This window comes from Budorcas taxicolor, chromosome 11 (genome assembly GCF_023091745.1).
Source record: "Budorcas taxicolor isolate Tak-1 chromosome 11, Takin1.1, whole genome shotgun sequence".
In the NCBI taxonomy this organism is placed as follows: Eukaryota; Metazoa; Chordata; class Mammalia; order Artiodactyla; family Bovidae; genus Budorcas; species Budorcas taxicolor.
Window position 1 is genome coordinate 142,127,602 of NC_068920.1, and position 68,704 is coordinate 142,196,305.

The following is a 68,704-nucleotide window of genomic DNA, read 5'->3' on the forward strand; positions in this document are numbered from 1 at the left end:
CTCCTGCCCTCATTCCCCTGTTGCTTTTATCTGCCTCTGGTGACCAGCCTTCACCTCTCTGACCACTAACCAGTCCCCACCATCTGGCAGATTCGACAGCAGCAAAAGAAGGCATCTGGATTTTGGTATCACAAGACCTGGACTTGAAGCCCAACAGCAGGACTAACCATGTCAGCATAGCTCAACAAGCTAAAAGACATACCCATCTGAACCTCTGTTTCCTCACCTGGAATGATAAGCAGATCATGCAGGGCTGTCATGATGATAATTTAATTAAATAGCATCATCCCTAAAAGCCCAATGCCTAGAGCAGCACTTGGCTTGGTGTGAGAAATCAACATCTCATTTACTCCTTTATTCGGAGGGGAGAGGGGACTTTGGGGGGAGGACAGTGAAAAGAAGAAGGAAACACTTTAAACTGAAATTATGCCATGAAACAGAATGTGTTACTCATGGAGATCAACCATTATTTAGATATTCGAACTTCATTGCAACTTAATCCTACTGCATTCCAAATTGTGGATAATCAAAGGCATTGTTACACTTTAAGGGGTGTTGGCAAACTGATAAACTCTAAAGGGCCACAAAATTCAGGGCACTGCCTCCCGTCCTTTAGGTCCCTGTAGGTGGGAAAGAAAACCTTCAGCAAGTCCCCAGGCCATTGGGACTGGATACCACTTTCGGGCTCAGATCCACGTTAATTCTACTGCCCTGATTGGAGGAAAAATGAGTGAGTTTTCAAAGGAAAATGCCTTCCTCTGGGAACAGAGAAAAGCCTTTTGAGACAATGAGCAGGAGTTCACCATCAACCTGTGCACGTCAGAGTCTCCAGAGATGAGCTGTGTGCAGCAAACACCCGTCTTTCAAGTCCTGTTTATGGTTGGTTAAGTAAGCAATGGAGTGATCTGTCACCTCCGCTCTCCAGCCCAAGAGCCGAGAGAGCAGCAAGCCAATCCGATGTGAAATGATTTGGACAGTAAGTAAATAAATCCCACCTTGATAAGCTGGCCCCTGCCGCAGCTCTCCCATGGGCCCTAAACATTTTGATTTAGGACCAATGAGGGCTTCCCAGGGGGAGGCCAAATACTCTTCTCCCCTGGAGGTCCCTGCAAAGAGAACCTCACCTCATCTGTTGGTGATACTTTAGGTGGAAAAGAGTAAGTGGGGAAAGGGGTGAACCAGGTGGCCTTTCTAGGTCTTTTCCACTAAGGAGTCTTAGTGACAATATCCAATTCCCATCAAAGTCAACTAACTCAGCTTGGGAGTTGGGGTCTAGCACAGGACTTGCGCCAAATTTCTGCTTGACTGATACACTGATGGACAGATTGATTCGTGGAGGGAGGGAGTTTCAAGGCTGCTTTGCCCAAGCCATTTTCATAAATCTAATTACATGATCTATCTGCTGTCTGAATGGCAGATTACTGAAGTAGGGCATATAAACACCAAATCGCCACTTCATTGAGTAAGGAGTCTCTCTCCCTGTTTGGGGAATCTCCTGTGCTCTCGGTGGAAACTTTCTTCTTTCCCCAAAGAGAGGTGGAAATGCTTTATTTATGTACAGCCTTTCCTAGGTTTACACCTGTTTCCTAATCACTAACCATTCTAAAACCCTGCCCCAAACCAAGAAGCCATTTCCTTTCAAATGTCCCCAAACCAACAGCTTGCTTTTTTTCTCTTAGTGTTTTGAAGTATTCCCTATGTTATATCTCATTCAAAGCCTTCCATAGTGGTTATGACTGCAGGCAACACCCTAGACAGATTGCCTGGGTTTGAATTCTGGCTCCATGTTTATCAATCCCGTGACCGTGGGTGGGTTCTTTAACAGCTCTGTGCCTCGTTTTCCTCATCTGGACCATGGGAATAAGGATAGCTAACGTTCAGGGTTGTCCTGAAGCTTAAATTAGTTCATCTACGTGAAGCACTTACAATAGTCAGTTTGCTGTCTTTCCTGCAACTCACAGCAGATCAAAGGGTGACGAAGCTGATTCAGCCACTCCCATTTGGCAGACGAAAGAAGCAAGTGATTTTCCAGATCACGTGGTGAGGGGTCAGCCAGGCTCAGGCCAGAGTCCAGATGTCCCCAGCATCCCAGCGAGCACTCTTCCCCGGCACCAAATTCATGCACAGCTAATACCTAAATATTACTCCATGTTGAGTGAGTTAATTGTGGTCCAAGATTATGTGTACCTGGAAATTCCATGAGAGCTTTGCCTGAAAAATGAGAATTTCAGCTGTTGCACAGGTCCACAAAGATGAGACTCATTGAGCAAAGCTTTGGGGAGCACAGTCATGTCATACTCCCTTCTCTTTCTTTTTTGCTTGGATTTTGCATACAGTTCTCTCTTTCGTTTTCTTACTACTAAGAAATTCACTTACTTTTCTTTTTAGCAATATTTATATTTCCTTAGATTATAATGGTATGTAACATTGTGTAGTGTGTGTGTGCTCAGTTGTACCCGACTGTTTGTGACCCCATGGACTGTAGCCCACCAGGCTCCTCTGTCTGTGGAGTTCGCCAGGCAACAATCCTGGAGGGGTTGCCATTTCCTACTCCAGGGGGCTTCCTGACCCAGGGATCGATCCTGCATCCCTTGCATCTCCTGCATTGGAAGATGTGTTGTTTACTGCTGAGCCACTTGGGAGCATTTATATTTCTTTAGATTATAACCGTAATACATTGTATAGTGTTGCAAATGTGGTAGACTGGTAAAAACCAAAAGAAGAAAAAAATTTAACTGTGCTCAAACCCATTACTTAGAGAAAACCAGTCTTTTAGTATATCCCTTTGTTGTCTTTGTTCTATGTACGTGATAAGTATATATAAGGTTTTTTTTTCTTTTACATAATTTGGATCTTGGTGGTATGTGGCAGTGAGGGGGTGGTTTATGTAACATATTGCAAGCCTTTTGTTTATTTACCTTTTCATTGCTTTGGGGTTAGTAGCAAAGTAGCAGAGCACAGGATTAAAAGCAGGGCAGCTTGGGTTTGAGTCCTGTCGCAGGCACCTCTTAGCTGCGTGACCTCAGACAAGTTACTTGATTTTGCTGTGTCTCAGTTTTCTCTGGGTAAGATAGGGATAATAATAATACATGCCTGGGAGTGTTTACCTGCCCATAGAATCAAATGAATTAGTGTTTGTACTCAAAAGAAGCAACAGAGGTATAAAATTCGAGGTTGATGCTTTTGTTTGTCTGGACTACAGCTATACTCCATATAGAATTTTTGGTTGCAAACAGCAGACGTACAGCCCAACTGAAACCAAAAAAGAAGCCTTAAAGGATGTTAAGTAGGATACCAAGTCTTCCAATGGGAAGGACATTTGAATAATGACCATAATCATCGCTCAGTTACCTACTGTATGCCAAACACAGTGGCTGTTTAGGTACGTTATCACCATCATTTCATCAGGTTCCTTGTAGGAAATATGAGGTTCTTCTTCTACACATTAAGAAAGTGAATCTCAGAGGGATTAAATGACTTGCCCAGGTTCACATAACTGAGGCAGTAGTGGAACCAAGATTCAAACCCAGGTATGATCTACTCCACAGTGGGGCCCATTCATTCATTCAGTCAACATTACACCCTATGCTGGACTGGGCATCTGTGTGAGCATACAGGGGTGATCCTCGTTAGCATGGAGCTTACCGTCCAGTAGGGGAGAAAGGTGTTTGTCCAATCATCAAGCAAAGAAATGTGACACTGTACCTGCAATGCAAGCTCTGAAGGAGAGGTCCATGTGCTTTGAGAACCTGTATTTGGGATTTGACCTTGACAAGGAGGCCATGGAAGGTGCCCTTGAGGAAGTAACGCTTGAGGTGAGAATGATTCAGGAAAAGGAAACTGCAAAGTCTCTGCAGAAGAAAAAAGCATGGGGTTGAGAGAGACTGACAGACGCCAAAGGGCATGTCTGAAATGAAGAGAAAGAGGGGAAGGGTGGAGAAACGGGAGACCAGCGAGGGGAAGGAGCAGCCATGTAAGGGTTCCTAGTGAGTCAAGGGCCTTCGACCTTCTCTTAAGGTCAAACAGGAGTGATTAAACAATTGCAAACAGAGCAGTGACACAGTTAGATTTCATTTCAAAGAGGTTGCTCTGGCTGCCATGAGAAGAAGACATTGTGTGTGGAGGGGGAGCAAAAGGAGATACAGGTTCACCAACCAATACCCCAGGTCAGCAACGCCATTATTCAGGACCAAGGATATGGAAAGAAGTGGACAGACTCTGCAGAGCTTTAGGAGTTAAGATTTCAGAGCTTGGTGATGAACTGGCTATGGAAAGAGAGGGAGGAGGAAGGGTCAAGGGTGATGCCACGACTTCTGGCTTGTTTAACTGAGATGATGATGATCTAGTCACTGACCTGGTGAATACTGAGGAAGACCCGATTTGAGAAGGATGATTATCAGCTTAGTTCTGAGGTAAGTCTGAGGTGCCATTAAAATACTCCCCACAAAGATGCTAAACAGGAAGTAAGAGATAAAGTTCTAGTTATAAGAAACGTTGAGCATGCAATTTTTCAAGTGGGCACCATCTTCTGTGGGCGAAGGCTAGTGGGCACTTGGTATTCTTCTGGGCTGGCTCCCATCTGAACCCCCTTTGGGAAAGCCCTCGCTTTAGGAGGAAAAGTCCACCTCCCACTGTAGAAGCTAAAAAAGCTCACTTTGGGGATGACCTGCAGTTTAAATCTAGGACAGTATCTCCCAGAACCTCTGTGGCTCCACAACAGAGTTTGACTTGGCATTGACTGGCCATTGACTTGGCACTTAAGTAACTCCTTCTGCCATACAAAGCAGGTCTTTCCCTACTTTATAGCTAGTTAAACCAAGGTGTAAATATCAAAAGAGAGGTGGTATATGATTGGCTAAGGAGAATGAGCTGGGTGAGGAGTCAGAAAGACTGGCTTGGCCACAGCTGGCCATGTGACCTTGGATAAGCTCTCCCACTCCTGCCTCAAACCCTGCCACCCACCTTCATGAGATCATGCACCTTGGGGATCTCCAAGGCCCTTACCACCCCCAGTAGATGTATACTTGCCCCTAGCAGCTTAAGGACAACCAACCAAAGCAATCACCTGGTTAATTCAGAGAGAGAGATTATCTTCCTGAAATGAGAAGGCAGATTTTTATTTTTCTGGCCCTGAAGAATCGAGATTATTCATCCCCAAAGCTGTAAATAAGCCACCCAGAATAGCAAAGAGTTGAAAGAAAATGAGCTCATCAGCAGATTTAAAACAAGTTCTTTTTTTCCTCTTTGACAATAAGATTTTTTTCTTTTATTCTACGCTTTCTTTCAGTATGAACTTCCTCTCATTTTGCTTACTTAAACGAAGGTAATAAAACAGTCCTAGGGGACATATGGTTACCGATAATTGAGACAAAGCAGAAGCAATTTGGGCCCTGAGAGGTTTTGCCTGCTTAGTGGGCCAGCGCTGTCCAACAGATTTCTGTGATGACGGACATTCTATCCTGCGCGGTAGTTTAGTAGCTCCTAACAACATGTGGGCAGTGCAATTAAACAACAGGATTTTAAATTTTAATTAATATAAATGTAAACTGAAATAGCCAAATGTGGCCACTGGCTCAGGTGCTAGGCACGGCACTATATGTTGACAGCCAAGTGGACCTTACCATGGACGTGTCTTCTGTCTCAATAAGAAGCCCCTGGGGGAAATGTACATTTCCCAAAGCTAATCATTTGGACTTGCTTTGGGATGGGGATTGCAAGACAGGAAGGAATTCACTCCAGTATTGTGTGTGGGTTTATTAATTATCTTGTCCTCACGCATGCTCAGTCATGTCCAACTCTTTGTGATCCCATGGACTGTGTGGCCCACCAGGCTCCTCTGTCCATGGGATTTCCAAGGCAAGAATACTGTAATGGGTTGCCATTTCCTCCTCCAGGGGATCTTTCCCACCCAGGGATTGAACCTGGGTCTCCTGCGTCTCTGTGCCACCTGGGAAGCCCATTGTCTCATGATTGCTTTTGTAAAGGGACTACCTCTCTGAACCCAGAATTAGGAGCTCTGAATTTGAAGGCATTTATTAGGCTTAAATTTATGTGGTGTGAAATCTGTTAGATCATTTGCTCATCAGTGGGTTGTCTAGAAAAAAGGCCCATCTACAAAGGGTTTTCAGGGTGAGGGTCACCGGTGTAATAAGAAACATACCAAGCCTGGCCTCCAGCGAAAGACTGTGGGCTTTCAAGTCAATTTGGAGTTTGCGAAGTGGCCTTTTGAAGACCTTGCCATTGGTAACATTTCCTCTCTTATTAAGAAAAGGAGAGAGAGGCTGAGAGCGCAATTATTTTTCACTCTTGTTCAACTTAACCCAAAGGTAGGAGCCCCTTGCGGTTCACACTTGAAAGCATGGAGTAGTTACATGGGACAGCCAGGCTGGGAGTAAACCTTCAAAGCTCATAGGTAGATGCTGAGGTCTGCCTATGAGAAGGTTTGGTTAAAATGTGGACAAATCAGACAGGAGGACTGGTTTTCAACTAACCCCAGCTGTCAAAGGCATGGCTGATACTGCCGTTTATCAGAAGAAATAATCCAGTTTGGTTTAGAGAGCAGCTAGTTCGTTCGACATACACTGGCCATGGGCTACGTGCAGGCTGTGAGCAAGGCTCTAGGGGTGTAAAGCTGCTGGCCCCAGGGCAGGGGTTTGGGGTCTCCCAGTGCAGAGACCTGGGGATAAATTCGGATGGGAGGAGCGTCATCCCCAGGAGGGAGCACAGATAGCCCAGTGCAGGGGAGGGTGATTTTCACTTTTTTTTTTCACGTCATATTTATGAAAATGTCCACAACATTTCCAGGGAAAGAAAATAGAATAATGAAACTTCATAAGTGCTCGGGGATGAATTGAATCTGGGAGATTCTGCTACATTCGGGAGGAGGGGGCAAGGGAACCTCAGATTGATATATTCTAATACTAATTCCCCTCAGGCCTGGCTCTCTTGACTCCCACCTTCTTCTAGGGCTTCTGCCTGATTTAGGAAATTGCCACCCCAGGAAAGGGGGTGTCCCCCTATCGCTAGCATGAGCCACGGTGTGCAGCGGGGTGTGCTCCCCGGCCAGGCAGGAGACATTTGTCTTCCACCCGATCGTGTGAGGCGCAGGGAGCACAGATAGTGAACATTTTTGGGGGGCTGGAGGATGACATGGGCCAGGGAGAGGGGAGGCTGAATCATCCAGTCATTGGTGACAAGCTGGGGGGTTTGGAGGTCAAAGGCAATCAGGCAGCACCCCCTCGGGGAGAGGGACCCCCACAGGAGGGTGACTCCCACAAGAGAGGGACCCCCATGGGAGAGGAATGCGCTCACATTGGGTTAAAGAGCACGGTGCCCGACTGGAGGCCACAGGCCCAGTCATGGAGCCTCTAGGACTGTGCACGTGAGAACCTTGTCACTTCAGCCAGCGTCTGGCTGACGGCAGGCGGTCAAGACAGGAAAGGTGAAGATCCGCAGGCCGAGGGGCTGTTACAGTTCACACTGGCCCCCTCGCAGCCATCCCCCAGCCCAGCCCCCTCAGCACTGCCTTAATGCTAACCACCTGGCACCTGCCATCGGGGGCCTGACGCTGGCCAGGCCTCCTTGGGCACCTTTCATGTGACACTTCTCCTTCTTCGGCTTTCACAGGACAAAGGGTTACTACTGCCCATGGCGCTGGGAGACAAGAAGCAGGCCCCGGGGGTGAGGAGGGGTCCACTGGGGACCCTGGCTACTCTGGGGCAGGGGCCACAGCTCCCGTCCCCACAGGATCCAGATTGGGGGGGTGGGGAGTGAAGGCCAAGGGGTGGTTATCTGTTCTGACACCCCTCCATGCCCAACCTGCAGCCACAGCGCATCACCAAAAGGCCTGGAGAAGGTGAAAGCCCCCAAGCTTTTCCAAGAGACCCCAACAAGCACTGAAGGTCGTCAGGCCTGGGAGCACTGTCAGATCCCTTCCAAGGACAAGGTTCACTTCCGCAGAACGTGTCTGCAAAACCGCTGGGTCTCCAACCTCAGAACATGGAGAGAATTCAAAGTATCAGGCACCCCAACTGGTGCTGTTAATGTAGGGGAATAAATTGGTCCACCTTTACAGTAATTTTAGGCATAAATTTTTTCCAGCCAAGGCAACCCAGGAAGCGAGGAGAAGAAGGGACTGGGGGTTCCAGGTTCAAGTCCTAAGGCTGACACCTCTAGCCACGGGTGTGAGTGTGCTCAGTCGCTCAGTCGTGTCAGACTCTTTGCGACCCCACAGACTGCAGCCCGCCAGGCTCCTCTGGCCATGGGATTCTCCAGGCAAGGATACTGGAGTGGGTTGGCATTTCCTCCTCCACAGGATCTTCCTGATCCAGAATCGAACTAGCACCTCCTGCATCTCTTGCATTATCAGGCAGATTCTTTTTACCACCGAGCCACCTGGGAAGCCCCTCTGGTCAAGAGTGGGCGGTGATGTACTTAGTCACTCAGTTGTGTCCAACTCTTTGCACCCCTGTGGACTGCAGCCCGCCAGGCTCTTCTGTCCATGGGGACTCTCCAGGCAAGAATAATGGAATGGGTTTGCTAGGCCCTCCTCCAGGGGATCTTCCCGACCCAGAGATCGAACCCAGGTCTCCTGCATTACAGGAAGATCCTTTACCATCCGGGCCACCAGGGAAACCCAGACCTCGGCTTAATTATGGAACCTAATTCCTCAAGGGGCAGAGACCACCCTGCCTGTTACCTGAGGGTTGTGACATTTCAGTGAGACAGCGGCTGGGAAAACCTTGTGCAGAGAGCAGGCGTGGGGAAGGGCGCTGGCTTTTCCTAGGTGCCAACTATCCATCAGGGGGTTCCCAGCTCACCCCCACCACAGGTCAACTCCCTGTGTTACAAAGAGTGGTTACTTAACTGGTATTGTGTGGTCTCACTGCACACAGCCAGGAAGTGGCCTCAAGTTTTTGAATGTGAGGTCGGTCACTCTTCACTGTTTCACAGGCTGTGCATGAGTGTTCATCACTGCAGGCCCAAAGTGGGGGCCACAGAAGATTCTACATAGGGAGGGGAGGCCCGGGAGGTCTTGATGTCTGGGTTCCCAGGCTGTGCGAGGTGCCCCCACCCTGAGGGGCTGCAGGGAGGACCCAAAGGTGGTGTTGGATGTCCGTGGGAATCTCCAGGTTCTCCAGTCACTTGGAACTGCCCCGGTGAGCAGTGATTTATGCGTGGCAGCTCTGAAGCCACCCTGTTTGATCTCTGGCCTGAGCTCTGAGTGGCCATCCCACTTCCGTCCCCTCCTGGAGGGCTCCCATGACCAGCTGGCAGACAAACCCCAGAGATGGGGTTTGACTTCGGGGCCAGTGGGCAGGCAGCAGGGCAGAGGTGGGAAGGGAGGGCCGTCCTTCAGTGCTATTTCCTGGGAGGCAGAGCAGCGGGGCAGAAAACACACCACAAGCTCTGACTCAGATACCAAAGTTCTAAGCCCAGGCCCATTAACAGGAGGCTCTGGGACAATTTTTGTACCTTCTCTGAACCTCTGTGGGCTTTCCTGGTGGCTCAGACAGTAAAGAATCCACCTGCAATGTGGGAGACCCAGTGTGCAATCCCTGGGTCAGGAAGATCCCCTGGAAAAGGGCACGGCAACCCACTCCAGTATCCTTGCCTGGAGATTTCCATGGACAGAGAAGCCTGGTGGGCTACAGTCCATGGGGTCACTATCTCCTTGTAAAGTGGAGGTGGTCTGGCCTGCTTTGAAGAGACATGGGGTCAATACAAATACTCCAAGTCTCTAGTTTAGAGAAGGCCCTCACTCTAAGCTACCCGGCATTGCTGTTATTATTTGTCAGGAAGCCTAGCCCTGAGGCAATAGCCTGATTTCCCTAATCATTGGCCCAGTTTCCCAGTTCAGTCCAGTTCAGTTCACTCACTCAGTCGTGTCCGACTCTTTGCAACCCCATGGACTGCAGTATGCCAGGCCTCCCTGTCCATCACCAGCTTCTAGTTCGCATTAAATGGGAGGGAGGTGCACAGGGCTTCTTTCCAGGGGCAAATCCCTCAGTCCTTCCTCCACATCGAGGGCGCATGCAGCCCAAGCTGCTTCTGGGCAAACTGACCTTGGGTTCTGACGGCCTCGGACCTGAGCCTTCTGACTCGACCCCCGAGCAGGAGGGTGGGGAGGACGTGGATGAGGCTCCCCTGGCTCGGGTGTGGAGACTCCGCACATCGGGAGCGTGAGCGCCATCCCTTCACCCAAGAGCCGGCGAGCAGGCAGGGATGCCGCCTGGGGAGGTGGTCGTTTTCTAAACGGAGAAGGAGCAAAGGCCGAAGACCACCACACCCTCAAATGAGGGCCTCCAGGGTGGGCTGGGAGGCCCATGGGGGCATGTTCAGCCCAGAGGGTGAAGGTTGAAAGAAGGGCCCCCCTCGCTGCCACCTCTTGGGCTTGGCACACGTGTCCAGGACACAGCAGCATGCCTGGGCACACAGTGGTCCCAAGTACCTGGGCACTGTAGCTTCATTCACAGCCCAGTTTGGTGTCGGCACCCAGGTCTATCCTTAACTCCCTGCCGAGTGGAGGTGGTGGGGCCGGACGACCCCCTCCAGCCCTTCCTGGTCAGCTATTCCAGCTTTTCCTGCTCTTTCGGGAGCTGCCACTGTGTCCCTTCTCCATGGTAGGTCCTTGGAGATGAAACAGGGAGAGAGAGAAGCCCAGCCCTCCCATGGAGTACAGACAGGCAGGGTGCCAAGGCTGAAGGGATGCCTGGTAAGTAGTTGGGAGCAGGAGACCCATGGTCTGAGCTGGGAGAGACATAGAGAGAAACGTGTGAGACCTGAATTCACATCCTCCATGGGAAGTCAGGCTCCAGGGGGCAGGCAGGAAGGAAAGAGGAGGTGCCCCAGGCACCTCGGGCAGCCCTGACCTCCCCTCTTCCCGGCTGGAGGCAACCAGGACAGCTCTGCAGCTCAGCGAGGCCACAGTCCACAGGCAACAAGCTGCAGCCTCTCCCAGGAAAGGTGAGCCCGAGATCTGATGGTCAGAGCAGCTGTTCTTGGGAGTTCCCTGGTGGTCCAGTCGTTAGGACTGTGAGCTTTCACTGTCTTGGCCCAGATTCAATCCCTGGTGAGGGAACTGAGCTCCCGCAAGCTGTGCAGCCAAAAAAAAAAAGAACCACTGTCCTTCATGAGGTGAAAAACAATCTACAAAGATGAGAGCCATGAGGATCCTGCTATGCCAGGACCAGCAAGGTGACCTCTGAAAGGTAAGTTACAGATTTGGGCTCGAGAAGCCAATTCCTGTCCAAGAAGAGGATGACCTATGGCTGAAATGGGTGGAGGATGGGGTAGAAAGGCAGCTGAGCTGCTCCTCAGGTTTGACAGCTGCCCACACTTTAGGCCACCTGAGGCTTCATTAATAAAGGCCCAATGTCCAGTTCTGAGGAGGTGAGGACCCTGCTTCGTCCTGCAGCCATCAGACCCTACTTGGAGCATTGCCTTGGTCCTGGGTTCCATCTCTCATCACGTGAGCATATTCAGAGCAAAGTGATCAGGATGAGGAGGACCTTGAAGTCTCACTAAAGGGACAGAACAGAAAGGGTTCTAGCTCTTCGGTCTGGAGAAAAGCCCAGTGGGATGTATTTTTGAAGGACTTCATGGAGTAAAGAGAGACGTATCTGGTTTGGTGGAGGTGTGATGGTATGAAGAGCAGTGGAGGGAATGAAAGGAATCCACATTTCAACAGAGTTAGAATTGGTCCAGCAGTGACACCATGGCCTCACACAGAGTGAGCCTCCCATCCCCAGAAGCATGCAACAGAGATGTGCGAAGGTCACGTGGAAGGCTGGAGAGAAACAGCCTGTGTGATGGAGGGGTGACTCCCTCTTGCGTTTCCTACATCTTTGAGCTGAGAGTCTCTGGTTCTAGGAATTCTCCCAGTGGCAAATCCATGATGCAAGATGCACCTGTTTGCATGCAGAAAAGCATCATCTGCCAGGGTCTCCCTGCTGACCACGTGGACCGTGCAAGTTCGCTGAGCGCAATGAGCTGAGCCTCAGGTCCGCACCAGAGGTGATGTCACTGTGGAAGCACGAGCGCTTGGGCCCACACCTTTCCAGGTCACTGAGCTGTCCCTGCAGCAGGAAGAAGCATTTCCTGGCCCTGGTCTCCCCTCAGGGGTCCCCAGCCGGGCATCCTGTTTCTGGTGGGGCAGGGCATCCTGTGAGGGGTCCCTGGGGCTTCTTGAGCTTCTTGGGGGGGCAGGTGAGCCTGACAGAGCCCTCGGTGGTGGCCACAGACATCAGCTGGGGAATTGGGCTTCCCCAAGGGCACCCCCTGAGGGGAAGGAAATGCTATCCTGAGGGGTCTTCCAGGGAAGACCCCCTCTAACATCCTGTCACTGCCCTTGCTCCTTCTCAGCTACTTTTTTTTTTTTTTTGGCTTCTTATGGGATCTTGGTTCCCAGGTCAGGGACTGAACTCATGCCCTTGGCAGTGAGAGCTCCAAGTCCTATCCATTGGACAGCCAGAGAATTCCCTCAGCAAATTCTTTTTTAAAAACCCTTCCCCAGTGTGTTCAACGCTGCCCCTAAAAGTCTTACCCAGTGCCTGCCATCTGCCAGCCATGCAGTCACCAGGAACGTCACTGCAGGGTAGCCTGGGTCTGTCCCCGAGGGGTGCTCTGAGTGGAGGGGGCTCAGTGCCCGGTGGGGCCAGAGGTGTCTGTCCCCCAGGAGTCTGAGCACAGCAGCACGAAGCCCAGAGGACTGTGCTGAGTGAGCCCTGTACACACTGGAGCCCTTCTCAGGGTGGGGAGGGGGGTTGGAAGGCAGAGGAGAGGGTGGTCCATCAACTCTGAACTTAGGGAATTTAGGGAGATCTGAGTATGTGGGTGTGGCTTTTTGGCTACAGATCTTGAATGGACAGAAATCATAAAAGACAAAAAGCACCCTAGGGAAGTAGCACAGACCATCAAGATGATTTTTTTTCCAGTGTGCAGATAGGGAAACTGAGGCACTGGGCAGGCTTCCCTTTTCTTTCTCTAGGTTCTAAAGCCCATTCAGTCACTTCCCTGTGGCTGTAGGTCATTCCTGTCCCACAGGACATGTGGGCACATGACCTTGAGGCGTCACACACCTCCCCATGACAGTAAGCTCATCCTTGACTTCCAATCACAATAAGTTTGTCCTTGACCAGCAAATAACTCAGCTGACCGCAGGCAGGTCAGACCCAACCACGAAGCCATGGGATTGAACAGGGTCAAAGCCATGGGACTGAACGGGGTCCTGTTTTGGGAGCAGCGACCAACAAAGACCCTTGGCTTTGCCATCAGAAAAACCAGGGCTCCAATCACCACTTGCTTCTCACCAGCCACAGATGGGGCATACGTTATCTAACCTTTTTAAACCTCACCACTTTCATCTGTGAATGTTCACCCCAGTACCTTCTGTACCTACCAGTGCCCATCTGTAGTGGATATTTGGTGTTATCATCCAGTCTTCAGAGCTTCCCTGGTGGCTCAGATGGTAAAGAATCTGCCTGTGATGCAGAAGACCTGGGTTTGATCCCTGGGTTGGGAAGATCCCAGGGCATGAAAACTCACTCCAGAATTCTTGCTTGGAAAATCCCATGGACAGAGGAGCCTGGCGGGCTACAGTCTATGGGATCACAAAGAATTGGACATGACTGAATGACCAAGCCCAGCATAGCACAGCACCCAGCCTTCACATCCCTTCCTTCTAACCAGCTTCCCTCGAGGAACCATCTTCCCTCACTTCTGGTCGAGCTCTGAGCTCTATGGATATAGAGACCATATCACTTGAACCCAGCCAATCATGCACCAAATACGCCAGCCACAGTGACGGGTCGTGGGTGGGTATATGATCTATATTGTGCAAATCGTCACAGTACATCTGGGTCTTACATAAAAGCAGCCCTCTGCTTTGGCTGGACCCAGAGTTTCTGGGCCTGGGATTGTCGGGGTCACCATGTGCAGCCTGAGAATGAAGCCAAGCTAGAAAACAAGAGAGCCAAAGAGCACAGAGAAATCAAGGCTCTTTGCCATCAGATGCAGACCTGGATCAAGTCTGGTCTGCGACCTCTCTGAGTCTGGACTTCTCGATTATGTAGACTGTTACATTCCCTTTTAGGCTTAAGCCAGTTTGAGTCGCATTTGTTACCACTTGCAACCTGATGCATATGTAAGTTACTCACTTTCTCTACATGGTGGAGCAGGAATTGCTCAGAGAATATTCCCAAGGACTTTTGCTGTTGTTGCTGTGGTGCATGCTGGTATAGAGGACTAGTTGGCACACATCCACTTAAATAAGTCAACATTCCTACCCTGAAGTAGTAACTCCTAATCATTCTTCAAAGTTACCACTGTCACCTCTACCTAGAAACCGTCCCTGAACTCTCAACTGGGGCCTGGTGCTCTGGGCCCTCCGTGTTCTGCCATCATACTGGCAGATCCTACTTGTATTCTGTCTACTTAATCTGTCTCCCACACAGGAGCAGGAAAAGATCTGGGTATTAATTATTTATATATAAGCAGGAAGATGAAAAGTAAATGGCTGATGAATGACAAAATCTACGGGAAAAATTCACATGCCTGGACATCAGAGTCACACAATTTCACTACCAAATATATACAGTGCATGCTGCAGAGGGTGTTAGCTGTCTGCTCAACATTAACTTTCCCATTATCCCAAAATGCCCAGAGAAAGGAAGGAAGGAAGGAAGGAAAGAAAGATAAATAAAAAGAAATCTGCGTGATCACACACATCATCTCCCTTGCAGAGATGTGACCTCAAGTTCTGGCTGACGAGATGTAAATAGAAGTCATTAGGTCAGATATCTGGGAAAAGTCTTTAAAATCAAGTAGGGAGCTCCTTTTGCCCCTCCCTTTCTTCCCGCTTTCTGCTGTTCTGAGAGCACATGTGATGGCTGGAGCTCCAGCAGCAAGCTCAGATCATAAGGAATCTTTGAGGATGGAAGCTATGAATGAAGTATGGCAGAGCAGAAGGAACCTGGATCTCTGATGATGGAGGACCAACTGTATCAGCTCCAGATCGCCTGCCTCCACATCTTTTTTATATTTAACATAGATAAGTAAATAAATATTTTGCATTTTGTTGTTCAGTCGCTAGGTTGTATCCGACTCCTTGCAACTCCTTGCACTACAGCACACCAGGCTTCCTTGTCCTTCACCATCTCTGAGTTTGCTCAGACTCACTTGCACTGAGTGAATGATGCCACCCAACTATCTCATCCGCTGACACCCCCTTCTCCTCTTGCCCTCAAATTTTGCATTTAGGCCACCATTATTTTGAATATGCTATTGTACATATTTGAGCCTAATCCTAACATAATATAACAAATTCTTTTATTAATACTCATTGATAATAAGTATTTCTTTTATTCTAACCATAAAATTAAATTTTAAATCTATGTCCAACATTTGGAATAGTGCCTGTGTGCCAGGTAGTCTGAAGACACAGATATACAGAAGAGGAGAAGGAGACATTTTATAACTGATTAAAATGCAAGTAACAGTTCATCACTTTCTCTGGGAAAAAAAAAAAAGGAACTATTTTACTGATTTTACGGTGTCGCAATGAGAGATTGTTAATTTTAAAGTTAAAGCTTATATTTCCTTATGTTAATTCCAGTTACTCTTCTTCCCCAGTGATAGCAGGTGGGAGGGCTTTGGGTGGTCAGAGTAATTCCTCCCCGACTTCCTGCCACGGAGCCTGAGTGGATCAAAAGGCCAAGAGAATGAAGAGACTTTTCTCCTTCCAAACAGCTCCTCAGCCCCTTGAAATGAATGAGCAGCTCCTTTAACAGACTTTCTCCCTTCCTCCGCTCCCCTCGCCCACCCCCGACCCGCCCCCCGGCTCACATTCCCCATGGTTGGTGAGGCAGAAAATTCACAAGAACAAAGCTCTTACCCTAAAAAGATCCTCTTTTCACTCTAGGGTCAGTTCCACACCGGGGGCTTCCAGAGAAGTCATCTTGAAATTAAGAAAAGTAAAAAAGTTGCATAGATGTCAGGGAGATCACACACACCAAGGTGCCCAGCTTCAGCCCTCCCACCCCGCACCACACGCGTGTGCTCCATGGGAACCCATAGATAGCACTCCTCAGGCAGGCTCCCATGACTCAGGGTGTGCAAGGAATCTCCAAACCCGGGAGACCAAGGAATGGATCCTCTCTCTGCCTGGTGTGAGTCCTGGGCAACTTCTAGGGACCTCATCTTACCCTTCTAAAATAATGGGCAAAGAGCCCACACCCTGCCTCTCTCACACAGCAGGCTGTCTGGCCAAGAGGATGTGCCATTTGTGATAGAGTTCTGCCTTCTCCCTGCCCCGCAGGACAGGTGGCCTGTCACTCCAGCCTGACTGTGTGGGAGCCTCCTGGCATATTATCTACCCGGCGCCCCCTTCCCCATCCCCAGCCTTTTGGGGTACACCATTTGGGTTAATTAAAGTCAACATTCTTTACACTTCACCCCTTATGAAATGTCCAAAGGCTAGATTCCACATGGAGCCCGCTCTGACTCAGCTGGGGTGCCAGTGTGGCACCCTCATTCCGCATCAGTCAGTCTGGGGACAAGATTCAGCATCCAGGGCTCCCTGGGATCAGCCGCCCCCCTCGGAGCTGGTCCAGCCCCCACCCGGAGTGGTAACCAGAATGGGCTGAGGGGCGGCTAAGCACACACTCCTACTCTGTGCCCTGGGGCCAGGCCAAGGTGATCGAGTTCCTTCTCCAGTCAGAAACCCCATCACCTCTGGCTCCAAAGTAATAAACTCAGTCTTGGGGCTTGAACTGTTAACACGGTTCATTTCTGGGCCAAATCCCTGAAGCTGAAGGGTTTATTTTTAAGGACAAGCAGTTTGCTGTTTTCAGCGTTTCTCATCAGAAATAGTGCAATTCAGCCCGATCTGCATTGGAAGCATAATTTATCATCTCACACAGATGGTTGACTAAGGGTGGGGAGGAGGCTTACTTTCCATTTTAGTTCAGCAAACGCTTCCTGAGCTCCTGCGTGTGCCAGGCAGGGAGCAAGGCACTGGGGATGCACTGACCATCAGGCAGGCTCCTGGCTTTGAGATGTTCACAGTCTAGGTGGGAGAAAGACCTCTAATCCCAGCTTTGGCATCAGAGATTCTCAGGGTCTATTGGACAATAGCCATTTACTACTGGAGTCTTGTTGGGAAAATTACCTTACCTCCTTCTAGCTTTTGATGTCATTCCATTCTAAGTCATTTTTGATTCTTTTCAAACCCATAAACTGCAGCACGCGAGGCTCCCCTGTCCTTCACTATTTCCTGGAGTTTGCTCAGATTCATGTCTGTTGAGTTGGTGATGCTATCTAACCATCTCATCCTCTGCTGCCCCCTTCTTTTGCTTCAATCTTTCCTTGCATCAGGGTCTTTTCCATGAGTTGACTCTTCCTATAAGGGTTGTCAACTTTGTTGATCTTTTCAAAAAACCAAACTTATGTTCTGTTAATTTCCCCTGTTGGTTTTCTATTTTCTGTTTCACTAATTTCCACTCTAATCTTCATTATTTCCTTCCTTCTGCTTGCTTTGGGTCTAGTTTACTCTTTTATTTTGTTTCTTCTTCTCAGTGAAGTGGATGATCAGAGTATCTATGTGAAATCTCTCTTCCCTTTGAACATAGTCACTCACAGCTATAAATTTCCCTCCAAGCACTGTTTTACCTATATCCCATACAATTTCCTACAGTATGTTTCTATTTTCATTCATCTCAAAGTATTTTCTAATTTCCTCTTTGATTTCTTCTCTGACTCATTGGTTGTTTAGTATTGTGCAGTTTAATTTCCACATATTCATTATTTATTTTGTTGATTTCTAACTTCCTCCCATTGTGACTGAAGAACACATCTTATATAATTTCAGTCTTTTTAAATGTACCGAGGCTTGTTTTATAGCCTAGTATGTGGTCTGTCTTGGAGAATATTCCGTATGCACTTGAGAAGAACATGTGTTGTTGTGGTTGGGTGGAGTGTTCTAGTGATATTTGTTATTTCTCGTCAGTTATTTATAGTGTTGTTAAAGTCTTCTATTTCCTTGTTCATCTTCTGTTTGTTTGTTCTACCCATTGTTAAAGGTGAGGGTATTTAAGTTTCCAATTATTGTCACCGAATTGTTACCTCCCCTCTTGGAACCTTGTTTCCTTAGAGGAAAATAATTATTCTTGCCTTGCAGAGATGTAGAGATGTCCATTCTGCTACCCAATGGATGTTACTGATGTATTTCAGAATGACCTGACAGAATAGAGGACAGTGGTGGTGAGGATTTCCTAGAATAACTGGGAGGTTCTGGGTTAAGCCAGCACAGCTTCAGTATGAAAACCAAAACCCTTCTTAAAGAGAAAGGTGTCTACTTCTGCGGACTTATATTCAGTATATGCAGATCTCTTGTACAAAAAAATAAAAACTAAGTAGCTGACAAATCCTAACTTCTCATCCTTCATTTGCTAGCTGAGGTCTAAAATTCCTTCATAGAAATTTCTTGTGATAACCTATTTATCCATCCATATGTAAATCTTCTCATCATCCATACATCTCTTCCTTCCTTTCTTCCACCTCTACAAATGTTTACTGAGCCATCTTCTCTGGGTCAGATTCTGGTCCAGGGACTGAGGCACTGAAATAGGACCTGCTATAAAGGCTCTGTCCCATCTAGGAACCGACCCTGACGTGGAAGCAGGTAAGTAAAATATATAAATACAAATGTTACACTAAAGGAAGGGACGAAAGGTTTGGAGGGCACCGGAGAGGAAGTGAGCTGCCCGATGGGAGAGCGAGGAGAGGAGATCGAGATGACTCCCCAACAAATGTTAACAGAGCTGAAGAGAAGTTGTCAACAGAGGCTTGAGTTTCATAACCCTCCCTGCCCCTGCCAATCCTCCCAGGTAAGAGGGGGCCCATGGGAGGAAAAGGGAGGAAAACAAGAGGATGTTACACAAAGTGAGTCATCCAGCCTCAAATAACCGAGGACTGCAAAGGCAGAAAGTTCTTGATTTGGAAGGTTGCCAGCTTCAATGCTATTACAAAAATAACCGTGATGAACTCACTTATTTCTCTGCAAGGATGGGTCCACCGTAACACTGAAACCTCAGCCATAGGAAATCGGAGCTTTGGGCCCCATATGTTCAAAATCATGCTCTTATTTTGGTCAAATTTTCTTGAAGAAGTTAAAAGCTGTATTTTCCTATTGAAAGTGGTCTTGCTCTTCCATGCCTGTCGGGGCCATTCCTGCTCAGGGTTCAGAGTTGCTAGATGCCTTTTATTTGGCTCTCAGTCTCCACAGAACTGTTGTTGCTGTCAGGTAAGTGGATAGACTCTCCTCCTTAAAACATGAAAAATAAGCTAATCAATATTTGTCATATGTCCACTACGTATGCTGTATAGGAAGAGGAAAAACCCTCCACCAGAACTATTGGATCTACCTGAAGACACAGAAAGAGGGAAAAGTCGTGAAACAGTTGCTTTTTTTTTTTAAATTAAGAGCTATCTATGCATAAGGGCAAGACCAAGAGTCATGTACTGGAAGGCTTCCTAAAGGCAGAGCACAGAACCAAAAATCATAGATTCTGGAGCCTAACTCAGCCTGCTGGACTTGGACTTAAACTTTCTGAACCTTGGATTTCTTACCTTGAAAAAAAAAAGAGAGAGGAAAAAACTGGCTCTTACATGAGGCTGAAAATAAAATATCTGGTTTATGGTTAATATTCGAAAGTGTGGCATTCTCTTGTCTCCACAAAGGAGGTAACAGTGACTCAGATCCCTGAAGCTGGGTGGAATCTGACAGGTGAGTAGAAGGCGGGAAGGCCTCCCAGGAGGCAACAGCAGCCACGCATCCTGGCAGAAAGAACAATAGGGTACCATGGATAAGCACCTGCATCCTAATTCTAGCTCCACTGCTCACTGGTCAGGTGATCTTGAGTAAACCACTCACCTCTTGATGTCTCAGTTTTCTCATCTGTAAAATGGGAACACTAATAGACCCTATCTTCTGGATTATGAGGGTTCATTGAGTTAAGATGAGTAAGCACTTAGAACAAGACCTGGTACTTAGGGATGGGTCAGTTAATGTTATCTGTTGTTATACATGCAGGGGAGTGAGAAGACCAAGTTCAACGTGAATTGGGGAATAAAAGAACTAATAGGAAGACTAGGCCCAAATTTTAGAGGACCTTAAGTGTCCGATTTTTCTGGATGCTTGATTAAGGCAATAAAGGTCCCCTTCAGATTCTTGAGTGGGGGCTGATATGAATTAATTATAAATTGAAATACAGCCATGGAAATAAATGGACTCCTGTTGCTCTTTTAATTATACCAGAAAAGGCTATTTCTTGAATAATGACTCAAGGCTCCTTCCTCCGTCTCCTAACATGGCATTCTTTGGAGAAAAGTTTAGAAAGCAAAGCACATAGCACATAACTAGGCATTTCTTCACTCAGATCTCTTTTCACCTTCAATCCCATGAAATCGCTGGAGAGTCTGGCACTTGGGGTGTCCGCTTATTGTTTTGGCTTTTCCAATGAGGGGGCGCAGCCACTTTCTGAAGTCACTAGGCTCATTGTCTGGGCTGCCTGGCTAAGCCCACCCATCCTCCCCTCGCTCCCACCCACACCCATCCACAGCCAGGCCAAGTCAATCCGGGGATATCCCACAAATCTCCACCATGCTCTCAAAGAGCGATGCCGGTAATTCCTAGGATCACCGGATAAGTGGCAGGAAGGTGAGTGGCGTGAACATGATACCCCATCCACTGCATTCAGATCTGAGCTTTTAGAGACTGGCAGAGTCAAGGAAATGACTGGGGGAAAGCAGCCTGCCTTCTGGAAATGCTGATGAGAATGGCAATTAGCATAAATGTGATTTTGACACACGTGTGGAAGTTCTTTTGTACAGAGAAATCACAAATGCTGGCTCTAAGAGAAAGGCCGTGCGGTGGTCCTCTAAGTGCTTTGTGGCAGAAAAAACCACTGTAGCACAAACCATATGGGGCCAACTCATGGGGATAAAAACCCTAATTCACGTTATTTTTGGCCTTCATGATCCAGAAAACAAAAAAGACTATGGACTCTGACAAATGTAATGGGAAAAAAATTCCTTTGAATCTGTGATTTGCTTAGCAGGAAAAAAAGAAAAAAAAAGGAAGTCAGGTAATCCTTAAGTGACCCCAAGTGGTAAAAATATCCCAGCAGAAGTGTTTAGGTGTTGGTGGGTATTCTCGGTGTGACACTAGCGCCACCTGGTGCACCTGGCTGGGAACGACAAGCCACAGACCCCCAAGGAGCTGATGTACGTAGCCGTGAGCTTTTGTATCTTTTCTCACGGTGCCAGGTTGTGAGCCAACAGCGGGGAAATGAATTTAAAAATTTATGGACGGAAGCGTATGAGGACAGATTTTGTTATTACAACCAACACAACTAACACCAAAATTTCAAGTGAACGGTATTTAATGATGTGGATATAATCCAATATAGCTTTTCAGAGCCAAACAAAATACCTCAAGTTTCCAGCCTGGGTGGCTACCAGTGAGCCAGTTCTCTCCCCAGAATGTCTTCAAAGTCATGGGAGTGCCTGCTAAACCTGACTGCCCTTAGGCTGACCATCGCCTTGCTGATTGAGCTTCCACTGGGACGACTGCCCCAGAGGTTTCCTTGTCCCCTCCCGTCTTTACGTAACAGTTTCCCACAGGGCAGGGTCCTGACCGGTTCCCTCACCCCCAGCATCTCTCTGTCCAAACACAGAGCCCTTCTTTCCCTGCACAAGTCATATGAACATTGTTGTCGCTCAGTCACATCCGACTCTTTGTGGCCCCAAGGACTGTACCCTGCTAGGCTTCTCTGTCCATGGGATTTCCCAGACAAAAATACTGGAGTGGGTTGCCATGTCCTTCTCCAGGGGAATCTTCCTGACACAGGGATCAAACATGCATCTCCTAAATTGGCAGGCAGGTTTTTTACCACTGAGCCAACATACTTAATTGCTAACACTTGAGCAACATTGGAGGGTTTCAAGGGAACCGCAGTGAAACAAAGGAAAGTTTGTTAGCAGACAGACACACCTTTGCTCCCAGGAGACTCTATTGATGCCATTCCTATTGGCCATATCTCCCCACCTGCGAAATGGCAACCCACTGCAGTATTCTTGCTTGGAGAATTCCATGGACAGAGGAGCCTGGCGGGCTGCAGTCCATGGGGTCACAGAGAGTCGGACACGACTGAGTGACTAACACACATACACACCTCACCTTCAAACTCCATGCTGGCGACTCCTGTTCCGATCAGGATTTTCATGCGAGATTCTCTTCCCTGAAACCCTGACCCACCCCCAAAGCAGAAGACGCTTGCCATCCAATCATTACCCTACAAGAGAGACAACCCCTCACTGTCTCTTCAAATCCTACTTGGCAGGAGCAAGTATTTATCCTTTGGGATTGAAGTTAGGCAACATACAGCCCAGCAGCCAACCGGAGCCTTCTCTGGTGGACAGGATGTGTTAGCAAGCTGGGGAACAAGATTGAAGGTAAAATAATGAGGTGAGCCAAATACTTCCAGAGGCTCATACTGTGGTTCTGGGTCAAGCAAAGGAAATGTTTTAAATACAAACAAAGTGGCAAAAAAAAAAAAGTTAAATGGGTTTTGAAAAACTGAAGCATTTTCTTAAAAGATTTGTCTGGATTTGCAAAGCAACTATTTCAAAAGGAACCAAATTCGTCTGGCTACAAATTTTATTTTTTTTAAATAACCCTATTAGTTTCTCCAAAATGGTACCACTTTTATCAAAATTTTTTCTCGACAATAACCTCTCTGCATAGTGTAATAGAAGGGTTCCAGCCTGAGTCTAAACTGTGTTGAACTTTAAGACACGTGTCTGCTGGAGCATGTGTGGAGGTCACAAAATGATTTGCAGCAGGACCAAGAAACATCTAGTCAGGTCATTTAAAGCAGCAGCTGTCAACCTTGGCAGCACATAAGCATCGCCTGGGGTACCTGGCTCCACTCCAGAACAATAAAATCAGAATTTCTGGAGGTGAAGGACAGATACTCATTTTTTTTGCTTGTTTGTTTTCCTAAGGTGGTCCCAATGCACATCCAGGACTGAAAACCACTTAAGTACAGAAAGGATCTGCATTAAAGGCAGTGGACCTGCCCCGGACGACAAGCAATTCTGATGCTGCAAGCATCTCTCCCTCAGGTGTCCCTTTCAGTTGTCTCACTTGAGTCTTGGAGTAAAAGATTGCAGTGAGGGTACTTCCCTGGTGGTCCAGTGGTTAAGACTTCACCTCTCAACGCAAGGGGTGCAGGTTCAATTCCTGGTTAGGGAAATGGGATCGATCTCACATGCCTCACGGCCAAAACGTTGAAATATAAAACAGAAGCGATGTTGCAACAAATTTTATAAAGACTTAAAAATTGGTCCAAACTTCTAAGAGTATTTCTCCATAACTGTGTTTCTTGATGTGTGGTTGAAGACTCATCTGCATCACAATCTTAGGAATTTGTTATAGATTCTGTCCAACTCTTTGGGACCCCATGAACTGCAGCCCACCAGGCTCCTCCATCCACAGGATTTCCCAGGTAAGAATATTGGAGTGAGTTGCCATTTCCTTCTCCAGAGTATCTTCAAGACCCAAGGAAAACCAGCATCTCCTGCATTGGCAGGTGGATTCTTTACCACTGCGCCACCTGGGAAGCCCATTTCAGGCCCCACTTTAATCCCAAAGATCTCTTCCAGTGACTTATACCTAGGAATTGGTAGCATTGCTGGGATCAGGTCCAGGCCTATCTGACTCCAGGTTCTTTCCAACTCCCCATCAACACTTCTGACCAGTAAAACTGGAATCTCCATGAGAAAAACTAGCGCTTTAGATGGTTTTAATGAAAGAAAATTCTTTAAATCCACAAAATGGAAAACAACAGTAAAAATTCCCCTCCTACTCCTCCCACCAAAGGAATCCTCCATTAATTACTCTGTAGCAGCAAAATATTATCCCTCCCTTTCCTTCCTGTTCCACTACATTTTTTCCCTTCTAACAAATATTCCTTTTCCCCCCAAATAAGGTCACTTGGAAACAAAATTCCTGACAGATGTCAACATCATAGGGAAATAATAAAATAATTATATAAGGAAAACTACCCCAGATCTCACTTTATATTCACCTGCACATTTTCATATTTGTCAAGATACAATAAAGTGCATAAGTTGGAAGAATACGGTGAAAAGTTTAACTGCATAGTTTTGCCCATTTAGAATTGACTGGGAATTTTTTTTTTTTTAATATGGACCATTTTGTCACTGCTACATATTTCTACCTTAAAAAGAAAAGTGAAGCCTTGCGCCTTATTTACAGCAAGTCTGGATCTCTGTCTGTAGTATAATGATGGCAGTGGAGCAGGAGTGGGGGAGGGCGGGGGGATAGAGTCACGTGCAAAGAGGCTGCAGGTCAGACTTAAGAGGACTTCTGCTCACTGGCCCCAATTCACACAGCACATGAAGAGACAGGGTAAAAACAGACTTTCAATGCAACAAGTACTGTTTCAGTGTAAAATAAGTTGCCCAGAATTCTTCCCATATTTTTAGTGTGAATGCCAACCGGAACAACCCTTTCAGAAAGCCACCTGAAGATGACCCTGAAAAATGTTCATAAAATTTCTTTGCTTCAATAATCCAGCTTCTAGGAATCCAAGAGAAGGAAAACAATCCAGAAGACACAGCAAAGATGTTCACGGTTAACACAGGACAACTGTGAACAGTGCGCGCGCATGCTGAGCCGCTTCAGTTGTGTGCGACCTTATGGACCATAGCCCACCAGGCTCCTCCGTCCATGGGGTTCTCCAGGCAAGAATACTGGAGGGGGTTGCCATGCCCTCCTCCAGGGGATCCTTCCAACGCAGGGATCAAACCCAGGTCTTTTACGTCTCCTGCACTGGCAGGCGAGCTCTTTACCACTCATGCCACCGGGAAAGCCCATCAAATGTGGTCCAAGTGCCTCTCATCTGCTGACTTTGGCTGAATGTTTAACATAATCCTGAGTGATAAGAATTACTTTCACCATTTTTATGAACAAAGAAACAGAAGCATAGAGAGCCCATTCACATCTAGGTCTGGCACCTGAGGTTCACAGCCGCCTCAGTTTCCCTCAAAGCTCAGTTACACGGACCACGCACCTCTAATGGATCATGCAGCATTAAAGTCTTTACAACAAGAAAATTACTTACACTGAATGAAGATATAAACTTTTAATACTGTAAGAATTAAACTGTGTATCAAAACATTTACAGGAAAAAAAAGAAATGAACACAAATGTTACCTACTGACTTTCTCTGCAAGTGGGAATTTGCAGAGAAAATAGGGAAATGTGGGGATTACTCTAACCTGAAGTTCCCATTTCTGTTTACAATAGGAAAACGTTTATTAAAAACGAGGTAGAGAAACAATTCTTCACATCTGTAGTATTAATCAGAGGCCTGAACAATGGGCACCTAGAAGTAGAGGACCCGGCATAAACGGAAGGACTGATGGAGATGCGAGTGGGAAATCAGGTCTCCAGGCAACCCCTCCGATAGTCTGGCTATATGCCGCTTCCTCACTCTGTTGCCTGAGTAATTGCAGTTGAACAATAATTTGAAGAGGAAAAACCAAATAGTTCCTTCCACAGTCTCCCAGCTCTATCCTGCATTCCTCTCTGATCTCCCCATTTGGACCTGCGAATCATCTTCTGAAGGGAGACCCAAGATTAAGAGCTGAAACTAAGAAACCCAGGTTCTGGTTCTGGTTCTACACACAGGACCATGTGAACATGTATTCCTAGAAACAGCTTCTGCCCCTACAAGATGAGAATATGAGCAAGACCAGGAAGCTCCCTTCCAGCTCCAGTGTGAGATGGTCTAGGTCTCAAGTGTCTTCTTCGCCATTTGTTAATTAAAAACTCATCTCTAAAGCAGTGATTTCTGGGCACGCACACAGCGAGCAGCTGCCACTGCACAGTTCGAGACTGGCTACGGTGGTTGCAGGAAATCCCATGGCAGGGGTCTAGGTACAAGTGGAAGAATGGAATCCTCATACTCACCGCACATCAAGTGTTAACAATATGCTCAGTAATGGTTTCCCACTGTTTACATAATGAATTTCACTCGAGTTTCTTTGAAGAAAATATTTTGGGGCTAAAATATTTGAAAACCATCATGCAAGAAATGACAGTAGTGTGTGCTCTTACAGAATCTCTAGGGCAAGAATAATCCTCCCAAAGAAACTACTTTGTGAGCTAAGAGTGAAAAGGCACAAAAGAACAATTCAATTGTGTCCATGTGAATGTTCTCTTTTTCTTCTGGTATTTTAAAAGGTAAGACAGTTTAAGGAAATTTCAAAAAATTGCTTTTAAGACCTTGAGGGACATCAGAATAGTTTCATCTTTATAGAATGTATCATCTGGAAAGAAAGGTTCTTAAAAAGAAGATGGGCCTTCAAGGATACCATCATCAGATCAGTCATCAGTCCTTAAAATGCATAACCTCTTCTAACTCATGATAAAAACTTCAGGCTTCCAAACTAACCCAGCTGTCCTTCCACCTTGGGATCCTCCACTTCTCTTTCATGACTCTTTCCAAGCTTCCCCATACACCAAGGCAACCAGAAGCATCTTGAGGCTGTCTCCATTTAGGACCACTTCTTGCAAAAATCCTCAAGACCATCACTAATGGTTCCCCACAGTCCTCTACCAAACACACACACACACACACACACACACACACACGATTTCCTAATGGTTCCCCACAGTCCTCTACCAAACACACACACACACACACACACACACACACACACTTGATTTCCTAATGGTTCCCCACAGTCCTCTACCACACAGACACACACAAACACACACACACACACACACACACACTTGATTTCCTAATGGTTCCCCACAGTCCTCTACCAAACACACACACACACACTTGATTTCCTAATGGTTCCCCACAGTCCTCTACCAAACACACACACACACACACACACACACGCACTTGATTTCCTAATGGTTCCCCACAGTCCTCTACCAAACACACACAGACACACACACACTTGATTTCCTAATGGTTCCCCACAGTCCTCTACCAAACACACACACACGCACTTGATTTCCTAATGGTTCCCCACAGTCCTCTACCAAACACACACACACACACACACACACACGCACTTGATTTCCTAATGGTTCCCCACAGTCCTCTACCAAACACACACAGACACACACACACACTTGATTTCCTAATGGTTCCCCACAGTCTTCTACCACACACACACACACACACACACACACACTTGATTTCCTAAACCCAGAGCTTTCTTGAAAAGAAACATTATAAAATAACTGTAAAATAAGACACAAATGTTCACAAAAATACAGTCATCAAATTTATTCTTTTCATTAGGTTTGGCATTCTATGAAGATTTTCTAAGACTGATGTTTCTTGACATGCAAGAGTTAGCACTCATAGCTTAAGTTACTATAAATACTGCTGCCTGGAAGCAGCACAACTATTTTAGAGTTTTAAGACCACAGACTTTTATTACTCAAATGTTATTCTGTGTATGTTAAAATCAGAAGGTTCTGAACAGCTGGTTAGGAAGGTAGCCAAGATGCAGGAAAGATGTCTGGGCCTCCTTTTCAAGGGCAGCCAACTCTTGAACCGTAGGAGCCAAAATATCCACGTGGCCTTTATAGCTTCCACCTGGATCACACACACGAATCACAAAGAAATGCAAATGACACGCTTGAAATAACTTGTCAGCAATACTTTGACTCAATTCTATCAATTTAAACATTGCTTCCAGCAATAAAGATGTACTTACTACTAGGCAAGTTACCTCCCAAACTGTGAGTTTTAAAAATGTTAAATTAAATCGATTAAAATCAATGGTTAGGCCTTACTAACAGCTGTCCCAATATCCAATACCCCTCCCAACCTCTCCCCCATCATCTTCTCCTTGATTTAGAAACCATCAGTTTAGCCTGAATCTTTAAAAAATTTCAGGAATCAGCTAAGGGCATCATAGGTAATTTATCACTTGTTCAAAATTATTGTTATTCTCTTGTTTCCTAGTAATTCCATACATTTTTAACTACTCCGATGACATTAACACCTCAACAGAAACAGCTAAGCTTCCGTCCTTCACTCACATACAGATCACAAAATAAAAATGCTGCAAGACAAGTATGAACAAAGTGCTATGAGAGGAACACGAGGGAATGATTAATATGCTAAAAATACACAATTAACATAAGGACATGAAACACTCTCTTCTTAAACTAATGCTCAAAAAGGATACATTCACATGTAAAATAGAATTAAAAGTAATTCACAGCTTACCACCAAGAGTTCTTTTCTGGCCGTAAGTAACCTTCCCATCAAATTCATCTACTGGTACTTTTATATCTGGCTCAACCTGAGAAATGGTACAGTTCAGGTGTTCCTCTATCTCGGACAGCAACTGAGAAAAGGAGAGGAAATTCAAGTATTTTCATATAAAAATTTATTTTGACAAACCCAAGCTGCATTTTAATAGCATTAAAACCAGGAAGGCTAAAGGGAAGTAAGATTTCTGAAGAGATGAACTCACAAGTTACAATTTATAAACTATAATAACAACCACCCATATGTCTTGTAACTCACAGACAAGAGCTGATATCTAACCTCCATAGATAAATGCAGTCTATTCTTACCAACTTTAATGACACTTTGTGCGTTACCTGCATCTCATTGTACCATATGGTACAGCCACCATCTTCCTTGAGTCTTGTGTTATAACACCCTTTCCCACGGTTGCTACATACATGATACCAAACCTATATTAAAGAAGGAAAAACAGATTAAACATGTACAGCGACTGACATACTAGATATCTTTGTTCTTAACTAGTCTGCAGCGATGGTATGTCATCCAATCACTACCACCATCAGTAGCTCACTAACTAGGTCTTCTGAAAGAGTTCTTTTTGAGAGGAATTGAAAAGATTTTCTAAAACAGACTTCCATTAGATGTCAATAAAAGGAATTCTCAGATTAAAAAAAAAATAACAAAAAATGTCAAGTATTAGAGAATGCTATCTCAAGATCAGTATCAAAAAGAAGTTCAAAGGTTTTCCATAAGAATGAAATATAGCAAAAAGCAAAATGCACAATATCTAGTTTGGGCAATGAGTTTGCAGGCGTTTCTGATGCCTGCAACTATTCTGTAAATCTGAATCAATTTGTATCAAAATAATAAGCTAACTCTCTCTCCCATAAAAAGTCTACCATGGCAACAAGAAAAAAAAAGTCTACCATGGCATGATGCTAAACAGGGTTTAAATACCTTTCAGTGAAAACAATTACACGAACGCTTTTAGGGAAAATTACATTTTGTATTGTTCCTTTCTGAACTTAATCCTACCAGTTGTCTGTTCAATGAATAAAGAGAAAAAGATGCCATAGAAAGTTCATTTATATTCCATATGCACCTGAATTCAACATAAATGAAAACTCAAACTGCTTTTATTCCCAGTATCTAAAGTGACAGCGCAAACAATAAGTGCAACACAGCACTAAGAAGATCACCTTCTCTTTTTCTGTTGCCACCAGGGAAATGGCCAGACCCATCCTGAAAGATTTTAAAAGCCTCCATTAGACTTTATTCCAGAAGCAAAGAAGCTTAAAAAGGAAAAAACAAAACCACAGCCATACCTTTCAGCTCTTCCTACTCTGCCAATGCGATGGACATAGTTTTGCTTTTCATCAGGCAAGGTGACATTTATGACTGTAAATAAAAAGTTATTACCAATGGACATAAGGTCCTAAAATTTTCAAACATATCTGATGTTTTTTGTTCTAAATATTTGAATCATATTAAAACAGTTTCCTTTGCATTCCTTAAAATTCAAAATGCAAGCATAAAAGATTTCTTTTTACCATAAGGAACACCGTGGATATCAATTCCTCTGGCAGCTACATCTGTGCAAATCAAGAATCTGACATCTCCTTTCTAAGAAGAGCAGACAGGAGAGAGAGGGATTTATTAGGACATACACTAAAAAAATAAACATAAATGCCATCTTTCTACTAAATGAGACCTCTAATCACAAATGTATTAGTATCAGATTAGAGGAGAACAAGTTTTTCATTTTTAAGTTTACAGTTTGCCAAAATATGACATTCAAGGTGAATAAATCAATGACTGGATTCATTTCTGCTTTTTTTCACATAAAGGTTATTAAACCACTGCTAAAAATTTGGCTTTATCTTTAGATATCCTAACTGGTAATTCGCAAGATAAGACAGAATAAAACATAAAAACATAAGTATTACCTTTACCCTTATACTAAAATAATTCAGAATCCTAGGTATTTTACCTTGAGGTTACACTTTTGAGGACAACAGATAAAAATCCCAAAGAGAGTGGGCCCCTACTCTCACCAAGAATATACAAACTGGCCTTCAGTTGTCATTTGTGCCACAAGGCACAGCAATTAAGAGACTGGAGTGGGTGAAGAGCACACTGACTTCCGGACCAGGACAAGGCCAGGATAGAGAGGCGGCAGAGATGCTGAAGTAAGGCCAGGTGATCTGTTGTAACATCCACACCAACCACACTCAGCACAGAATCAGGATCGAAAACTCCTGGGCCCAGTAACTTGCCACTTTTTTCATATTAGGGGTCTGAGAGAAATGATATTTATGCTATATGCTGGGATAAACACACTGTGATAAATGATAAGAGAGCCTGTGGATGGAGGTTACTGACTTTGAATTCCAAATGGCTCAAGTCCCACTATCGATACCAAGAGGTATACAGCCTGTCATGGGCTGCAATCAAGTAACTGGGACACTCATCCGCAAATCATTAAAAATATATTTAATTCTACAAAACCATATTCTGATACTCGGAGAAGGCAATGGCACCCCACTCCAGTACTCTTGCCTGGAAAATCCCATGGACGGAGGAGCCTGGTAGGCTGCAGTCCATGGGGTTGCTGAGAGTTGGACGCGACTCAGTGACTTCACTTTTACTTTCATTTTCATGCACTGGAGAAGGAAATGGCAACCCACTCCAGTGTTCTTGCTTGGAGAATCCCAGGGACAGCAGAGCCTAGTGGGCTGCCGTCTATGGGGTCACACAGAGTTGGACACGACTGAAGCAACTTAGCAGCAGCATTCTGATACTGGTCTTAAGTTAATCTACAAATTAAGTTCCCTATGGATATTAGTACAATTAAAAAACAAAAAAGATCACAGACATGATTCATCTAGTGATGCTTCTAAAAATACCTATTTTCTTAAGTTGAAAATTCTTACCATAGAACTGCTGTGCCAATAGAGAACACGTAATTTACCATCTGACTGTTAAAGATAATGAGGCCCTGCCATGATGAGGATATACCAACAGGGCAGAAATATTTTGAAATTTCTAGGACAAGAATTGCTTTAAGAATATTAACTGGAATTGATTTAAAACTAGGTACAACTCCCCTCTTAAGTATTAAGGAAATGCAGTCAACTAAATATTGGTACCTTGAATCTTTCCAAGTTTTGCTTCCTCTCATGAGGCTTTCTGTCACCATGAAGACAAACACAAGAGAACTGATGTCCCTTTTTATCGGGTCCTAGTAAAAAGCACATTAAAGAGTCAATCTTGGGAAACATTATGCCTAGGAGTATATCCAAAAACCAGTAACATTTAGACTACAATGGTGCATATAATTCCCTGGAAATCAAAACTCCAACTTGTCATAAAACATGGTTGACACAATTTCTGTCCTAGGTAAAATGCCATTAAAATGAACTCCATGAGCATTAAAACTGATTTGCTTTGCTTTGAAGGACATTTTAAGTAACCTCTCCCAATCTGCAACAGTGGTTCCTATGTACACCAGGACCTCATCTAACCCATGTAAAGAACCAAAAAGTAAACGAAAGAGATCCTTCTTTTGCAAAACAGTCATTATGAAGTTCATGTCCTTACTAAATGGCCACGCCCACACGCCTAACTTCCTCAAGGTATTCTAAGCAATTTAGTTATCTGCTTTCCTGGCCAAAGCAGATTAGAAGTACCAAACCAGGAGGGAGCAGTGGAATTTTAGAGCCAGGTACAGTGGCAGCAAGTCCTTAAAAAGAAACTCTTCAAGTAGACACAGTCACAAAAACCAGTGCGTCCAGACCAGAGTAGAAAAGGTCACTAAGTCTTTCAATTTTGCAATATGTTTGAAAATATAGTAAGTGTTGGGAAAAGATATAAAGTAAAAATTACCATTAACACTGACTATATTTGCTTCACCACATACCTATCCCTCTATCCTTCTATCAACTCACTTTTACTTTTTGATGCACTTCAATGTAAACTGCAGTTATCAGTACACAGTTCAGCGATGCGTATCATTAACCAGAGCACAGTATTCGTTTAGGTTTCTTTGTTTTCTCTTGGAGGTTAAAGTTACATACAAGGAAATGTACAAATCTTAAGTTGGGAACTCGCTGAGTTCGTGACACATGTGTAACTTACACGGCCCAAAGCCCTATCAAGGTACAGAACGTGAATATCATCCACAAAGAACCTTCTTGCCCTTTCCCACCTATCCACACTCCCACCTTGCTGGGAACAACCACTGTTTTGGACTTTTTCCCATCAGACATTAGTTTTGACTCTTCTAGAGAGTCATACAAATGGAATCACACAGCACAAACTCGTGTTTAAGAATTCTTTCATTCGGCATAATGCTTCCGAGATGCCACCCATAGTTGTCTCTATTGGCAGCCTATGCCGCTTCAGCACTGAGTATCAGCTATTTCACTGAATAAATATTTTGCATTTTGTTTAGCCATTCTATTAATGGCCACCTGGTATACAGTCTGAGGCCATCATGAATAAAGCTGCTGTGGCCATCTTGCACACATCTTTCATCAATACATGTTTTCACTTATCTTGTCAGTACTTGGGAGCGGAACTGAGAGGCCATTAAGACAGCAATGTACAATTTTATAAAAAACTGTAGGACCCTTTACATAAGTGCCTGTGCATAACAGTGTATGAGAACTCCCGTTTCTCCATATCCTCACCCAAATTCAGTGTTTTAAGTATTTTTAATCTGGTCATTCTAGTGAGTGTGCTATCTAGTCATTCTAATGAGTGTACTTATCTAGTCATCCTAATGAGTGTACGGTGGTATTACAGTGTGATTTTATTTTGCATTTCTCTAACAACTGATTATACTGAACATTTTTTTAGGTTGGTTTATATATTTAACATTAATTACAAGGAGCATAAAATTAGAATTATATCTTCATCATAGAGCAAGTATTTTATTATATAGTGACCTTTTTAATTTCAGTAACTTTTGTCTTAAAGTCTATGGCATCCCTATTAATATTTAAATTCCTGTTTTAGCTGACAGATATGTGTTTTTTCATTCCCCTTCCTTCCAATCTTCCTATGTCCTTGGCCATAGTTTTGTTTCCTGTAAACAGCATACAGCTATATATTATGCAGTCTAACACTCTATGCTCTTCATCAAAAGATTTCAATCCACTGACCAATACTACAGTTTACTCATATGCTCAGATTTTTTTCCACCAGTTCTATTACTCTGTAATTTCTAACTGCTCTGCTTTTTCTCATTCCTCCCCCTTCCTTTCTTACCTTTTTTTTAAATTAAGGTTTTTCCTCATTTATCGGTTTAGGAGATATATATCTTATTATATAATGATTACACTTGAAATTTTAACATTAATCAAAACCTCACCATTCCTCTAAATAATATAAGGGCCTTAGAATGCTGTGATTCATCTTCACTTCAATGAAACTACCTATGTGGAAAATCATCTCATTGTTTTTCCTGGGGCTGATCATATGGGAAAGTGCTAGATAAGCACAGATGCTTACAGTGCAACATCACTGCTTTAAATCCTGGGCATGAACACTACACTGCATCAACGTGGGACTAATAGTCTATTAAGTGAGGAAATGAACACAGTTTATTTCAAGGGAGGAACTATTACCTCCTCCTTGCTGCATAAAATACTGCTCCAAGTTGTCACAGTCGATCTTGGTTCTACAGAAAATAATTGCTTGATCCATCTTGTGTTCCTTGATGGCTCGGACAGCATACTCCCCCTTTAGGATCTTAATAGCTTCAGACCACATCTCTTGAATAACACAACAACAACAAAAAACACAGAATTTCTATCTGAAATTGTCAGGAACACACATAATCACACAGACCTATGGCTTAACTCACCTAAAAATCTCTATTTTAATGCAATTATTATAGACAAAACCAAGCAATAAAAAGATAGGATAAAATGGTGGGAGAATCCACTTGCTCATTTATTTTTGTTTCTCTTTTTTATGCCAGTTTATGGGATACCGAAACACCTATAACCATTCCTCAAATAAAAATGTACATGCACACACACATTAACAAATAAACAGAAATACCCACAACAAAGCTTTGTTCTTACAAAGACCAAAGAACTAATCATATTCTGCCTTGCATTAGTTTTCCTAAATGCTCAGTAAATGTTTACTCAATTACTTCAACCCCCTTTAAAAACTAATAAATGGTACTTTCTAAATCAATCTAAACAACAGAAAGTTCATTTTTCACTCTATGAAATCAAAACTTTACATCAAATCTAGTTAGTGACTTCTAAGTTGCCATCCTGCAAGTATCTATTTTTCAGTGTCAAGCTGGGCTATAGTTACTCCACAACTATAACCCAATGTATTTCTAAGGGAGCTCTGATTATCTCTAATTGTAGTAAAGACTAAGTAAAACTTTAACAAGGAAAAATATACGAAGCAGTAAAAATTTCATTTTATAAAATGCATTCTCAAACAGTGGGATGATACATTATTTTGACTATCCGTGTGCTCCTCTCCAATTGTACTACCTGAGCATACATCTTATAAATTTGGAGCTGCACACAAAAATGAGTTCAAAGGAACCCTCTTTAATCAAAATTTCAGATAATTGACCTTTTAGATACCTGCTAAAAATCTACCATTGAATCCAACCATGAACAAAATGCAATCTAATGCTTGCCAGCGATCCACCTGAGACATGGGACACCAGACCTGCGGCCTAACGGGTTTCAGATCTCTTCTAGGTTCTGTTCTTGAGGCACTAGGCTTCTATCATCGATGGACATGAATTTGAGCAAACTTCGGGAGACAGCGGAGGACAGAAGCGCCTGGTGTGCTGCAGCCCATGGAGCCACAAAGAGCTGGACACAAGTTAGCGACTGACCACAATCCTCAGTTTCATGCTATTATCTTCATGTATCCTTGAATGTCATACACCTCTTACAAACTATCTCAACTCTGCATGGAAGTATCTTTATTAAACCAGAATTTAATTTTAGGCTTTTTAAAAATTGATAAATGTTTAATGATATGGAGTCTCAGTATGGGAAGATGAAGAAGTACTGGAGATGGATGGTGGCGATGGCTGCAGAGTAGGAATGGACTCAATGCTACTGAGCTGTAACTTTAAAATGATTAAAATGGTAAATTTTATGCTATGCCTGTTTTACTACATACACAAAAGAATCAAAAACCCATTTGAGGATCTTTTCTGTGTCTTTCACAGGGTCGTACCTAACGACATCACTTTGTTACTCAATTGCCAGACAGGAAAAAAATCTATGTGTAATTTCTCTTGGAATTCAGGGCTAAAATACAACCTGCAGCCAGCGAAGTTCATTGGTTTCCTGGAAAAATTAGACTTCTATAATCCAAAATATTTGTATTTTATATGCCAGGAGACTAGTATCTTAAATTCAGTGATTAATACTTCTACAAATTGACTGGTATGAGCTTTCCCCCATTTTTAAGTTATTTCTGTTATTTTCCTATTTCCTGTTCCTTCATTAGAGCAGACCGAGCAGAAATTCAGCAAAGCAGATGAGTTCAAATCTTCCCTCACACATTTTTATTGATTCTTCTAACTTACCTGGACTGTTAGCACCAGGTCTTGTGTTATCTTTCGCATGAACTTCATCAGTCTATCAAAAGAAAAAGATGAAAAAGAAGTGGGGAAGGGTTAAGTGATGATTCAGAACAGGCATCTTTTTTTAAAGGGAGAACTGGATCTAACTTTAGATTCCATTTCAGACATATATCTTTATCCTCTATAGGCAAAACCATTCTTCCGATTCAGAAAAACTCATTACTTATAGGTCTAAGGCTAATCAATTTTAAATATAATAATAAAAACACAAAGGTGGTTTTTAGAACACTGTGTATTTATAGTAAGCATACCCTTATTATATTAATATATTTCTAACAGTGAAATAAGTGAGAAGATGGACTCAGGAAACTGGTATTTAGGAAAATAAGGCATATCAAGAAGAATAAAAATACTACTAAAAAAGGAAACTGCTGTGTAAGAAGTTACACAGGCAATCCTATGTATTTATAAAAATTATAACAAGGAAGATGGCTCACAGAAGTAACTTTATATGTAGAAAAAAGTAAAGCATGAGCCCATCATTTATTCCATACCTAACAGACCTAAACTTTTCTGGCAATATGCCAAACTTCTCAAAGGCCCAGTGTCTGGTTGCTTTAAGCATCACAGGGAGCTCACGGTTAAACTCGTTTATGAATGCTTTATGCTCTACAAATGTGCACGAAGCAGAGCACTTACCCTAATGTGGCTTTTCCCAAGCCTTTCCCAGAGCCTGTCAGTTTTGGGGTTCACTGGGACAACAACGTGGTGCACAGTATCTGGAACGGAATCCTCTCCTTTCAAATCGACCCACGTGGGAAAGTGCATGATCTTCTCAGACAGTTTCTTCACATCAAAAGAATGCAAAGTGGCTGAGCACACAATCACCTAAGACAGAAAAAACAGTATTTAGATAAACTTTTCCTTTAGAGTGACGATAATGAATCCAGCATATGAATACAGACTTGGGGCACGAGGTCGACTAGGCCTGGAATCTAACACAAGCTCAATACCTGACTCTGCAGCGACAACTAGTGATGTGACTCTGGGTGGGTTAATCTCTGAGCTCCAGTCCCCTCACTGACACAGAAATCACACCACCTAGTCCTCAAGGCCCTATAAAAACTAAGATAAATGAAAAGGGTTTTAAAAATCTAAAATCATAAGGTACTATTTATCTCCTCCTAAAAGTTTCTACCTCTAGAATTCTTCCTGAGAAAGAGTAATATTTTAAGAAACAATTACTAAGGAAGCAACTGTTTTGCAATAGCTCAAGACATTTTTCCTTCAAAAAGGAAGGCATGCTCAGAATCTTGAATATAAATCCTACACTCTCTGTAGAAAAAGGAGAAAAAAAACTAGTAATTTTTTACTGTAGTCTTCTGTTACACTTAAGTAATGTCCTCAAACCTTATTTCTAAAAGCAGCTCATAAGACTGTTCCTTTGGGCATACTATTTAATCAGGTAAGAAAGAAAATGTTTTATGTAGTAGTTAACTTAACCAGAAGACACTAAAATGTAACAAGAAAGTAAGCATTAGTACATAACAAATATCTACATGTATTTGAAAATGCATTAGTTATTGTATACCTGAAGTCTTTTTCCATCGGAGGTAATCTGAGGAATCTGATTGTGAATCCTATTGATAAAATCAGAGTAACCTTGAGAAAGAAGCCCATCCTATAGCAGAAGCAAAAAAATAAAGCATTAGGTTTTAAACTAGCATCTAAATCTTTTCTAAATCAATTGCAAAACAAAGGCATGGAAACTAATTCATACATATCTCCATACTTTCAAAATAATTATTTTCTATTGAATACTGCAAGAGTTAAATAAATTCAACTTTAAAGCCCATGTGACTATAATATGAAAAAAACCCGATAATTTATAACTGAGAAATCATACTCTGGTACTCTAAAATGAACATGAGAGTTAATAGCTCCCACATCTCCTTAAGAATATGACTTTAACATGAAAAAACAAAACCTTCAATGTTGAAAAGCTACTTCATCTTGAAAATAATTTGGAAATATATCTCAAGAGCCCAAAACACATAAATGCAATTTGAAATGTTAAAAAAAAGGAAATGTACAAACAAGATAATTATTTTGAGTAGAAAACAAACTTACATATCTAATACTGAGGGTGGTTAGATAAACCATGAAGTATGCACGTAAGAGACCACTAGGCAGCCTTTAAAAACTGTTCATGAATAATGACATGAAATACTTATGTACCATATTAAAAAAAAAAAAGATTTCCTAGATTCCACATAGCCTGACTACAACTGCATAAAATAGTCTTTACTATAAATATAAGGAGTGAATGGAAATACACCAAACTGGTAACAATATTTCTCTCTCAGTATTAGGATCATGATTGAATTGTATTTTTTCTTCAAGTCACACATTTTATCTCCAAAAACATAAGCAAAAAAAAAATTTTTTTCTTTTAAAGCATGAGTAGATTTTAACGTACAGCTTCATCCAGGACCAGGAATCTAACTTGGGATAAGTTCAGCTTTCCTGTAGACACCAAATCATCCAGTCTTCCTGGAGTGCCAACGACGATATCCACCTAAAAAATACACCAAAACAGCACCTCATGAAACTTAAAGGACTATTGCAATCACCTTAGAATAGCAACCAACAATGGCCTACTAACAATAAAAACATGCATACTGAAGTAGTCACAGTCAACTACAAATCTGATGGGAGTTCTAGATACTGCTGAAACGTTAAATTTGTATCTGGTTTGAAATTAGTGTGATGACTTGGCAACTGATTTTAACATTTTTAACTGTTATATATAGTTTAATTATAGCAACTCTGAAATTAAACCAGGATCCAAACCCCAATTCCACTATGATCCACTGTGTAACCTTATCTAATTTAATCTCTTCTAGTTTCCATTTTCTCATTCCCAGGTGGCGCTAGTGGTGTGAACAGAAACATGGGCTTTGAAGTAAGCTCTACCTGTAAGTTATACGATCTGGGGCAAATTACTTAATATTTGGTATAAGTTCTTTTCCTAATCTGTAAAAACGGAGAAAAGAACCATCACAAGGCCTATTGTTGGAACTGCATAAGAAAATGTGTAGAATGCATTTAACAGAGCCTGGCCCATTTCTATAAAGTACCCAAAAGGGGATAAATATTTTTAAAGTGTGTACAGAATGTATGTGTGTGAACACAATAAGGTATTATATAGAATCATTCAATAAATTAAGACCATTCAAAACTTCTTCTCTTTACCAACAGGGATAAAAAATCATTTCTATTGTTTTTCACTTGTTTTCTCCACTCCAGATTAAAATCGTAACCATCTCCAAACAAATTTATCACTGTAGTCTCATTACTTCAATATTTCACCCCATGAAAAACTGAGAGTACTGTGCTGAAAAGACTTTTAATTTGATCCAGTAGAAGGCATTTATAGCCCCATAAAAAACGAAAGTCATTGCTGAAGCTACTGTTTCAACTGTGTTGATAACTATAATCAAGTCTCAGTTCAATCTAGAAAATATTGTCTGAAAATATGGAGATAAAACCATTCAACGTATAAAAACAACGCACTATGTGCCAAGTACTGTGCTGTATACACAGCAGTGAATACAATACCACTCTGCATCCATGTGTACTGTCTCTTTACAAAGGATGCTAACCCACCATGCAAGCTTCCTCCCTCCTCAATTTCAGAAGGTAGTCAGCATGAAAACGGACACCAGGTCTCTCAGGTTCAAAATAAAAAAAGTCAAATTGGAAAAGCCTGCAAGAAATATTTATATAACTTGGATAATAGCACCAAGCACTTCTTCAAGCCTAACTGCATATGTTGCATAATTCTGCAACTTTAAGAAATTTTATAAATTAAGTAGTTCTATTCTCTGACTCCAGAGCTGACTTCTGGCCCCAGCGTAAGACAGAACACAGGGTTGAGGGCGAGCCAGAGTGCAGTGGGAGATAACAGAGGCCAAGGAGGTAAGATGGAAAGAAGAGCAGAAAGAGAATATATTACAAATTCTCTAAGTAGAAAGGACCTGAGTCCTAACAAGAAAGCTGTGGAATAACACTGCCTTTACTTTGCCATCAGCTGCAGCCAGTACCAAATTTTAGATCTAACTGGCAAAAGCAGATATAATTCCCTAAAAGCTCTGTAGCTGGAAAATATAAGAAAATCACTTATGGGGAAAATAAATTAGGATGTGAGGAACCAAGATAGGGAATGAACATATTAAATCTTTCTTAGAACCACTAAAACATGACCCATCAAATAAGAACATATCAAAGCAACATTACTATTTTAGAACAATATTAAGTACAGTAATATGATTTCTTGCCTCTAATACGCCATACTAGGTCAAATCAAAACCATTCAGCATAAAATTTCATTTGACAACAGCACCAAGGAATTAGAGGGAGAGCATATTTGCTCACCATGACTCAGTATCAGGCTGTTTAAATTAAGTGATAAAATATTTAGGAAAGGAATGGAAGAGAACTTTGTAAGGAGAAAGTTACCTCATACACACAAAATATTTTATGAAGTTCTACCTGTATTTGAATGGATGAACAATTCAGTTTCCCAAACGTCCTCCCCAGTAAGGAGACTCACGGTCCTAGCTTCGTCCTTGGTAACTGCACAGCCTTTAAGACAGACCTGAATTCGTCTCCCTCCCACTGGAACCACCACCGTACCACCCCTCAGCCTCCAAGGATCACTCCTAATACTTCTACCTTCTCTGCAATTCACCTTATCTCCATTTCTATTTTTCACTCCAGTTTCCTCTTTCTCAGCTATCCCCAGAGAAAATGACTCTTTAATGCATGAAAATGGGAAGGAATTTTCAGGTGCTCAAAAGATAAACCAAAAGAATTCATGTATGTTGCAACTTTGCATGAGGTGTTTGGAAGAGACTGCTGCACTATATACTTTTGGGAAAAGAAAAGGTATACTTGTAAGATGTTTTTGAACATACATATACTCTTGTGATCTTGTTTTCATTTCAGCCTCATTTTTCTTGAAACACAACAGAACTATATTGTCAAAATAACAACACATAATGTTACTTTAAAAGTACAACTTACCCCATTATCCAAAACAGAGAGCTGATCCCGTGCTGCGACACCTCCAATTATCAGAAGCTCCCTGAAATGAATGAATACCGGAATAATAATGTAGAGAAAGATTAAAGCCTGCTTTTTCCCCCCCCCCCAATTCTGAGGAGGTACATATTCAAATTGAATAACTGAGACAGAATCTGTAATAAAAGTCTAGAGAAGGAAAAAAACAAGGCCTTTCATTTGCAGAAGCTAATAAAATGTTAATGAATGGTAAAGTGAGGAGAATGTGAAACCTTAGAACCCAGGAAACAGCAGTCCTCATCTATGCTTCTTCCTATATTAGGATAACTCCAGGCGCCCCGAAATCAGATTTCAATGAACCTTTATAGACACATGTGGTTGTATGCGTATGAAATATACACTCACATAGATTCTTAAAAGTTGCCTCCAGGTTAGTAACTAAAAACTGGGGGATGGGGTAAAAGGAGACTTTTCACAGAATATCCTTTTGTGTTTGAATTTTTCTCGTTCCAGATAATAATACTTCCAAAAATATGTTTAGATCAAAAGACTGCCTTATGCCAAGATTATTAATTCAATGCGGGGAAAGAATAGACTTTTCAGCAAATGGAGCTAGAACAAACGGATATGCACGAGCGAAAGAATGAAGTTAAACCTCGTTCTCAGGCCACACACAAAAATTAGTGCAGCATGAATCACAGAGCTAAACACGGATTTAAGATCTAAAACTATAAAATTCTTGGGGGAAAAAAACGCAAATTTTCATGATCTTAGGTTAGGCATAGTCCCTTAAAACACCAAAAAAATAAATAAGCAAACAAGCAGCAAATGAAAAAATAAACTTGACCTCATTAATATTAAACACTTTTATACTTCAAAGGACACTACCCAGAGAGTGAAAAACCCCACAGAATGAGAGAAAATACATGTAAATTATATATATCTAACCATAAGACTACATATATCTTATATATATATATGTATATGTATCACATATATCTTACAACTCAATAATAAAAAGACAAATAACCCAACTGAAAAACGGGCAAAGGATCTGAACGGACGTTACAAATGGCTGGTAAGCACATGAAAAGATGTTCAACAAGATTAGCTAGTAGGGGAATACAAACCAAAACCACTGTTAGGTACCACTGCACACCCATTAGGAAGGCTGTAACTGTAAAGACAGACAATAAGGAGAGGATGTGGAGAAACTGGAACGCTCACACATTACTAGTAGGACTGCAGAATAGTGCTGTACCTTCGGAAAACAGTCAGGAGCACCTGAAGATGTTAAACAAGAAGCTACTACGTGAGCCAGCAGTTCCACTGCTGGGCATATACCCAGGAGAAACAGAAATGTGTGTCCACACAAGACTCTGTACACTAATGCTCACAGCACAGTAACCAAAAAGTGGAAACAACCCAAACATCCATGAAGCCATGAATGGATTAATTAAAAATGTGGTATATGCATACAATGGAATACTTCCTGAAAATAAAAAGGAATTAAGTACTAATACACACGGTAACGCTGATGAACCTTACAGACGTTACGGTACGTGAGAGCAGCCAATCCAAAAAAACACATATTATTTGATTCCATTTATATATAATAAGATGTCCAAAAAAGGCGATCGATAGATGGAAATCAGTGGCTGCCCAAGGACAGGAAGGTTAGAGGGAAATGGGAGTGACTGCTAATAGGCAGCATTTCTTTTGAGGGTGATGAAAATGCCCTAAAGTTGGCTTTGATGGTTGCACAACTGTGCATATAAGAGAAGTTAAAATAATCTGTGCGTTTTAAAAAGTGAATTGTATTATGTTGATTATATCTCATCATGTGCATGCTCAGTAGCTCTGCTGTGTCCAACCACATGCACTGTAACCCGCCAGGCTCCTCTGTCCTTGGGATTTCCCAGGCAAGAACACTGGACTGTGTTGCCATTTCCTCCTCTAGGGGATCTTCCCAACCAGGGACCGAACCTGCGTCTCCTGCATTGGCAGGCGATTCTTTACCACTCAGACACCTGGGAAGCCCATATCTCACTACAGCTATTCACAAAAAGATTGTCTCTTTTTTATAAGTAGCCTACAAAATTACTTCCTGAGTCGGCCAGACAACTTTTAATCATTCATTTAAAAAATACCAGAAAATACAGAGAAGGTGTCAACACTTGAGTCTCATAAATTCTATGACAGATTAAAAAAATGGCTTTATGGTTGCCTTCTGCCTTGTTAAGCGATTCAGATAGTAAAAACAAAAAACCAAAAAGCCTTCTATTCTGTGCAAGTCTATTACCTTGGCACATCCCTAACCACCTACCACTCTAGAGCCATTATGTTTCCTAAATCTGGCAACGCCAGATGCCAAACTGGCTACTTAAGGATCACCTGGAAGACATGCTGTTCTTCCTTAAAAACCAAACAAACAAAAGAGCTCCAATTCTTATTTTCTGGAAATGATTCCGCATACCCAGAGGAGAGATCAATAAATCTGTAGTTTCAAATAAGGTCCTTAACTTCTAGGTTCTGTAACTACGGTTCTAAATCTATCATTTCTTTTACAAACCTTTACTCTTATCTACCTTTCTAATCAGATATATTTATGTCTGCATATTTAGCAGAAGAAAACTACACATAACGTAACAATCTATGCTTGTGAGCAGAGCACTGCAGGGCTGAGGAATGTAAAGACCAGCCCCTGCCTTAAGGAGTGTAAAACTGAGCTGGGACGAGTAAAATGACGCACATTTAAGACCAGGAATGCTAACATGACCGTGTGTACGGATTACAGGGAAGCAAATGCAGTCAGTCGTCTCCGAGGAGGGGGAAAGGACTGGGCTGGTACTGATACATTAGCTTCCCAGAAAGAACCAGGACTTGAGCTGGGTCTTCAAACAAGGGAAAGGTTCAATAGTACTGAACCTCTCATTTCAATAAATACTGAAATGAGAAACACACCACTTGATCATCTTAACAAATAAACTGATCTTATTATCCATCTTTCCTTCCAGGCTTTGTCCAGATGCACGTTAATCTTTACCCATAATTAGAGCGCAAAAATCAACCTATATAAGCATGTTATGTTCTTCCAAAAACACTCCCCTGGGAAGAGTTCTGAACCCGATACTAGGCAGGTGCTCTGGAAACGTACTCTTGTGTGACACCCTCTGTGGTGGCCTCAAGGCATTTTGTCACATTACTGCTGCGTTGTTCCTCTCCCTACCACTCTGTCTCGACTTCTGCACACAATTCTATAAAAGCAAAGATGAATTCTCAATTATACCCTAATCCCTAACCTAAATCTTCACACCTTCGGTAGGTATTCAGAGAGTTACTAAAAGAATGAACTGCATCAATCCTTAAGACAAAATTACAAATTATTTTACTGAAAAAGTTTTACTAAGTATAAATTTATCCCTGAATAAGTTTAACTTATAAGACAGATTAATATTTAAAAGATGCGCCTACGGGACATCAATAATTCAAAGTTTCTGAAGTTAGATCGTGGGGATGGTTGCACAACCTCGTGACCATATACTAAAAACCACTGAATTGTATACTTTAAGTAGTGAATTTTAACGGTGAATGTGAATTATATTTCAGTAAGAAAAGGTAATAAAAGCAAAATTAATAAAAATCAACTGGCAGATGTTATGTATGGTATGACTTTCCTGGTATTGAGAAGGTATGGTATGGCTTTTCTGGGATTGAAAGGGATTGTTACTGAGCCAGAAGCTCCCCAAGCTCACTAGACTTGTGGTCTCCCCGCCAGTGGCAGAAAGAACCCCCCAACTAGAGCGACCGGTCTGATGCCCACAGGCAAGGTGGTCACCGTGAGACAGGCAAGAGTTAACCTCACCAAGTCAGGTTTAACAACACGTGAGACACAGTGATACACTGTCTATGCAAGTGAAGTGATGAAGCTAAAATTAATGAAAAGGACCCTTTAATGAGTTTTTACTCTGATTCTACTTTGCAAATTATGACTCTTTATGTAAGAGACACAGGAAAAATCTCAATTTACTTTTTGGACTCTAAAATCACTGTGGAAGGGGACTGTAGACATGAAATTAAGACACCTGCTCCTTGGAAGAAAAGCAATGACAAACCTAGACAGCATATTAAAAAGCAGAGACATTACTTTGCCTACAAAGGCGCATATGGTCAAGCCTTCGAACTGTGGTGTTGCAGAAGACTCTTGAGAGTCCCTTGGACTGCAAGGAGAACCAACCAGTCAAATCCTAAAGGAAATCAACCCTGAATATTCATTGGAAGGACTGATGCTGAAGCTGAAGCTCCAATACTTTGGCCCCCTGATGTGAAGAACTGACTCACTGGAATAGACCCTGACGCTGGGAAAGATTGAAGGCGGGAGGAGAAGGGGACGATAGAGGATGAAATGGTTGGATGGCATCACCAATTCAACAGACATGAGTGTGAATAAACTCTGGGAGATGGTGAAGGACAGGGAAGCCTGGCGTGTTGCAGTCCCTGGGGTTGCAAAGAGTTGGACATGAATGAGAGACTGAACGACACCACCACTTTTTTTAAATTGAACCCTTCTCACTTAAACAGGACTTTTATATGGAAACTGTTACTATATATCAAAATCAAATATGTTTACACACGCATCCATGTGCATATTACACTTCCCTGGTGGCTCAGGCGGTAAAGCGTCTGTCTACAATGCGGGAGACCTGGGTTCAAGCCCTGGGTTGGGAAGATCCCCTGGAGAAGGAAATGGCAATCCACTCCAGTACTGTTGCCTGGAAAATGCCATGGACAGAGGAGCCTGGTATGTTACAGTCTATGGGGTCTCAAAGAGTTGGACACGACTGAGCGACTTCATTTCACTTCCACGTGCATATGTACACGCCCTGCATTTCTCCCTTGGTTTTTCCTACTTTACTCTTCTTCCGAAACGTCTCAGGTCTAAAGACAACAGGCATTTGAGTACAAGAGGACTCCTTACCTTAACTTAGGATTATCGATGTATTTCTTAAACTGCTTGACGTTATTCAGAGTTTGTTCAGCCAACTCCCGGGAAGGCTCGACGATGAGAGCTTTTGGAGCGTTGGGGAGAAACTTTGTTTGTGCCACCTGCGCGTTACCTAAACAGAATGAAGATTGGGGTACATCTCAGGATATTTCTGTTTTTAAGACAACAAGCGCAAATATTCCACCATCAAAATCTCAGAAACAACTGTCAGGCAATATAGATGGCAGTCGAACAAAACAAAGATTCCTAAAATGAACTACAGCTTCTTTAAAACTAGCTGCAGTAATTTTAATTGATCAAGCAATTTTAACTGAGCATACGCTTTGTGACAAATAGGCTTCCCTGGTGGCTGAGACAGTAAAGCATCTGCCTGCAATGTGGGAGACCTGGGTTTGATCCCTGGGTCGGGAAGATCCTCTGGAGAAAGAAATGGCAACCCACTCCAGTACCCTTGCCTGGAAAATCCCATGGATGGAGGAGCCTGGTATGCTACAGTCCATGGGGTCACAAAGAGTCAGACGCAACTGAGCGACTTCACTTTCCTTTCCTTTGTGATGAATGAGCTTTGAGATGTACTGAGCTTAAATAACTGAGGCCGACTAGGCGGCACAATGTTTAGAGTGTGCACTCAGGAGTCAGACGGCTTGTATTTGAATTTAGTTCCACCTCTTACTTATCCTATGACCTCAGTCAAGTCCCTATTCCTCAAGTTCTTCGTCTGTAAAAATACCTTACAGGGTTGTTGTGAAGACTAAATAACGCAGATGACACCTAGCACAGCGCCATGGCATTTAACAAGCACACACCCTGTAAACCCGAGACACCATCGTCATCATTACGATCAGTTTCCCCCGAATGCCCGGCCTGAAACCAGTACTTAGAAGTTTATGAATTGGGTTCTGACCCTGGATTTTACTGATGTGTTCAATAAACAAGAGAGACTAAACCAGCCGAGGAGAACCTGTACCTCACTGCGAGAAGCCTTGGTCACTGGAGTTCTCACCACACCCCCTTCTTGAAACCCTCACCCGCTGGGGTGCAGTACCTACCTGTGTGCTGCGACTTGACAACGAAACTCTCCGGCGCCTTGGAAAGGGCAACGAAACCGTCTTTCGGTGGAAACTTGAACTCTTCTTCCCCGAAGTTAAATTTGAGTTCCGCGTTCTAGCATTGAATAAAGGAGAAAATGGTGACTCTGAACCGAAGAGCAAACTAACCACGATGAAATGATGAAGATCAGATTAGCTTGTAGTCACAGCAACATATCTCTAATTACCTTCAAAACACAGGCAGGAAACAGGGCTTGGTTCTTCATATGTGGTGGTATTTCAAATGCCAGACCAAGATCTTTGCCTTAAAAAAAAAAAAGAGAGAGAGATACAGAAAATGAATCGAAACAACCAGAAAAGGACCGCCACATGCTCACACCGTCAAATCTACCAGCCTATTTGTACTGACGTTGCCCCTCCTGGTTCTGGCATTAACTGTGCTGCCTAATACCACCTTCTCAGAGAAGCCTCCTCTGACCAACCCCAGACCATCACCTTCCATTCCCTCACCCAGACTTACACACCCTTTCAGTGCCCACTGCTCCCTCCTAACATATCACAGATTTGTCTGCCTCCCCCACCAGTAGGTAAAGCCCACAGAACTGTACATAAATGTGTCTCCTCCCTTTTCTGCTGCATCTCCAGAACCTACCAGCCTGCCTGACACATGGCAAATGTTCAGTCAGCATTTGTCTAAAAGAAAGGTAAGGAGGAAGGGAAAGAGGACTGAAGACAGTGAGGGGATTTTAAAAATCACGAATACTGAATATCATATATATTCTCCAACAAAACAACCCATAGAAAGCTTACCGTTTTTGGAGAATTTGACATGGCCTTTATCTATATCTAGGTAACATCCAATGGTATCATGCATAGTGAATTCCTAGAAAACCAGAAAGTCAAGTACTATTAATAAAAAGCAAAATTGAAAATAAGGTTAAAAGTTCAAATATAGTTGCATCCAAAGTAAGTGCTACTACTGCATAATAATTACTTAAAATTCTAATGCAGATGTTAAAAGTGCCTACTCTAGCACATCACATATAATAACAGAAGCATCGGACACGCTTCTTAGAATCCACATGATATTAAGGCTCATCCACGTTACTACAGACACAGGTTACCAGAACAAGTGTATTTAGATATAATTCAGAAGAAGACATGAATACCTCAAGCATTAAAGTCAAAGCCCAAATCAAAATGGGGTGAATACAAAGAAACTATGGAGGGGCTAATGAATGGTACAAATGACAAGTAGTTTTTTTTTCATTTTGTATCATTTCTTCACCGCAGTCCAAAACTGAACTTTCTGTGGAAAATGTTCAGAAAATTCACTTGAACTTGACAATCGTTTCTATACCCTCAGTCATGTCACAAGTGATCAAGTATGCAAGAAAACATACTAAGCTACAATTGAGTCATCAAAGACAACTTACCTCTCCATAATTATCAAACTGCTTGTTGTGGGATTTCTTCCCTGTTCCACCAAAGCCAAATCCAAACTTGTCAGTACCTAGATTTTGAAAGTATTTTATAAACGTGGGAAGAAAAAGTATAAAGTGAAAAGCACCATACAAGCAGCTTAAAAGCTGAAGATAATTTGAAGCATCTACAAGTACTGTGTGGTATGTATTAATGCAGACTAACTTTACTGACTTTACTCTTACCCTCAACGTTATTCCTCCTGATTTTATGATGTTACAATATCTATTTTTTGGGGACATCAAATCTTTCTTGGAATGAGGTAGGGAATAGGTAAATAATATTATTTCTATGTCTCTAAATATAAACTCTGTATGGTTAAGTTTATTATTCCACTCCCCACTAAAATAAAACGTTAAAAATTCACCAATGGAAATCAATAAACTCAGTTTATTTAGAAACACTTACCGAGGTCTAGGCATGCTTGCATGGTAGACCACCCAACTCTGCACAACCCTTGGTCATGACAGGATACCTCATAGTAGTGCTTCCCTACAGGGGCAAAATACTTTTGAGATTTACATAAATCGTACACATATGATTCATTTACCATGCAGCCACTTTTCCATTTAGACATGAATCCGAGCAAACTCCGGGAGAGAGTGAAGGGCAGGGGAGACTGGAGTACTGCAGTCCATGGGGTCACAGAGACTCAGATGCTACTGAGCAGCTGAACAATAACCCTTTTCCACTGTTTCTGAATTATATTTTATATATGTTCCAAATGAAGACTTGTACATCTTTTTGCAACATTAAAAATCTTCTCCGATCCTCACTTTAAAGCTACTTTAAAGAAAGTTCATGTACTAATACATCTCCCCAAAAGTTTGTAGGAGCACAAATGTTGTTTAATACCTTTCGTTAAGCCTTTGGTGGCTCTGCATCCATGCCATTCCTTTACTTCTCTGCTCTGACAACAAAGACCATCTGACCCAATTGCTGGATTTGAGAAAAACACAGAAAACCATGTCAGTAGAGATGATGTAAATCATGCACTCTGAAATAAGTATCGTTCAGTCTCACTAATAAGATAAATTTTCGCTTGTTGCAATGTTCTAGGGACTAAGAGCTGCTGATTCCTGAAGGACAGCAGTATCTTCTGTGTGAGTACGCCCATTCAGCCCCTGGAGGACCATGCCAAAGGTCAGGGACTAGTTTCTTTACTGTGACCTGTTGACCTGGACAGCATTTTACCACAACAAAAAGGAATCAACACAGTACCTAAACCGACTTGCACTAAAGCCAGCTGCACCACCAACACTTATTTAGACAACTATTCTCTAGAGTCCCTTAAAGAAATGGATACTAAGAACGATACCTGTTGCTCTGATTTTATGCTGAATATAGTACTATACTAAAAGGAAAAGAGAAGCTGTCCCTGGCTTGCTCCCTAATCTGTGGATCCAGCAATCACAAACAGAAAGCAAGGAAAGTCTGAATAAATAACCCTGTCACTGTTATTTGCTAATACAGGACTCTCAGACATGATGTTCTATATTATATATCACAGTCAGTCATAGCGCTAATTGGTGCTTTTCGGCTTTAAGTAAAGCATTTGGCCTTTATCTGTACTAGAAACGGCAACTTTTGTCCTAGTTTGGGCTTGCAAATTATACCTGGCACCTGACTATAGAAGAAATTTTTTGAAAAAGCATCTCATCACACATTTTCCTTCACTTATCAGAAACTACATTATCTATTCAAAGTATAAATTCTCATGAGTACATCATATAAACCTCTGAATTTTTCAAAAGTTCTCTGACAATAGTAAATCTTAAAAATTTTTGTGTTTAAAGTTCTTTATGCCTACATACATAGTTAAACTAGATACCACATGGTGCAGAGCAGCATTGGGGTTGCTTATTTTTGTCATGATTCCTCAGGCCCCCTCTACCTTTCTCTGTATCCTGATTTTCTTCCTCACTGACACCTGGGGAAAATTCCTCCAAGTCAACTCTACTGTTCTGACTTGTTCTTCCTAATGGCCACACAGCAGTCCATGGATACACCCTAACCTTTGTTTACTATTCTGGCAGAAGCATTTACTTTGCTGGTAGTTTTTATCATTACAAATAATGTTGCATCCAACAGCTCTGAATGTATATCCCTGCATACGGGAAATTTTTTCCCAATGAGCTTGATCTTCCAGGAATATACATTCTTTAAATACTAATAGATGATGCAGAACTGCTTCTTAGAGAGGCAGCCAATTTGTACATTTGTATCACTCTTCTGGATCCTTGCTAATCAGCTGGTATAAAACAGTCACTGTAACTTTTAACTTTCCACTTCCCTACTACCTGTAAAGTTGACCTTTGCATGTTCATTGCCATTTGGATCTGCTCCTCTGTGAACTGCCTATTCACATACGTTGCCCATTTTCCTTATTGGCTGTTTACCTCTTTCTTACTAAAATAAGTAACCTTTTATCAGCCATCAACACAAGAACCCCTTATCAGTTTATAAGCATTCTTTATCTTTCCTCAGCATTGCATTAAAAACAAGTTTTTGAATTATAAATATGTTGCTAAAATCTCTCCACTTACCGAAAGCAGATCCTCTGTCATATGGGTTCATTTGCCATTTGTTCAGCACTAAGCAAATTAAAAGAAGAAAAGTTAACCCTAAATAAACATAATTTAAAGCACTCTACAGAAAATAAAGCAAATATTTTATATTTTATATCATACCTTAACTCCTCTAGGTTCAATACAGTTTTACTATTTGGAATGTACAATTGAAAGTGTTGCTGCTTTGATTAAAGGCAAAATTGAAACATGTCAAAATAATAGTCACTGACCCACCAAGGGCTCAAACCTTTTCTGCTCTCTTGTTTCAGTGCCTTTTTATAGGATGGCACTGATAAAATGAAGTTCTGGCGACTTCAGTCATAGTGAAAACAACCTACCAATGTATCAGAGTCTACTTATCACTTTATCATAACTAAAAGAAAAGCCAGTCCTTTATCTTAAATAATTCAAAAGTCACAAAGTATTTTCCTCCTTATGTCTGTGGAACCAGCATTTTCCTTTTCTAAAGTATCTTAAGAGTCTGAATAACCAAAGAATCGCAATAGCTAAAGAGAACCTGATGTGTTTTCAAGCCCAATTTCGGTCCAAAATAGATATCTTTTCTGGACTATTTCTGGTCAAATGGTATCTACCATCTGCTTAAACATTCTGAATGTTCTCTGAGGGTCTCCATTCACTGTGGGCTCAAGTGAGCTACTAGGAATTAAGTTAAACAGTACGTTTGAGAACAATATTCTCTCTCCAGATCCCTTCAATGATTTAACAATTACACCATCTCTCTTTTTTGTTTCTCTGTGTTTCAGTACCTAGCTTCTTTATCTGTATGTAATAGGACATGGTTTTCAGAACCACAACCATTCAGGTTATCTTCTGTGGAGTGTTCCCTTTCATCATCATCTCTCATAAATGATGGCTGATAGCCATTACAAGCTCTGAGACTATTTCTAAATAGACTAATAGTCTAGTGTTCACATCCATTATCTCACAATTCATTTACAAGTAAGTTCATTCTACAAACTCTGTGACACTGTTACTTTCAAACTCCTGAGAAGAAAACAGTCGATATGCCAGCTCATGCCACTTAAGCTTGCAATTGTGTCACAACCGAGTTTTGTTTCATGAAACAAAAGTGACTTAATAAAATCACAGATTACTCAAGATAGAATGGAATTCAGAAACCATTTAATAAAAGCGACAAAAGTTGAAGATGAGGAAATTGATGTAAGATTGTTGATGGCCCCAACAGAACCAATCTTCATGGAGACAGGACTGAAAATAAGACACCGAGTTTAAAATGTACACTTTACACTCTAACTTCTTGGGCTCCTTCCTTCTATCTTAAAGAACAACGCATGCCTCTTTCCCTGTAGGAGGCAGTATTTTCTACCACTGGGGGTTTTCCCTCTACCAATTATTTGTAAAGTCCTTCCTCAATGCCAATTTATCTTCGATGAAAGTGAAAGTCGCTCAGTCGTGTCTCTTTGTGACCCCATGGACAATCCAGTCCATGGAATTCTCCCAGGGTAGCCTTTCCCTTCTCCAGGGGATCTTCCCAAACCAGGGATCGAACCCAGGTCTCCTGCACTGCAGGCAAATTCTTTACCAGCTGAGCCACAAGGAAGCCCTTTATCTTCAATATTATGCATAAAAGCTATCAAGTTAAGAAAAACATTAAAATAACTACAATTTCCAAAATGCCAGTATTTTCTCAAAGGAATTAATACTAATGTTAGTATTTTAGAAGGGATAGTCTTTCAATGTTTACGCTCTGACTTTTAGCATTGATGGTTTCCACAACACCAAGTGACAATACCATACCCCGTATATCAACAATAAAAGTGCACACTCAAACCTCATGTCTTTAAATATCCAGCATGGGAATTACTAATTTATACAACAGGAAATTAATAATATGCAAAAAATCACCTGAAGCACCAGTTTTAATTGTCGCTTTTCCTTTTTTGCCTTCTTGTTGGTCTTTCAGAGTTTCATACACTATCTGAATAACCGGAATACTGAAAGCCTAGCGAAGAAACAAGAGTGCTCTATATTAGTAATGAGATATCAGCAACAGTTTAATAGTCAATATAAATTGTGAAAATTATGCATGCACCTTAAATAATTAAATAATACACATATTCCTGATTGCTGCTCTAATTTGCCCAAAGCCAAAATATCAGTAAGATAACAAGAGTTGACTGAATGAAAGAAATAGGAGCCAGCCAACAGCCCAAAATAATAAGCAATAGGCACCTACAGAATGAACTAAACTGAAAAGGATAAATATTACTCTCGAGTCTAGACCAATAGATCAACCTCTAATTGCAACCTCTTTATTTCTGGAGCCACTACATTAAAATTCAGAAGTGAGTATAAATATTAAAGATACTGTAACTTTTCCCAAGACCAGTTTAAAACTATATTCTTAAAGCCATATTCTTGTAAATCTTTTTCAGAATTAGCTGGCATGGCAACAAAAATATCACTCGCAGTGGCAAGCAACGAATTTCTTACATTTTGGAAGGAGATTATGTGATTAAATATTTCAAAGCAAAAACCACTGTTTAAAGACCCTGATGCTGGGAAAGATGGAAGGCAGGAGAAGGACGACAGAGGATGAGATGGATGGATGGCATCACCGACTCAACGGACAGGAGTTTGAGCAGACTTCAGGAGATGGTGATGGATAGGGAAGCCTGGTGTGTTACAGACCACAGGGTCACAAAGAGTCGGACATGACTTAGGTGACTGAACAACAAAAGTTGCTTTAAAAATCAACTCATACAAAGTCAACTTAGAAGTTTACTTACCCCAGTTTTTCCACTTCCTGTTTCTGCAGCCTAAATGAAAAAAATAAATAAAGCTTAAATTGCCAGCTAAAGAAATCAAATTAACGTGATAGCATGTAGAAATCTCTAACGATACACAAGCTAGCCAGATTATTCCGATTTCCTCATTCTTTTGACTACTGCCAATCTTGCCGTTTCTTTTCCATTCTCTCTGCAATCAGTTCGCTTTTCCCATTGCTAACAGTCAAATCTAAATCCTGACTATGCTAACACCCTAACGCATCTCACCTCTCAGAGCTATACTACAAGCTGCTACCAAATCAGTCTTCATAAAAGAAAACACACTTCTAACCATGCAAAGCATCTCTAGTTAAACATGTCCAATGATCCCCACTGCCAACAGACACCCAAATTCTTTACCATGATCCTTAAGGGCTCAGATAATCTGACCCACCATATACTCCCATCTTATCTCAAGTTACACCTCCCCACCCCCGCACCGCAGACACACCTATGTCATGCTACCACTGAGTGAACTACTCTGGCATCATATCCTGCATTCTCCTATTCCCTGTTTTTGCCGATGTGCTCTCTACCTGGAGGGCACTTCTCCTTATTGTCCCTTGTCCAAAATCTACTTCCTCCAAGCCGAGTCCTTTACAATTCCTTAAGCAGAAGAGTAACTGCACCCCCACTTGAATCTTGTCACGCACTGCGTTTCTAAGGCAAATCCTCCCTTGTATGACATTTATCTGTGTACCTGTCTTACTGAGTTACTGGGTTTAAGCTTCTGAAGGACAAGGGCTGCATCGTATCCACCTCTGTGTTCCCCACAACTCCTACCTACTTATTTTGAATGGAGCATATGGATCTTCAATGTTGGTGAATAAACAAAATTAATTTGGTGATAATATCATTTTAAAGCCTATGGGGCCTCTTTAAGTGTGCGGTTACAAACAGCCCCAGAATTGTGTTTCCCTGGCTTCCGACTACCCCACCATGTTTAAACATACCATAAGGACATCACCTCCTCCTAGGATCAGGGGGATCGATTCAGCCTGGATATCAGTTGGGAGACTAGAAGAATCATTTTGAAGAATTTTAGTTAGTGAATAAAAAAAGAAAAAAAAAATCACCTAAGCTCATTAAGTCATGTTAAACAATAAACCTAGATGAGAATTTTATTTGGTACACGCTAACAATCTTTTTTCAGCTAAAAATATACCAACGTTTAAAAAGGAAATTCTACAATTTAAAGAATCACAAGAAAAAAACTGAATTTCACTTACCCAACTGGGCCCAACAATCTTTGATAAAATCACTAACCATTATTTAAATTATAAAATTCTGCTGTCACAGGAACATACAAGTTTTTAAAGACAGAGGTACTTACAGCCAATCCATCTCTTCCACGGCTTGTGCAATCTCAGGCATAACACCCATCTCTGGAAATAATAATTAATTTTAAAGATTACACATAGTACTAAACAAAATTATATTGCTCTTGACCCAGAGGGATGTTGTAGGGAGGGAGGTGGGAGGGGGGTTCATGTTTAGGAACGCATGTACCCCCATGGTGGATTCATGTCAATGTATGGCAAAACCAATACAGTATTGTAAAGTAAAATAAAGTAAAAATTAAAAATTTAAAAAAAAATTACTGTTCAGTGGTGAAACAGGTTTGAGGCAACATTCAGTTACAAAGTGTCTACTGAGTATAAATTTTGGAGAAAGACCTTGAAAGTCAAATTCAAGCTCTCACTACCAATGTGACCTTAAGCAAGCTACACACCTATTTCCCCACAGAAAATGGAGCTAAAATACTGCCTACATTGTAGGGATATGGGATGATTACAGAGCCTCATATGTAATGCACCTGGAACACAGCTGCCACTTAGTCATGATACCCAGCAGCAAACAGTGACAGTTTCCTTTCTACCACTAGTGAGAAATCTGCCGGAATTGGAGAGAGGGTTCCAGACCAGTACCTTGGTGTTTCATCTAGAGATAATGTGGTTATCATGTGTATTGCCTCTGTGAGGACCACGTGAATACCCTCAGCGATCTGAGATCAATGAACAGGTAAGAAGAGGGAGCCCACATTCACAGGTAGCCATAATCAAAACTATGATGAACTGAAAGGGAGGGGCTGGTGGTGAGAACTTGGGTTAACTGGAAATGTCAGCTGAAGAACTTCTCTGTTCTTACCTGTTCACATGTTTCAAGTAATTTACACCAAAGCGAATCCTAAATAAATAGGCCAGGTTATATCTCACTGGATTTTGAAATTGCATCACTTCTCAAATGAACTGTAGAGTTGTATGGAATAGTCAGTTGTATTTCTTTCCAAATAAGAAGTGATCTTTCAAGTCTGCATTTTAAAACTGTAGCTTTTATTACTGTTATCTATACAACAGTATATATTTCTATTAAAAAACGAACAATACTCAAATACATCCAACCCCAAAGATAAACTATTTGGATATTTTGTATTTCTTATAATTGTTAATAAAAAAATTATAAAAAATTTATTTTATCATAAAATAAATCTATAATCCACTGCGAAAGTAGCTCCCACACGCCCCCCTCTACCACGTCAGGTGAGAAGACTCATATTAGCAGTCAACAGTAGATACAATACTAACATTTTATGTGTGCTCAGTAGCGCCTGACTCTTTGTGGCCCAATGGACTGCAGCCAGCCAGGCTCCCTTGCCATGGAATTTTCCAGGCAAGAATACTGGAGTGGGTTGCCATTTCCTTCTCCAGGGATATTCCTGACCCAGGGATGGAACCTGCACTAGTGGGCAGATTCTTTACCACTAATGCCAGCTGGAAAGCCCCAGCATTTTATATAGTGACCTAGTTAATATAAACATTGATGACATAAGAAAGCAGAAAAATCTCTTCCAAAAAGGCAGGCTCTCCTACCCCTCAATCTCTTTGACGAAATCCACAGATTGAAAAACTAATCCAGGTCAAAAGTACAGCCAAGCTGACCTTTTTAAAAAGTGACCCCATGAGAGTCTAGGTGTATTCTCTCTCCTAAAATGCAAACTGCTTGAAAAAAGAGTGAAGGTCTTCAATAGGCTGCATCCATATTAAGTTGCTTGTGGAACTATTACATTGCGAGCAGCAACTAAAGATGGCTTTCAGCAAATTCCAGGCAAGTTCTTGTTCCACACTGGTCATACTCTTTGCACATTTGCTTTGAAACCATGTTTACTTTAAACAGAACATTTTTAATACTCAAAAGAAAAATAGCAATATTCATGCTCTTTAATTCCACTATTGTCTTTATTTCACATCACAGACTCTTCCAGCCCTTTACCCTAATATTGCTGAAATCTGTGCATGACTCCCAAAGAAGAGACCCTACAAAATGACAACCTGGAGCTAGCTGCTCCGCACACCTAAGCTCTGAAATCTTGTTTTAGGAGAGCTGGTCAAAGAAAAACAGCTCCCAGTCTGTGCAGATTTCCTCCTGTCTCCCATGAAACCCAACTAAAAACATCAGAAATCCTCCTCACAACTAAAAATATGGAATTCCTAATGTTCTAATAGTAGAAAAATGAAGAAAGTAACAATACTAGGTTATATCTGAAGTCATCTTAATAGATTAACAAACATTAAAGATGGTTGGCCTAATTGCATACATTTATTGCTAGGTAAATGTACAACTTTCAGTATGTAAGGCTGACTGCAACTTGTGGACGTATAAAGGAAGAATGATAAAGAAAAAGGAAAAAAAAACAACTGTCCAGGTACGTAAGCCATCTCAAATTCCTTTTCGGAACGAAAGAGAGTATCGCCAGAAAACGATTTTGAAAAGTGTGCGCTGAGCTCATGTTTACTTGGCTGAAAAGGCTTTCCCTATAGCTTAGATATATGTAACGTTACGGTTGATGTAACAGCGCTTAACAACGAAGAAGGATCAGGTTTGCGCCTAGGACTTTTCTTTTTGGAACGGGCTGGGGAAAGCTCTAGATGCAGGGTAGTCACTTCCAAGTAAGCCTTCTCTGCGCGCCCCGCTGCCTCCCGGCCCGGCCCGCCTCTCCCCGGGCGCGAGCAGAAGACGGTTCCCTGCACCACCCGCCACGTCAAAGCGCAGGAGGCCCGGGGCTCCGAGCGCAGCTGCAGCATCGCCGCCGCAGCGGGCGGGACAGCCGGGTGCAGGGCGGCTGGAAGGAGAGACAGACGGAAGCAAGCACCGGGGAGGCCCGGTCAGACGGCCAGCATCCAGACAGCAAAAGGCTGTCTCCCTGCAACAGCGAGGCGCACCGATCGGGCCTCCCGCGCTGCCACTGGTTCCCCCGAACCCGCCCCGGGAGCGGGCAAAGAAGAGATCTGCCTAGAGAGCTCCCTCCTGAACCGCGCGGCCCCTCTCCGCCCCTCGGCCCAAGTCGAGGCGCCGATCAGGCCGCCCGCTCCGGACCCCCTGCTCCGCGGACGCACCGGAGAAGGCCGCCATCTTCGCCCGGTCCTCCGCCGCTCGGCTCGCGCTCCCTCCCTCCGCCCGGACACGCTGCGCGCTGGCGGCGGGCGCTTCCGCCCTCCGGCCCCCGCCCGGGTCTGCTGCTTTCCAATTCCGGGCAGGCACACAGCCTCGACAGAACGGTTCCGGGCACAGAAAGACCCGCTCCTGGTCCTCACAGCACAGGCCCAGTTCAGCTGCGCCTTGGCTTTTCCTGAGGAGCCAGGACCCGTCTTCATTAGACGAACTCAGAGTTACCTTTTACGTCAAATATGCTGTGTGTCATCAGGACCACTTTCTCACGTATAAGGAAGCAGGCCTTTCGTAATGAGGCTCACACAAGGTCCAGGATGATCCAACAACAAAACTGTGTTATCTCTGTTACCTCCCTCAGACCCCGCAACTTCTCACAGATAATAAGCAGGGCTTTCTGGTGTGTGAATGACCTGGAGAGAATGTACTGAACTCAATCTCCAAAAAAAAAAAATACTAGGGAGAGAAGAGCCTGGCACCTAATAGCCATTTATTAAGTATTTTTGGCTGATCTCAGCCTCCCAGCCTCCCATCCTCAGTGTTTGATGTAGTATTGAAATTTTCAAATCTATTTGATGTCCATGCAGTTTTGACTCTTCTTTTTGCAGAAAGATAGGAAAAGTAAACGAACATTTAATCCTCCCATCCGCTCTGCCAGGGAGTATTAACATCTTTAGATGAAGACACTCAGTTCAGTTCAGTTCAGTCGCTCAGTCGTGTCCGACTCTTTGCGACCCCATGAAACGCAGGACCGCCGGCCTCCCTGTCCATCACCATCTCCCGGACTTCACTCAGACTCACGTCCATCGAGTCCGTGATGCCATCCAGCCATCTCATCCTGGGTCACCCCTTCTCCTCCTGCCCCCAATCCCTCCCAGCATCAGAGTCTTTTCCAATGAGTCAAGTCTTCACATGAGGTGGTCAAAGTACTGGAGCTTCAGCTTTAGTTTCATTCCTTCCAAAGAAATCCCAGGGTTGATCTCCTTCAGAATGGACTGGTTGGATCTCCTTGCAGTCCAAGGGACTCTCAAGAGTCTTTTCCAACAGCACAGCTCAAAAGCATCAATTCTTCGGCACTCAGCCTTCTTCACAGTCCAACTCTCACATCCATACATGACCACAGGAAAAACCATAGCCTTGACTAGACGGACCTTAGTCGGCAATGTCTCTGCTTTTGAATATACTATCTAGGTTGGTCATAACTTTTCTTCCCAAGAGTAAGCGTCTTTTAATTTCATGGCTGCAGTCATCATCTGCAGTGATTTTGGAGCCCCCAAAAATAAAGTCTGACACTGTTTCTACTGTTTCCCCATCTATTTCCCATGAAGTGATGGGACTGGATGCCATGATCTTTGTTTTCTGAATGTTGAGCTTTAACTTTTTCACTCTCCTCTTTCACTTTCATCAAGAGGCTTTTTAGCTCCTCTTCACTTTCTGCCATAAGGGTGGTGTCATCTGCATATCTGAGGTGATTGATTTTTCTCCTGGCAATCTTGATTCCAGCTTGTGTTTCTTCCAGCCCAGCGTTTCTCATGATGTACTCTGCATAGAAGTTAAATAAGCAGGGTGACAATATACAGCCTTGACGTACTCCTTTTCCTATTTGGAACCAGTCTGTTGTTCCATGTCCAGTTCTAACTGTTGGTTCCTGACCTGCATACAGATTTCTCAAGAGGCAGATTAGGTGGTCTGGTATTCCCATCTCTTTCAGAATTTTTCACAGTTTATTATGATCCACACAGTCAAAGGCTTTGGCATAGTCAAGAAAGCAAAAATAGATGTTTTTCTGGAACTCTCTTGCTTTTTCCATGATCCAGCAGATGTTGGCAATTTGATCTCTGGTTCCTCTGCCTTTTCTAAAACCAGCTTGAACATCAGGGAGTTCACGGTTCACGTATTGCTGAAGCCTGGTTTGGAGAATTTTGAGCATTACTAGCATGTGAGATGAGTGCAATTGTGAGGTAGTTTGATTATTCTTTGGCATTGCCTTTCTTTGGAATTGGAATGAAAACTGACCTTTTCTAGCCCTGTGGCCACTGCTCAGTTTTCCAAATTTGCTGGCATGTTGAGTGCAGCACTTTCACAGCACCATCTTTCAGGATTTGAAACAGCTCAACTGGAATTCCATCACTTCCACTAGCTTTGTTCGTAGTGATTCTTTCTAAGGCCCACTTGACTTCACGTTCCAAGATGTCTGGCTTGAGATTAGTGATCACATCATCATGATTATCTGGGTCGTGAAGATCTTTTTTGTACAGTTCTTCTGTGTATTTTTGCCACCTCTTCTTTATATCTTCTGCTTCTGTTAGGTCCATACCATTTCTGTCCTTTATCGAGCCCATCTTTGCATGAAATGTTCCCTTGGGATCTCTAATTTTCTTGAAGAGATCTCTAGTCTTTCCCATTCTGTTCTTTTCCTCTATTTCTTTGCATTGATCGCTGAAGAAGGCTTTCTTATCTCTTCTTGCTATTCTTTGGAACTCTGCATTCAGATGCTTATATCTTTCCTTTTCTCCTTTGCTTTTCGCCTCTCTTCTTTTCACAGCTATTTGTAAGTCCTCCCCAGACAGCCATTTTGCTTTTTTGCATTTCTTTTCCATGGGGATGGTCTTGATCCCTGTCTCCTGTACAATGTCATGAACCTCAGTCCATAGTTCCTCAGGCACTCTATCTATCAGATCTAGTCCCTTAAATCTATTTCTCACTTCCACTGTATAATCATAAGGGATTTGATTTAGGTCATACCTGAATGATCTAGCGGTTTTCCCTACTTTCTTCAGTTTGAGTCTGAATTTGGTAATAAGGAGTTCATGATCTGAGTTACAGTCCGCTCCTGGTCTTGTTTTTGTTGACTGTATAGAGCTTCTCCATCTTTGGCTGCAAGGAATATAATCAATCTGATTTCGGTGTTGACCATCTGGTGATGTCCATGTGTAGAGTCTTCTCTTGTGTTGTTGGAAGAGGGTGTTTGCTATGACCAGTGCATTTTCTTGGCAAAACTCTATTTGTCTTTGCCCTACTTCATTCCTCATTCCAATGCCAAATTTGCCTGTTACTCCAGGTGTTTCTTGACTTCCTACTTTTGCATTCCAGTCCTCTATAATGAAAAGGATATCTTTTTTGGGTGTTAGTTCTAAAAGGCCTTGTAGGTCTTCATAAAACCATTCAACTTCAGTTTCTTCAGCGTTACTGGTTGGGGCATAGACTTGGATTACTGTGATATTGAATGGTTTGCCTTGGAGACGAACAGAGATCATTCTGTCATTTTTGAGATTGCATCCAAGTACTGCATTTCGGACTCTTTTGTTGACCATGATGGCTACTCCATTTCTTCTGAGGGATTCCTGCCTGCAGTAGTAGATATAATTGTCATCTGAGTTAAGTTCACCCATTCCAGTCCATTTTAGTTCGCTGATTCCTAGAATGTCAACGTTCACCCTTGCCATCTCTTGTTTGACCACTTCCAATTTGCCTTGATTCATGGACCTGACATTCCAGGTTCCTATGCAATATTGCCCTTTACAGCATTGGATCTTGCTTCTATCACCAGTCACATCCACAAATGGGTATTATTTTTGCTTTGGCTCCATCCCTTCATTGTTTCTGAGGTTATTTCTCCACTAATCTCCAGTAGCATATTGGGCACCTACTGACCTGGGGAGTTCCTCTTTTGGTATCCTATCATTTTGCCTTTTCATACTGTTCATGGGGTTCTCAAGGCAAGAATATCGGAGTGGCTTGCCATTCCCTTCTCCAGTGGGCCACATTCTGTCAGCCCTCTCCATCATGACCCACCCGTCTTGGGTTGCCCCGTAGGCATGGCTTGGTTTCATTGAGTTAGACAAAGCTGTGGTCCTAGTGTGATTAGATTGACTAGTTTTCTGTGATTATGGTTTCAGTGTGTCTGCCCTCTGATGCCCTCTTGTAACACCTACCATCTTACTTGGGTTTCTCTTACCTTGGGTGTGGGGTATCTCTTCACACCTGCTCCAGCAAGGCATAGCCGCTGCTCCTTACCTTGGACGAGGGGTATCTCCTTATCGCTGCCGTTCCTGATCTTCAACGTGGGATAGCTCTTCTAGGCCCTCCTGCGCCTGCGCAGCCACCGCTCCTCGGGTTGCTCCTCCTGGCCGCCGGCCCTGGCCTTGGCCATGGGTGGCTCCTCCCAGCTGCCGCCCCTGGCCTCGGGCTTGGGGTGGCTCCTCAGGGTTACCGCCCCTGGCCTTGGGCGCGAGGTGGCTTCTCTCGGCTGCCCCTGACCTCGGACGCGGGGTAGCTCCTCTCGGCCGCCGCCCCTGACCTCGAACACGAGGTAGCTCCTCCCAGCCATTCCTGCGCAGGCTGCGTCGCAGCCTGGCACTCTAGACCGCTGCCCCTGACCTCGAACGTGGGGTAGCTCCTCTCGGCCGCGCTTAGATGAAGAAATTAACTCATCTAAAGCCACGTAGAAGAACTATACAAAAAAGATCTTCATGATCCAGAGAACCACGGTGGTGTGATCACTCACCTAAAGCCAGACATCCTGAATGTGAAGTCAAGTGGGCCTTATGAAGCATCACTACAAACAAAGTGATGGAATTCCACCTGAACTATTTTAAATCCTAAAAGATAATGCTGTGAAAGTGCTGCACTCAATATGCCAGCAAATCTGGAAAACTCAGCAGTGGCCACAGGACTGGAAAAGGTCAGTTTTCATTCCAATCCCAAAGAAAGGCAATGCCAAAGAATGCTCAAACTACTGCACACTAGCACTCATCTCACATGCTAGTAAAGTAATGCTCAAAATTCTCCAAGCCAGGCTTCAGCAATATGTGAACCGTGAACTTCCAGATGTTCAAGCTGGTTTTAGGCAGAGAAACCAGAGTTCAAATTGCCAACATCTGTTGGACCATTGAAAAAGCAAGAGAGTTCCTGAAAAACATCTATATCTGCTTTCTTGACTATGCCAAAGCCTTTGTGTGGATCACAATAAACTGTGGAAAATCCTGAAAGAGATGGGAATACCAGGCCACCTGACCTGCCTCCTGAGAAATCTATATGCAGCTCAGGAAGCAACAGTTAGAACTGGACAGGGAACAATAGACTGGTTCCAAATAGGAAAAGGAGTACGTAAAGGCTGTATATTGTCACCGTGCTTATTTAACTCATATGCAGAGTACATGATGAGAAATGCTGGGATAGATGAAGGCACAAGCTGGAATCAAGATTGCTGGGAGAAATATCAATCACCTCAGATATGCAGATGACACCACCCTTATGGCAGAAAGTGAAGAAGAACTAAAGAGCCTCTTGATGAAAGTGAAAGAGAAGAGTGAAAAAGTTGGCTTAAAACTCAACATTCAGAAAACTAAGATCATGGCATCTGGTCCCATCACTTCATGGCAAATAGATGGAGAAACAGTGTCAGACTTTATTTTCGGGGGCTCCAAAATCACTGCAGATGGTTAGTGCAGCCATGAAATTAAAAGACACTTACTCCTTGGAAGAAAAATTATAATCAACCTAGATAGCATATTAAAAAGCAGAAACATACTTTGCCAACAAATGTCTGTCTAGTCAAGGCTATGCTTTTTCCAGTAGTTATGTATGGATGTGAGAGTTGGACTATAAACAAAGCTGAGCACCAAAGAATTGATGCTTTTGAACTGTGGTGTTGGAGAAGACTCTTGAGAGTCACTTGGACTGCAAGGAGATCCAACCAGTCAATCCTAAAGGAAATCAGTCCTGAATATTCATTGGAAGGACTGATGCTAAAGCTGAAACTCCAATACTTTGTCCACCTGATGCAAAGAACTGACTCATTGGAAAAGACCCTGATGCTGGAAAAGATTGAAGGCAAGAGGAGAAGGGGACAACAGAGGATGAGATGGTTGGACGGCATCACTGATTCGATGGACATGAGTTTGAGCAAGCTCCCGGAGTTGGTGTTGGACAGGGAGGCCTGGTGTGCTGCAGTCAATGGGGTCGCAAAGAGTCGGACACAACTGAGGGACTGAACTGAACCGAAAGCCAGATAGCTAGTGAACAGCAGTGGTAGCTTACCCACATCTGCGTAACCTCAGGGTGCTTGCTGTACCATGAGTAGCTGGCCACAGAAGGACAGGAGAAAAGTGAAACCTCAGGCAAAATATTTCAGATGGACTTAGAACAACAGCTTCAGGAGCCATACTCTCTGGGTTTGAATTCTAGCCCTGCCTCTTGCTAGGTATGTGTCAGTGTTAGTCACTCAGTCATGTCTGACTCTTTGTGACCCCATGGACTATAGCCTTCCAGGCTCCTCTGTCCATGGAATTATCCAGGCAAGAATACTGGAGTGGGTTGCCATGCCCTTTTCCAGGGGATCTTTCTGACCCAAGGATAGAAGTGGGTCTACCACATTGACAGGCAAATTTTTACAGTCTCAGCCACCAGGGAAGCCAACTTTACGTAGGGTAGTAATATCAAATCTTGTTTTAATCAACATAAATGTCTATTTTACTTATCACATTTTAAATAACCATCCAAAGAACTTTTTAAAAATTCATTTGCAGTAATTCCTTTTTTTAAAAGAAAAAGATTTTTACCTCATTGAAACGACAGCTAGATATTTTTTGTGTTTTCTCAAGTTTTTGCTGATATTCTTAATTGCTCTTATTAGCATCTGTGATGGAGAAGGCGATAGCACCTCACTCCAGTACTCTTGCCTGGAAAATCTCATGGATGGAGGAACCTGGTGGGTTGCAGTCCATGGGGTCTCAAAGAGTCAGACACGACTGAGCAACTTCACTTTCACTTTTCACTTGCATGCATTGGAGAAGGAAATGGCAACCCACTCCAGTGTTCTTGCCTGGAGAATCTCAGGGACGGGGGAGCCTGGTGAGCTGCCGTCTATGGGATCACACAGAGTCGGACACAACTGAAGCGACTTAACAGCAGCAGCAGCAGCATCTGTGAAGCCATTGAGAAGACCTCAAGGAAGCTTTCTAAACTGGTTTTTCTTGTTTGAAAAAGTTTTTAAGTTAATTTGACTTTTGTTTTACAGTCAATAAAACAGCTGTTTACAATGACAGCACTCAGCTGTGTAACCTTGAACACATCTGGGCTTCAGTTCACTCTTTTGTGAAATAACCGTGAATAATGTTGATCTTGAAGGATTGATACGAGGATTGAATAAAATAGGTAAAGCATCTACAACAGTGCACAGCACCGTCATAACTCTATGTGTGTTGCTGCTGCTGCTGCTGCTAAGTCGCTTCAGTCGTGTCCGACTCTGTGCGACCCCATAGACGGCAGCCCATCAGGCTCCCCCGTCCCTGCGATTCTCCAGGCAATAACACTGGAGTGGGTTGCCATTTCCTTCTCCAAGGCATGAAAGTGAAAAGTGAAAGTGAAGTTGCTCAGTAGTGTCTTAGCGACCCCATGGACTGCAGCCTACCAGGCTCCTCCGTCCATTGGATTTTCCAGGCAAGAGTGCTGGAGTGGGGTGCCATTGCCTTCTCCCTATGTGTGTTAGCTCTCTTATACCAGGACGTATAACAGGATCCACCATCTGAAGTTCCAAAGGTAATACAATCAGGCTGAGCTGCAGCCTCCCTCCTTCAGGGGGCACCATTCACAGTATATTCTATATTCTCATTCTATTTTGTATCAATTTATATAAGTGGTACACCTGAGAGTTATGCAGTGTAGCAGTTCTGAATAGATACTATATACCCCATATTTTTCCTCTCTCAAGGGACGAAGCATTTTCTGGGGGACTACTCAGAACTTTTGATCTCAGGAGTTTGGGAAGCAGAAGGCATACTCTGAGAAGCTGTGACTAGAGGGCACCAAGGCAGCAGGGCAGAAAAAAGAGCCAGAGGGAAGAGAAGGCAGCTGTGTAAGCAGACGGCAGTTCCAGCAACTGTGGGGGAATATGTGTGACCTTCGCCCTCAGGGCTAACTGCACCTGTGGAGAGTGGACCTGAAGCTCTCTTCTAAGGGAATGTGCCCAAGAGAGCTGCCTGGAGAAGCTAAAGGATGCAGAGACAGACCCCCAAAGGACCCCATTTTATTCATGCTTTAAACAGATGGGCGCCTCCCTGGTGGCTCTGACGGTTAAGAATCTGCCTGCAATGCAGGAGACGCAGGTTCGATCCTTGGGTCAGGAAGGTCCCATAGAGGAAGCAATGACTACCCACTCCGGTGTTCTTGCCTGGAAAATTCCATGGACAGAAGAGCCTGGCAGGCTACAGTCCACGGGGTCACAAAGAGCCGGACCCGGCTGAGGGACTAACACTTTAACCCGAGGACAGAAGTCACCTGCATCATGTGAGTTGCGTTGGAGAATACCAGCACAAGAATCTCCCAAGGAACCAACAAAAAGTACCTCTGAGCTAAAAAAAAAAAAAAAAATCAACCTTGGGCATGATTGAGCCCAAGAGCACTGGATTCAGATCTCAAAGGGACCCGCCAACCAAAGGTGAGTCTCCTTTCTGCCAGATGTTATCCCTCCCCAAGGGTCAGAAACAATAGCTAATGGGAGACAGGAGAGCAGAAATGAGAGTGACTGTACCCTTCACAGCATTTCTAAGCTGGGGAGAAGGAAGCTGTCCTTTCAAGTTGTGAATTTTGATCATAATACTTGACCCGATAATTTAATTACAGAAATGAGACTATAGTTGTGATGAAAATAACCAGGCAGCTTTTCTTTATCTGTGCATGCTTAGTCGCTCAGTCGTGTCCAACTCTTTGCAACCCCATGCACTGCAGCCCACCAGGAGCCTCTCTCCCTGCGATTTTACAAACAAGAATACCGGATTGGATTGCCGTTCCCTTCGCCACCTGATCCCGGAAACTCTGCATAAATCATTAGGTGGGAAGACAGCCACCACTAGGTGGCGCCAAATTGTAGCTGAGCTGATGGCACCAATCTAGTAACTGCAGCCATGCTGGGTAAAGCTGCAAAGGTAATTAAAACTCCCGTCTGGGACTTCTCCACCAACATTTATTTCCATAACTTCACAATAACCCAGAATTTTATGTAATTGAACATTTTGGACCCATAGCCAATCGTGTTTGGTGGAATTTTCCTGTAATATCCGTACACCCAAGAGAGACTGTGATATATATTTTCAGGTAAGGTGTACTATAGGTCACTGCAGACCAGATGGATTTTAACTGCAAAGGCAGCCCCAAGAATACATCCTTGGGTTACCCAGGCCCTTGAGAGTGTAGAGAGGATGGGCCCCGTGAAGGAGTCCATGGACTGGCCACACGCATTCCCCTTTCCCCTTGAAAGTGAAGTAGAAGTGTGAGATGCTGAGTCATTTCTTTGTGACCCCGTGAACAGGAGCCCTAGAGGCTCCTCTGTCCATGGAATTCTCCAGGCAAGAATACTGCAGTGGATAACCATTCTCTTCTCCAGGAGATCTTCCTGACCCAGGAATTGAACCAGGGTCTCCTGAATTGCAGGCGGATTCTTTACTGTCTGAGCCAACAGCGAAGCCGTCACCCTTTCCCCTTGCCCTTCTCTGTAGTGAAAATGAAAGTGAAGTCACTCAGTCAAGTCTGACTCTTTGCGACCCCGTGGACTGTAGCCTGCCAGGCTCCTCTGTCCATAGGATTCTCCAGGCAAGAATACTGGAGTGGGTTGCCATTTCCTTCTCCAGGGGATCTTCCCAACCCAGGGATCCAACCCAGGTCTCCCACATTGCAGGCAGACACTTTAACCTCTGAGCCACCAGGGAAGCACTGTTCTACAGCCTGGGAAAAGAAAAAAAGAAAAAGTTGCCTTTCCAGACTCCCTTGTAGAGAGAAGGCATGAGATCCACTTCTGCCTAGATGAAAATGAAAGTTCCTTTTCAAAAAGGAAAGATCTGACTGGCAGATACTGTTTGTCTTCTGGACATGGTCCCTGGAAAGGCAGAGATGAGCCATGAAGATGGCTTCATGCTAAGGTTTTTGAAGCAGAAATCAGGAGACTGGATCCTTGATGAATGGTGGTGAGCTACGTTACCAGCCCAGGTCTGTCTGCCGCTAGATGTCTTGTAGCTGGAAAATGTCTTATATATTTGAGTTACTGTTAATACCCTCTGGCTTGCCACCCAGTACATTCCTAACAGATATGAAGGAAGAAGATGAAACATTCATCCATGTAAATATTGCATAATGATCACTCAGATCATTTCTTCAAATGTTCTAGAATGGAACAGTAAGAAACTTACTGTGGCTCTAAAGTCATGGCCCCAGTCATGAAGGCACTATCAAAAACTACCCTTGAATATATGTTCATTTCCTCACAACCGAAAATGAAGATGAAATGAATGTGCCATATGC

The 68,704-nt window shown here is 43.0% G+C and overlaps 1 protein-coding gene across 1 annotated transcript; it reads right to left on the bottom strand.

Annotated features, from left to right (window-relative positions):
• Positions 1-27,383: 27,383 nt before the first annotated feature.
• Positions 27,384-58,441, bottom strand: DDX1 (DEAD-box helicase 1). The gene is made up of 26 exons (XM_052647699.1): positions 58,357-58,441; positions 55,296-55,347; positions 54,916-54,979; positions 53,924-53,953; positions 53,040-53,136; positions 51,129-51,176; positions 49,438-49,521; positions 48,991-49,074; positions 48,537-48,613; positions 47,911-47,983; positions 47,328-47,404; positions 47,101-47,215; positions 46,025-46,163; positions 41,050-41,110; positions 38,441-38,539; positions 37,553-37,642; positions 36,661-36,849; positions 35,965-36,016; positions 34,010-34,156; positions 31,529-31,620; positions 29,930-30,002; positions 29,705-29,777; positions 29,579-29,621; positions 28,733-28,828; positions 28,353-28,473; positions 27,384-27,713 (listed from the first exon to the last, which is right to left on the bottom strand). Exons 1-26 carry the CDS (start codon positions 58,370-58,372, stop codon positions 27,583-27,585), a joined length of 2,223 nt encoding a protein of 740 aa, XP_052503659.1. The 5' UTR covers positions 58,373-58,441; the 3' UTR covers positions 27,384-27,582.
• Between the last annotated feature and the right edge of the window lie 10,263 nt (positions 58,442-68,704).

Coding starts and splice junctions, on each gene's coding strand:
- DDX1 (XM_052647699.1), bottom strand. Junction 38,540..41,049: donor TCTCTGTTTTGGATAATGGG/GTAAGTTGTACT, acceptor TGTATTTTTTAG/GTGGATATCGTCGTTGGCAC. Junction 34,157..35,964: donor ACCTGGTGCTAACAGTCCAG/GTAAGTTAGAAG, acceptor GTGTTATTCAAG/AGATGTGGTCTGAAGCTATT.